We start from the raw sequence: 72,089 nt of genomic DNA, 5'->3' as shown, positions 1-72,089 counted from the left end.
GTCCCTTTCCCTTCTTTTTTCCCTCCAAATCTTTTTTTTTTTTTTTTTTTACTCTCTTTGACTAAATTAAAGAGAATGAATCATTTAAAAAAAAAAAATCATTGAGTAAGATATGAAATAGGAGGAAGGAAAGCAAGATATTTTGAAGGAAAATAAAAATATATTAGTTTTGAAGATAATGTAATTATCAAAATATAAATTGCTATTATTTTTATATTAGTTTTGAAGATATAATGTAATTATCAAACTATAAATTGCTATTATTTTTATATTAGTTTTGAAGATATAATGTAATTATCAAACTATAAATTGCTATTATATTCCCAATTCCTTGAACAAGTTATTATTATTATTATTATTATTANACATGTTGAACTAAAAAAGAATTAGCACAAAGTAAAACAAATATTTTTAAAAAACCACGCATGGAAGAATTTTTTTATTATTATTTGTCAAAGTTAAAAATGAAAACAAGAAAGTGTGAACTTGTCTTTTATAAATATGAATTTATATGTGACTTGAGATATATATTTTGGAAAGAGACTGAAAAAATTGTTTTACTTTCCTAATTAATTTTATCACGCTATAAAATGTGAATTTGATTTATAAAAATTATGATAAAACGAATGCAATAGATATAAACATTTACTTGACGTTGGAAAAACGTCATGTAATCTAATTTTTCTAGTAGTGAACAAAGATTATATATATGTAAAAGCTTATTAGGTTATTAGTTATGAATTTTGTTATAATAATACAAAATGAGTCTATGACTTCTTGATCGTTGATAAATACTTTATATCTTTTTAAAAAAACATACTTTATATCAATTAAATTATATTCGTATTGATTATAGACTATTATTTACGTTACTTTTATTCCTATATATTTCTTAAAGTTTCATTTTCGTTCTAAATTTTGATAGAATGTATTATTATTAAAAATAATACATTATCGGTAAGAAATTAGAAAATCTGGTTAATCAATTTAGTGAATGCCACAAAGTAATATATTTGGAAGAAATTAATGAATCGAAGCTAATCTCAAGCTAAAATTAAAAATGTTTATAAATGACGTAGTGAAAATTTAACCATAAAACTTACATACCACAACATTTTTTTTTTCCTTCTTTTTTCCTTCTTATTATTTTTAACTTTCAACCTATAGATTATATATATATAATTAGAAGGTAAAAATTTATTTCATCATACTGTTTTTTTTTTTTTTTTTTCCTTCGTTCATACAAGTGACAACGTACATGTCAATATTTTCATCAATACTATATTTTCATGAGTTCGATATCGATATAAGGATCAAACTGACATTTTAATTATATTGTAAAAAAAATCTATACACATATAAAATAATAAAATATTACTAAAGTGAATCTAAATACAAATAATAAACATTTTTAATTGTTTAAAAATATACAAATATTTATTTATTAGTTTAAATATTTTTATTTGAATATTTTGTTTTTTATAATTTTTTCGAAGTCGAAAGTTGAAACCTTACCTTTGATAAAGTACAATGATAAAAGAAACAAAAGCTGGTTTGACATAATTGTTTCTAAAAACAATTTTATGTTTTTATTTTTCAAAAGGGTTGAAATTTTAATTGCCATATTGAATAACTTCATTTGTTTTTAGAATAAGTCATCCATGAGAACACACAAAATAGGAAAACAAGGGGAAAAACCTTTTAAATAAAACACATTTTAGTAATTTTTCTCTAATGTTTCAAAAATATATATATATATATATAAATTACTTTTTTCAGAAACAAAATATAAAATGACTTAAAAGAATAGTTTCCCCCGTCTCAATTTAACCGAATACTTTGATACCACCAAACCGAACATAATTCAATTGACATCTGAGTGTTTGCTAGTATCCACGAGATTCATGGTTTGAATCCCCTCCCCTAAAATAAACTTTAATATCCTAAATTAACATATAAAATCAATTCATCTTTTCTGTTAAATCCATAGATCAAATACTGAAATTATAAACATAAAGATGATAAATATTTTTGACAGAAATTCATTTATACTAATATCAATTCCACATAATGAAAATAAATATGCATAAATTATTGAGGTAGAAGAGTCTAGATTTTTCAACTAAGATTAAATAATAGGACATGGTCGGCACAAATCATTAAAAAAATGTAGTTATATTTAATTAAAATTCGGGATATATAGTTGAAAAAAATTAATAGGCCCACTTTTTTTTTTCTTTTTTTTTTTTTTTTGGATTTTGAATGGTCCAATATTATGTGCTCACAACGCATCTTTCTCGACGATAATATTCAAATTTGGTGACTTAGAAAATGAAATATAGAAAATAAAGAGACTTTAATTTAATTAGTGGCAACGGGTCAATTAATTGGATTGATTTTGGACCCCATTTTTAATATGTTTTTTATTTGGGTTTGCTTGGTTGCAAAGATATGAATATCATATAATTTAATAATTAGTAACATAATTATAATTAGTTACCAAAGTATATTGCTTAATTTTTGCACAAAATTCATACGTACAAATGTAATTAAACTACTTTTTCTCTTCCTCTCTAAGCTAACAGATATTGAGGTAAGTTTGTGTTTATTACCAATATGATTTATTTAAATTTAATTTAACAAGATTTTATTTTATATGACGATAGATTTTTAAAAAAATCAAAGGAAAGGCATCGACATTTCGAGAATACTTAGGTAGTTAGGTTTATCAACATATTTAAGCTATCTTTTTTCGAAAACCTTTTAAATTTATGTTATCTCAACAGGCAAACAAAAAAAAATGAAGAAAGAAATAAATAAATTAGAAACAACATGTTTGTCTCACACACACACACACACACACATATATATATATATACTCTTATATCAAACCTTTTAATTGAGAGTCTAAGATTTTAACTAGTTGAATTATATATTCGAATTTGACAATATCAATTTTATTTTATTTATATGAATTATCATAAAAATTGATATGATTGAATATTCTATAGGATATCATATTAATTAACTAATTAACTTCGAGCTAAATAGTTCTAACCAAATGAAAAGAAAAACAATAATTTAAGTTTAAGTTATTAGATTTAATTCATTACTTTTCATATAATTTTTTAGTAGCTTTTTTTTGTAAAGGTTTGTTTTACCATTTGAGATGAAAAACAAAGAAACATATTCTTGTTGGAGTTTAGATGAAATACTAATTATTAATGTTCAAGTAAAAATTATAACTAAAGATTTGGGGGGGAAAGACCTTAATTACATGAAATATTTATCAATACTCACATTAAAAGGAAAAAGAAAAAAGAAAAACTTGGATGCTTTTTATCCCTCCAAAAAATTGACAAATTATCTAAAACAGCTTAGCATTGAATTCCCTCCATTTCCCCTTCTTTTCAAATAACACCCATAAAAATTTAAATAAAATAAAATAGTTGAACCATCTCAATCATATTTCTTTTTCAACACAAACAAATAATTAATATTAAATCAACTATCAAGAAAAAAAAAAAAAAAAAAACATAAAATATATCACGGTTTTCAACTCGACCTTTCCTTCCTTAAAAACTCCATCGTTGCCAAAGTGAAATATAAATTAAATTATAAGTTTAGCTCTCAGTATTCTAATAAATTTTAGACTTTTTAATTTTATGTCTATTTAAATTTCGGATTTTTAAAAAATATTTAACATATCTTTCAACCTTTAATTTTATATTCAACACAACAGTTTCAATTTTTATTCTTAATTATTTACTAATCGAGCTTGTAATTTTTTTTAGAATAGATGATATTATTATACAACAACAAGGCGGATCCCACAGTCCAGGATCAAGACATCAAAGCAACAAAACACAAACAAAGACATGACAACAATACGCAAACAAAGTCAACAAGATAAAACCAGAACATAACAAAACATAAACGTAAAAAACCCCTAAAACACAAGGGAGAAAGCCATAGAAGAGAAACCAAAACTCCATAACTAGGGATAATAACAAAACAAAGAGCAACAACAAGTTCAAAAAGAAGAAAAGCAATTGTAAACATGCTAGATAAGACCAAGAAGATCAACCCGCTAGAAAGCAGCTCGAGCACAAACCGTAGAGACTACACGGTGAAATAAAACAGACACCGATCTTGATCGATCTCTATGAAGCCACCAATTACGCATGTAGTAGATGGAAGCACACCAGAATATACAGAATAATATTTGTACCAAATCAGGCCTGTAATTTTATATGTAAATAATATTTGTTCATGAATAATTTTTTTCATTTAAAACCCCATCTTAAAGTAAAATTACAATCAAACCCATCAGCTCCTCACCAACGGATAGTAGCAAACTTCTTGCTTTTCCTTTCCCCTCACATCATTAAAGAATTTGAAATAAAAACAAAACAAAAAAGAATTGAAAAAGAATTATTATTCATTTATTTATATATATATAATGATGATGGAAACATGCCAATTTGAACCGTGGATTATGTCATGATGATGATGATGCACACACCCATTGGAATATGGCCCACATGACTTGCAAACAATATTTCAACATTATTGAAACTCTTGATTCATGCATGTGTTAGTGCCAACAAATTTTTAGGATTTTTGCTAAGAAAATTATTTTGTGTTTGATTAGCTTAACGGTAATTAATATAGAAATCTACTATCACATAATTATTAAATTAAAAAAAAATTTGTATTCATTTTAAATTATAAATTAATTATAAATTTAGTCTTTCAACTTTTAATTTTATATTTATTTAGTTTATTAACTTTTAAAAATGTTTATTATGTCTTTGTTCATTTCAAATTTTTAAAAATCAATTAATTTATTAGATATAAATTTAAATTAAAATTTACTGCAATCCTAATTTTTAAAATTTGTGTTTAGTATATTCATGAATTTTATTTTTTTAAAAAGATATTTAAAGACTAAATTTATAATTTTAAGATCTTTTAAATAAAATAAACACAAACATCAAAATTTAGAGACTAAATTTGTAATTCAACTTAACTAATATACAATTTCATTTAAAAGTGTGAAAATTTGAATGTATAAGTTATAGTAAATAACTGTGATTGCTAATATCTTCCTCAATTATTGATTGAGCTTGGCTTAAAATGGCTCTTAAGAAGATTATTTTTTTTTTGTTTTTAAATTTCTTTTAAAGGGAGCTCTTAGAAGACTATTAATAGTTTATTAAAAATAGGAGGCAATGTGATTAAAAAAAAGGAGAACTTTATGGGAAAAAAAATGAAAAAAGAAGAAGAGATTAGTACATGTACTTGTGTTTGTATATTTTTTTAGCTATCTATTAAAAGTTCAGTTTTCCCCTTTAATAGTTTTTTTTCTTTGTTTTTTTTTTTTAAAAAAACTTATGAAACTTTATCCATTAATAATTTTGAGAACTAGCTCACATCTCGAGTTTGAAGGAACCATATTAATGGATTAATCTAATTTTTTTTAAATGTGGAATGGGATAGTACAAGAACTATGCCAGTAAATCTAGGCTCATGTTGACATCTATTAATGGACTTTAAAATTATATCTGTAATATTAATTATTGTCATAATAATAAGTTACATTCAATATCATATGTTAGCCTAGTCTCGCTTTCCTACAAATTCTAATGATATTTAATATCATTTATTAAAATTGTCATCAAACTTAATACATTATTTTGGTACAAAGATACAACTACCTTTTCTGAATTATGAAATTTAGTTTTATATATCAATTCGAATTATTAAAAAAGAAAAAAAACATTACACGAATTTGAAGAATATATTGTGGTAGAGATGATACATGTCACATGTTCCTTTCATGTGCTACAATTTTAATTAATATATAATGTTGCAATAAACCCACATCTACTAGAATTTTCACGTGATTATTCCTACACACAAATCAATTCAAAAAATAGTACCAAAATTTAAGATGTTAATTTGGGTATGTTTAGATACTTATTACTATTTTTAAGGTTCGTTTTCTTATCATCCACTCATAAACTATTGAACTTGAAAGAAAATTACATATACAGTTGTTTAATATCATTTACAATTCTCATTTCTTGTATATAACAATAGTAAAGGGGCTGAATAGGGTTGCTTCATAAAATATGAAACTTTTTTAATGAATTTAAAACCAAAATAAAGCAATTGAAACCAATGAAAATAATAATTAACAAAATCAATAAGTAAATCGCATAAATTAAAATGTAGAGAAAAATAGAGATGACATAGACGATTTTATAGTGGTTCAGAATTCCTATTCCACTCCTTGAACTCCTTGTTTATAGTAGGATTCTCTTACGCGCAAGAACCACATCGATTTACCACTATTTTTACAGATTCAAGAAGTAAACCACAGTCGATTCTTTTTGTAGGTTTAGGATCCAACCTGTTACGGTTTCATGATTAATCCACTGTGATCCTTTTAATGAGTTCAGGATCAAATCACTACAAAACATTTTTCAGTTTCATGGTTAACATCATTATACTCAAATCATTTTTCAAGTTTAAGATAAACCACTATGTTGATCAATCTCTAGATGCTCTCACACCTTGTTACAATTTTTCAATGAATTGATAAAATTTAATTCTCATCAAATTAAGAAAACTCTTACAAAAGTAGATTACACAAACTTGACCATTAGATAACACCACAAATTTTCTCACAAAATAAGATAGTCAAGGTAAACAGAGACCACAAGAGATTATTTGATATTTTTGGGCACCTTTTGTGAGCAAAATATATGACAAAGCTTGTTGGAATATTGCTTGGCAGAGGTGAAAAAAGAAGATGAAATTTGGCTAAATTATAAAATTGAAGGATTTAAAAGTAGCCATTAGATCGAAATGATGAAAGGTGGAGATTAACTGACGGAATTTTGGAAAAATTCTAATTTGAAATTGAGAAAAGAGAAAAATAAATTTCTTCAGAATTTCCATCAATGCATTCTCCAATTATTTAGAAAAAAAAAAATTTAATTGCCGTTTGTCAAAATAATCATTTTAAGAAATACTTCAAAAGCGCCCTTTTGACATAATTTGAGCAGTCCAATTCATTTCATTATTTCTCTATGTACGATTTTTTCAGTCCATGATTGGTCCACGTGTGCCACGTCATCGTCACATAGGATTATTCTTTCAAATATGGCTATAATTTTTTTGCTTGACATCCGATTAGAGAAATTCAAAGTGTATAAGAATTGTCTCTCAAAGTCTATGCTATGTGCAGTTTAAAACACTAAAATCATCCGTAAAGAAAACTAATTGTTATCTCAAAGTATACAAAATGATTGATGCTAGTAAAGTTAACATCATATATTTCACATGTTTTCATTGAACTGTTAATAAATAAGAGATCCAAGTGATCCCTATATGTATTGTAAATTTGCAATCACAAATAATGTAGCCAAAGTAATAGGAATTATACCTAATACCCATGGCAGATTTAGTATGGGTGAGCCCCCTCAACTTTATGCTCTTTATATAATATATATGAAGAAAACTAAGAAATAACAACATTAGCTAGCCCAACGGTAAATGTGTCCCCCAACCCCTCCTTTAAACTCGAGTTTGAATCTATGGATTTGCTACTACCTAATACGATTCCAAATAAAAAAATTTCAATAATTTCAATTTAGTTGAAAGAGAAAAATGAGAGGTAATATCTATCCTTAAAATATTAATTGGTATTGTCATGAACTAAAAATTGGAGATGGGATCGACAAGGTAAGAACTCTATAATATATAATCACTTTTCCATTTCTAATTTCTTGTGAAACTTAACTGATTAAGACACGTATCTCTGAAATATCTACTTCTATATATTGTTGAACTAAAAAAAGAGTAACAAATAGATAATAAAAAATGAGAATGGACAAAAAAGATCCTAAATCTACACTTAATTTTTTTTTAATGGGCTATCTCATTAAACTTGAACTGATCTATGATATATTAGCAATATTCCGTCTTTAAATTGTGAAGAAAATAATGGGGGTTTACTGTTGAATATTATTATGAATAATTTGATGGGTAGGTGGGAGAACATTGCTTTTAATTTGTTATTCAAGTTTCATTTTCAACTTAAAATTAAAGTCGGTTAACCATATTTTTCATGTTCTTCCAACCGAACCTCTTTTGGTATTATTATTATTTTTTTTAAATAAAAATTGTAATTAAAAAAACTAATCATATTATAATTTCAGTCTTTTTTTTTGTTTGTTTAATTCAACGTGTTGCTGGGGTCTAATTAAAAGAAAGTTATTATACAACAGCAGTTGCAGTACAGACACTGCTTTTGGACATTTCACATGGTATATAAAATGATATATTATTTTATTTTATGAATTTTAATTTGTACCATTCTAAAATACTATTTATATTGTAAATAATTACGAGAATGAAAAAAAAATCAACGTAGAAATATTCTCATAATAATGATGTGATACGTTTCTTCTAATTCGTATATAATTGTACTATTTTATTCGAGGGAAAAAACTATTTGTATACTCAAAATTTTGTGGTATTGTATCACTTACAACTCCAAACTAAAAANTAATTAAAATATTATAACTATCATTAGTGAATCAATTTAAATCTTCCCTTAAGATGCCATGTTAACACCATAGATAATATAACTTTTACAAGTGTATAAAATTTTATTTAAATACAAGGATAGTAGCAACCTTTTCCATTAATATAAGTGATCTTTTTCCATCTATTCATCTTTCTTTATTTTTTCTTTTCTTATTTATAAAAAAGATTTGGTACCATTTTGGAAAGAATAATTTTATTTAAATGATTTTAAATTTTTATTAAATGAAAATCAAGTGAAAATAGTAATCAATAATAAAATATCTAAATAATTAATTCATTAATATGAAAATTTAGGGTTTAGATTAACAGAAATATTAGTTCAAGATTTTAATTGAAGCAACCTTTCAAAGTTTAAGAGGGTATAAATTGATTATTCTTTTTTATTTTTTAAAAAATAAAAATTTTAGTAATTTTTTTTTTTGTATATAAAAAAGAAAAAGTGGATTGTCTCTAGTGTTCTTGAGCCGTTTTGAGTAACCTGATTTTTTTAAAAAAAAAAAATTTATGAAAAAACTTGTTTTTATTTGGAAATATGGTTAAGATATCACAAATACATTTAATAATTAAAAAAGAGGTGGTAAAATATTTATTAATTAGACATATTTATTTATTTAAATTAGAAAAAAAAATTGAAATTAGGTTTTCAACTAATTTTGTTGAATGTTAACAGTTTTTACTCTTAAAATGGGGGCAAGTTGTTAGCCTCTCACTTTTCAACTTTGATCAGACTATAATTTGACAGGACTTCAATTTCAAAATCTACCTTAAGTTTGGTGGGAAATGGATGAACTAAGAGAAAATGATATTTTGATATAATGACAAATATTAATAACTTGTTTAGAAGTTGTTCTCATAGTTTGAGGGGTACTTCTTATTTTCAAAGCAATTTTTAAGATAACATCCCTAATCTCATCCTATGATTTATTTTTTATTTTAGGAAGAGGAAAATAATTTAATTTATTACCATAAGAAAGCATGGTTATGAAATTCAAAATAGTCATTCAATCATAGTGTTGTAGTACTACCTATATTTCAAGTAAATATGCTAAATTTAAGGACATGTGATAATGGCTAGCTTTCTTGAACTAAAGTCATAGATGAACTTTGGAATATGATGACAATCCTAGAGATAAGTGATTTTTTAAGTGAATGAAATTGGGTCACAATAAGAGTATAATTGATAGTTATTGTCTATATCAACAAAATTCCCTTTCTTCTTTGTTGGTTTCATTGTAGCTTGGAAACTCTAAACATAGTGTATTTTTGGTTGGAATAATCTTATATTGGATGATCTCATGCAATTTTTTTTAAGAAATAAGTAGATGCGTGAGGACAAAACATATACTAAAATAATCCATGAGAATAGTCTTCATTTTTTTTTTTGGAAGTTCAGTTGATGTATGCATAAGTTAGTTAATACCTTTATGAATAAAACACAATTATTTTCTCTGTATCATTTCTTAAACATAGAACATGATTTTTTTTTTTTTGAGAAAGTATCAACTTATACTCTAAACTCCGACGGTATCAATTTAAATACCCTGAACTTTTGTAAATGGATCCATTTACACTTCGCACTTATACTTGTTTCAATTAACTACTAAATTGTTATAAGTGAATCAATTTAAATCATTTGCTAGTGCACCTTTGGGAGTGATTCTAAAATTATTAAAATTACTTTTGTCATATTCTTCAACACTCTTAAATATGCTTTTAATCACTAAAAATTAATTTATTATTTAATTTTATATTTTTTTATGCAATTTCTATATCATTTCAAAATTAGATTTAAATTATTAAAAGCATGTTTCAGAGTAATTTTTAAAATGAGAAAAATGATTTTAACCATTTTATAATTGATTTAAACCATTTTATAATCACTTTCAAATATATTTTAAGATCGTCTTTAAAAATTACTATTGCATCAATTCTTACCCATTGTAAGCTTCTTCAAATGTCAAATTGACAAATAATAGACGTTTAGAATTGATTCATGATTTTGAGAGTAGTTGAAAGAATTGGTAGAGAAGTGTTGTTTTAGAAATTTGAGGTATTTAAGAGGTTGGAAAGGCATACAACATAAATGAGATGGGGAAAGATGATGAGCCTATGATGGAGCTCTTTTGTGGGTTTAAAGGCATGAGTAGTAAACAATAAACATCACGAGAAAAACTCATTTTTACCATAATTAATTCAGTAACTCAAACAATTCTTTAGAGGTATCTACAAGAATTTAATTTATACATGTGTATATATGAATAATAGTTTTAAATGAAAAATTGTTGAAAATATTTTTAAATATGGTACAATGTCACATCTATCTATATATAAATTAATTAATTAATTATAAAACATTGAAATGGTCATACCCTGTCTTGCCCTTTACCTAATTTTTATATGAAACTTTGGGATTATAGGTTGTCATGCCTTCACAATTCTCTTTTCTTCTCTTTTCCTCTTCTTTGTTACTTTTCTTAATCAATAAATTTTTTGTTATCAAGTTATTTAAACAAGAATTATACCAATTAATTTCATGCAAATAAAATACATTAACAAATTAATTGTAAAATAAAACAAGAGAGAGATTGAAAAATTGACACCAGTAATTTTATAGTGGTTCGGCATAATCGGCCTACATCTAGTTTCCAAGCTTTTATGTCACTACGAACTTGACTTCCACGGCTTAGAGTCGAACCGCTTCAATGTTCCTTTTATGGACGCAAAAACAAATCCGATTATTTCCACGATTGAGGATCAAACCGTTACAAAACTCTTTTTTTGGGATCAAGAGCAATTGTTACAAAAGTTTAGAAAAAAAAATTAAGGTTAAAAATCAGTATTGGTCCTTGAATTTTTATAAAAGTAATGATTTAGTCCTTGAACTTTGTAAATGATTTAGTTCCTCCCTTACGGAATGATGAGAATTCATGGATTCAAGAAACTTGCCGAACCCAAAATCCCCATTTCTTCAATTCGAGCTCCATAGTGAACCTCAAACAAGAAAGAAGAAAAAAACAGGGCATCTTCCCAATCAAAGACTCACTACCCAAATCGCTCAATTCTCATAGAGTTCTTCCTCGTTGACGCGCTTGCTTGAAAAGCTCCTGAGGAGAGACAATGTCGTTCTTCCAATTATTTAGATACCAATTTCTTATTCTTGTATTGGTAACTTCTGGGTACATCGATTTTGCTTCTATTAAGCTTATTATGAACGGGAATTTGTTCGTTTGCATGCCAAGTCAATGAGGAAAATGCTAATAATCTATTTGTTTGTTTCTGTTTGAATACCAACCGTTGTTACCCGCCCTATGAGACCTACAAAACGTTACAGGTGAGTCGTGGATCTCACTTCCTTTACCACATTTCGTGGCTCTGTCCAAATATGCCTTCAGAAGTGCCACGTCGTTCTCACAATAAAATAGTCTAAAAAACTATCTCGATCAGAAATGCACAATACCCAGCTATAGAACATGCATGCACGTAAGGCGCGGATGGAAAGACTAGAGCAAGCGACGCAGGCAGAAGATTGACCGGCTCGCAATACGTGTGGGAGGAGTTGAATGAAGACATTAAAATAATAATAATATAAAAAGAAAAAAAAAGAAAAAAATGTTTAATAAAAAAATAATCCCACGCACGTGCGCACACGTGTGTGGGATGTCCACCATACTCACATCATTTTATATTCTCAGTTCTAAAGCATAGGTACCTCTTAAAAAATAATCAACGTGACATTCTCTAAAAAAAAAATAATAATAAATAAATTATCCTTTAAGAATTTTGTGGGTGATTTCTGTCTCCGGTGAAGCTTTTTTCAGATGGGGTTTCCATGGATTGAGAATTGAAGTGACATACTTCTAAGAAACATGATTGAAGAGGAAAATTTGTGAGGAAGAAGAAGAAATTATTTTAAGAATATACAGAAACCCTTTTTTCAAACAAAATTTATATTTTACCACGCGGTGTCTATTATAATCCTGTTACTAGTTTAACAGAATTTTTAATCGAAGGATTAAATTGTTATCGATTACAAAGTCTAGAGATTAAATCGTTACTTTTGAAAGTTTAAGAACCAAATCGTTATTTTTATAAAAGTTTAATTTAGAGCACACTCACAACCCTCTCTCAAAGAGTAGATTTACAAATTTCACCGTCTACAAATAAGTCCCCCACAATGCAATAAATCTCTTAAAAACAAGATGAAAAGAAATGATTAAGAGATTGGAAAGAATAACAATGGTGGCTTTGAGGATTGTAAAAATGTATTTGTTCTTAAAAATTTGAAGAAGCTTAACAAGAGAAGGAAGGTGTTGAAAATGACACTTAATTTCGGTCATTAGATCTTTGAAATGAAAAATAAATGGTGGATGTTTTTCTTTTTCTCTAATCAACTAACCGTTCCACACAAACAAAAGAGTAATATAACAATATATATCTTTTTAAAATCATTTCTTTTTAAAGATAACAAAAAAACAAAAGTCCATCAATGTGTCCAAAAATAGTAGTTAGACACCAACATAAAATAATTTAATTTAATTTCTTTTTAAATTCATTTTCTATATAAAATCAATCTAAAAATTAAAAGCCCACTATATGTCATTCTACCATGTGTCTGCTCCTCCATTCTTCAAATGTCACATTTCAATTGGTACACTTTGGTGAAAATATATTTGTTACATAGGATTTTTCGTTAGGCTTGTTTTGATCGTATCTTCTTGAATTGAACTCCGATTTGAGTGATTAAAATTGGTTAGAATCCTTATTCCGAACTCTACACAATAGGCACTTCAAAAAACTAAAATTATTAGTGAATAGGAGCAAAATTGTTATCATCAAAATATTAATTAATTAATTAATTAAAATTAATTAATTTGAGATTAAGAAGAAAAAAAAACTCTATAATTTATACTTTTAAATCTAGCCCAGTTCATAACATTTAATTCTAGCCTAGTCCATTGCAAGGGCGAGCTACTTTGGGACTCTATGGGAGTGCTCATTGTGGTAGAGTCAGACTGTGTAACATGATGTGCTGTATGCTGAGATTAGTGCAATTGTTGAAGGACTTCGAATGGTAACCTCGAGGGTGTATTTGCCTTTAGTGGTAGAGTCAGACTGTGTAACAACTATATGCTTGTTGATTGGCGAGGAAGAGGTGCTTACTTCGGTTAAATCAATAATTCAGGAGATCAAGTCATTGGGGGCTCATCGTCATATTTGATGTTTTTAGAATTTGATTGCAGATGGCTGGCTTGACGGCGGATGGGTCTCAATATCAATGCTCGCATGATCATTTTCTTGGTTACGTTGTCTAGTTGAGATTGATATGGTCAATTTGTCATCATGATCGTTGAATTAGTGTTTATCTAAAAAAAAATGCTAATATATTATTTTGCCAAAAAGAACATAACTCAATTGACATAAGGTATATATTATCAACTTTGAAGTAAGGAGGTTCGATCCTCCCACCCCAAATATTGTTAAAAAAGCTAATATATTGTTTTTTTTTTCTTTTCTCTCTCTTTTTCTCATCATGTAATATACTTTTATAAAAGTTTTTTTTTTTCTTTTAAGAAAAGAATTGGGCTGTAATATTTAGAAGTAAAAGTTCAATAAAGAAAACATAGATGTTAATTTTAATTTTTTTTTTTTTAAAAAAAACAACTAATAAACAATAATGGAGCTTTTTTTTTTTTAAAAAAAAAAAAAAACTAATAAACAATAATGGATCTTTTTTTTTTTTTTCTTTTTTTGATATGATAGCTTTCTTCAGAAATTAAGTTAAAGAAAGAGAGAACTAAAAACTTGGGATTCCTTTCAAGTCTCTAGTCTCTCAGGTATACATTATTTCTGTGGAATGCTTTGAAGGTTACGTTTTAGTCATTTTATTTTGTGTTTTATTATATTGTAATTTCTACAAAATTTATTAAAAGAATGTTAAACTTTTTTAGAAAATCAACACTAACCTAACAACAAGACAAGACTATTTTTAAAATTCATAGTAAACATAAGTATTAAAATTAGACATTTAAAACTGCAAAAATTAAATTGAAATGAAATTTAAAGTATTAAAATAATAATAAGAAAAGAAAAAAAGAAAAGAAGATGAAGACGTATATAAATATCTAAAAGGGCTTTAAATAGTTGTATAAATCATATATGACATCTAATTTAAGCCCCCTGGCATCTCTTATTCTCCCAAGGCAAGCAATCCTATAAAAATTAAATCCCATTTTCTTTTTTAAGAATGAGAAAGAAACTTTGCAAAGTTTTACTCTAATTTTCACAAAGAGCGGGAGACATCTCCCAAACATTCTTGATCTTTGAACTTGTTTGAAAGTTACATTGCGGTTTCTAAACTTGAATTTGTAACAATCTAATCATATAGTGTCAAATCTAAAACGATAGACCTCTTAAATTTTTAGTATGAAATAGACTATGTAATTTCTAACCACATTTTGTCTCTAATCAATTTATTGATCTATATAAATAGGAAATTCTATATTAAATGAATAAAGAAAAACATTTACTTGCATATTTTAGATCTCGGTTGAGAACCATTTTTTAAAAATAAAACTTCAATAACCTCACTTATGGGGATGATAGAATGAAAGTCGTCAGAAATTACATCCAAGATCCAGCTTAGAAAGACACAAAAAATAAACAAACACTTCCAAACTAGAAGATTCAACAAAAAAAAAAAAAAAAGAAAGAAAATCCAACAATGTAACGTGCAAAATAATGAGCAACACGATTCCTATCACGTGGGCAAAAAGAAAAAGAGACAATTTCTAATGCCTTGTTAGCAAACCAATTTCATCAACTGTGTTCTTTATCTTAGTAAAGTTCGAAGAGCAATTGTTAATCAATTGACCACCACTGATCGATCAAATGTGTATGAGTAAAAAAAATAAGAATAAATATGGTCTAAGTGAAAGTATACATTATCGATGAAGTAATCAATCTTGGATTATTCTAAGAGTCGAATCTCACTAGACTATTTATGCAATTCAATTTTTCTAAGAAAGAGTTTTTTTTTTTATACAAACCAAGGGGGAGCCGGTAAATAAGTGATTTTGAGGTTGAATGTTGACAAAAGCAGTAGTGCCTTGGACAATGCGATCACATCATATTGGGACAGTGACTTAACATGGACAAAAAACTTCTACCATTCGATCTTGTGTCAAGTTCCTTTAGGAGCTCAAGGCAGCTAATGCCTATATTTCTATGGTTAGTTAGATTTTAGATTAATTCACTTGCAATTTCTTTATCCTGTGATATCTCTTATTTCTAAGGCGATGTGACAGTTCTATTTCTAGGCTTTTAGTCCTATATTACTTTTTGAAATCAATTTAAAACTCCACTAGATTGCTAAATTAAGTGATCAATTTAACTTAACAACATTTTCCCATAAACTAAAAAAAAAAAAAAAATTTAAAAACATAAGTCAAAGAGGTATGAAGCATAAGCATTGTTCAACCATTAAACCCTAAGATATTCACATTACTGAACCTCTTAGAGAATTTAGCTCATGATTGAGAACAAATGAATGGATTTCATTAGATTATAAATCATGATTACAAGACAAATGTTCAACAAAATAAAATGGAGAGAAGAAACTAAGCAAAAAGTGCAAGAATAAATAAAACAAAAACTAGAAATGTAAATAAATGACGCCTTCCGACTATTCCCCCATCTCCCAATCTTTCCCTAGGATGATTCTCCTCTTTCAAAGACGAATCTGACCTTTCCACATGCTTGGTAAGGGGCAGCTAAATTTCGTGAGTAGAGTGACGATGGAAAGATGATATTTGAAATAGAAGGTTTTTCCCCCTTTTATAGGCTCCAAATTGGTTGAGAATGGTCGAAAATCATGTTCTAAACGACTACCCATCATTTTAGGCATTGAATAAACAACTTTGATCAAGAAAATAGCAACCAGAATGATCGACGCAAATCTGGTAAATTAGAGCTTCTTGATGCGACCCCAATGAAATCTGGCAATGCGATTGCATTGAATACAAATCTGCAAAATAGTTAAAATCAATAGCAAAAGCTCATAAAATCAGCTCAAATTAATAAAAACACACTTTAAAGCATTAAAGGACCTATTTTTGATCATTTTTACCAATTTAAACTATTTAAGGGGACAATACCATGCATATAGCAACTTTTACTAAAAAAAATTACAAAATAGATGGTAAAAACATGCACCTTTTGACATCTATCAATCACCTCTCATAAATTAAATTCAACAACAATAGAATGAGGAAAGGGGACCAAAAATAAGAGATATGTGAAAGACCTTCGATCACAGTTTGGACTTCCAGTAGCATGATCAGTCATTTCTGGGCAATCCTACAAAGGCCAATACCAATAGGAGATCCAAGAGAATTTTCTTTTGAAAAATTAAAAACAAAAAACCAAAACCAAATAATTATCAAATGAGATTTTTTTTAATAGTTTGACAAATTACTACTATCATCAAACACAACCACAATTGAATCATAATCACTATAGTAGATGAACATTTTATTTTGTTGGAGTGTTTTGTGAGTTTCCTATGAATTAAATTGTTATTAACAAAAGATTGAAATATTTATGTTGGTTTTTTTTTTTTAAAAAAAAAAAAGAGTAGATAAATGCATATTGAAGCTAGAAATTAAGGGAAAATAATAGTAATTGTAGGCATATTTTAAGGAATTGTAATCATCACATGCAATTTGAGGGCATTTCAAAGAGGGGGGACAATGTCCTCTCTTTGGTCCCCTTTTCCTTTATTTCTGTTTACTTTTCCATTCTCTTTGCTTTCACTTTTGCTTTTCCCCTCTCCTTTAGAATGAAGTTGCATGGACTTTCAATTCCCCCATTTTTTTTTTGTTTAAATATGAAACAAATCATCATTTTAATTTTTAAGAAGTGTTATTCTTAAATATAAAAAAATAAGTTAATTTATTTATAAATATAGTAAAAAGTTACTGTCTATTGGTGATAGAAACTAATAGACATCTATCTCATACTGTCTATCATTGTTTATCTTTGATAAATAGTTACACTTCGCTATATTTAAAAATATTTTCAGTAATTTTGTTATTTAAAATAATTACTCTTTTAAGAAGGTATATATATATATATATATATATATATAATAAATACTAAATGAACCATTGAAAAGTATTAATATAAAATCTTTTTAAGTTAGATTAACCAAGCTTTTTTCCCCTCCTTAATTCTATAGTTAATCTTTATCGAAATTAGCCTTACACAATAGTATCCTTATTTATAAAGCCTATGTCTTCTTCTAAATTTTAATCAATTTTTATATTTTGTTTGCACCCATAACCATCTTTTTCTCTTAAAAAAGACTTTTGATCAAACCTTCGTCAAATAGCCACACATCATTCATTTATTATCTATTGCATTGGAAATGTTATTATAGATCCCTTCAAATCAACTCCTTTTCTTGGTAGCACACACAATAATTTCATATATAAGTTTAATTACAAGTTTAGCGTTTAGAATTTTCAAGATTTGTCGCTTCTATAGGTTTATAAAACTTTTAATTTTATCATAATATAGATATCTTGAGTCTCTATTCTTAAACTTTCGATTTATTGTCTAATAATAGATGCTTGAATTTTTCAATTTTTTATCTAATAAGTTTTTTATTTATTTGAATAAAAAAAAAATAAACTCATAAATCTATTGTGTAAAGACTAAAGGTTTAAAGCCTTATTAGATACAAAATCACTTTTAGCTATAATTTAGCTATTGATTTTTAAGAAATGTCAAATACCTCTTGAACTTAATAGATGTAAAATTGAATGACCAAGAATATCTATTAGGCACTTTTAAATTTTAGAAACTTATAGACATAAATTTAAAAGTTTAAGGACTAAACTTCTAATTTAACCTCACATATAATAATAATTTTCTAAGGCTCACTACTTTTTTTTAAAAAAAGTTCCCTCCACATAATTATGATGAATGACTCGCCTTTCACTTGTTAAGTTAATAGTCTCTTTCTTCTTCATATAATAACATGATATTGTTCAATTTCAATATAAGCGGTCACATAATTTTATTTTGGACTATCTTAAATGTCTCATACTAATAAGAGTATCATCTTTACTTCAATTTCTATTTGTCAATCTGAGTAAAGTTTAATAGAGCATCAATTATCATTCAAAAGGTCGACACCATTATTCAATTCCTTGTTACATTAAACAAAATAAATATATTTGGCTAGGGAAAAAGTAGTTTTTTAGGATAAAATGTGAAAAGTCACTCCTAAAATATAGGAGTAGTTGTAATTATACCCTCAAACTTTCTATTGCAAAAATTGAGCTCTCAAACTTAAACTTATACCATTACAAGAAAATACCCCTTTCCCGATGCTCCGAATGGCTGAGAAATGGTAAAAAAAAGCATCGAGAGATCAATTTCCGATGACTAAATAGGCGTCGGGAATTTCGTTGGGATAAACCCATCGGGAGATCATCTCCCGATGCTTGTATACACATCGTCAGGAGTTAGGACAACTCCTAACGCCTCATGTATACTGTCAGGAGTTTATTTACTTTTGACAGTTGTATTTATCCATCGGGAGTTCTCTAATCTCCCTCGACAATGTTTAAGAAATTGATTCACAGTTTCTGAAATTAAACTCCCGAGATTGACTAGTCTTGGGAGATAATAGAACTCCTGATGCCGTCGTCGGGAATTAATACAATATCTAAGCCTTTTTTATTTTTTTGGTTTTTTTTATTTAGATCTAAATAACCTAAACTTTAGAACATTATTAAGCAAATCAAACACATAAGGAACAAAACGTATTCACATACAAATAAACAAAAACAAAAACAAAGTTGATAGTATTCTTTATTACACAAAAAAGAGAGGGTTTACAAAGATGGTCTACAAAACATATATGTCTGGACGAATACATAGAAGAAAGTGTGATGACATCTCCAAACAGCATCTCCAAAACAGTAGTTTACCTACAATTACATTAATTAGAGAACATTATTATATATATGAAGATTAAATGTAAGAAGAACTCTCAATCCCTCATTTGAAAACTAATTTCAACCCACCCCATACAACATTCAAAATTCATAAACTTTCACACAAAAATAAAAGTCATAAGATGAATCCTACAATCCTACAAAACAAAGAAAATCAACACACTTTCAAGCCTATATGTTCTCAACCTTAAACCTCCACAAACACACAAAACCCACATGTTCAACTCCAAAAAAAAGATAACTAATCTCAACCCATCTCACACAATACTCAAATTTCATTAACTTCCACAAACAAACAAAAGCCATAAGTTAAATCCTAAACTCCTACAAAACAAAGTAAATAAACACATTTCCAGGACTACATATTCTCAATCTTAAATCTCCACAAACACACAAAGACCACAAGTTCAACTCCAAAAGAATAACTAATCTCAACCCATCACATACAACATTTAAATTTTATTAACTTCCACAAATAAAACAAAAGCCATAAGATGAATCCTACAATCCTACAAAACAAAGAAAATCAACACACTTCCAAGACTACATGTTCTCAACCTTAAACCTCCACAAATACACAAAAATCACAAGTTGAACTCTAAAAGAATAACTAATCTCAACTCATCCCATACAACATTCAAAATTCATAAATTTTCACAGGAAAACAAAAGTCATAAGATGAATCCTACAATCCTACAAAATAAAGAAAATCAACACACTTCCAAGACTACATGTTCTCAACTTTAAACCTCCATAAGTACACAAAAACCACAAGTTAAACTCCAAAAGAAAGATAACTAATCTCAACTCATCCCACACAAAATTCAAATTTCATAAACTTCCACAAACAAACAAAAAAAAAATCCAAGTTAAACTCCAAAACAAGTATAACTAATCTCAACCCACCTCACACGACATTCAAATTTCATAAACATCCACAAACACAAAAAAAATCCAAAAAACACATTAAAATATAGTTATTTGGCTACCATAACTACAGAATAGCAAAAAAATTTATTATCATAAAGCTACTAGTAAGACATAACTACTTTGCTACCGTACTGCAGAATAGCAACATATTAGCCAATTAGATAATTAAGTAATCATACCTAATTTGATGGCCCTTCTCTCTGAGATTGTATCACATCTTTATTCATTTTTCATCTCTTCCATTTGTCTTGCATGATCCTCTCTCATTTGTTTTTAACGTCTTCAAGTTCCTTAATCTTCAATTGAGACTGTTCGACATTGGCTTTCAATTTGCTCACCTATCTACTTTTCATTCCTTGAGTGAATGGCGAATGCGATGAGTTGCTACCCTTTCTTGACTTAGGTTTAGGGCTCCAACCTAGGTCTTTTATAAGACTGGATCGTCTATCCAAAATCGTCTCACAAATTTTGTCCCCTATTAGTGGTTGGGAACCTTCTGGAGTTGGTTGGATTGTAATTCTAACATTTGTTTCTTTACATATCAATTAAATGTGTAAGTACGAGTGACAGAACCTACAAATAAAAAAAACGAAAATAAACAAAATTGATTATATATGCATCCCCAGCTGCCCGATTCACGAATTTGCCACCCTTAGAATGGGTTTCTTTAAATAGGTCAACACATCCTACTTTTCAATCTTGTTTTTCCTACAACTTCGATTGAATTTGCAGGAACGACTTTGATCCACCTACATGGTTGAAGGGTAATTTCTCTCTATTTTTCTTATTCATCTCCCAAATTTCCTACATTAAAAAAAAAAAATTAAAAAGATATTCTATATTAGTGAATGAAGTAAATGATACACGTCCTCAACCTCTCCAACTTAAAAAGTATGACTATAATGTCTGCTTGTAGTTGGTTCTAATCATTTACACGAATTGTTTTTGCACATGAGTCGCGAAAAAATCCACACAATTCAATAATAGCAGTGTGCAGTTCTTCAGTAGATATGCTCGAATACCAATATGGAGTAGTCTATGAAGCAAAACATGGAAATCGTGTGTTTTCAGCCCCGATATTCTTCCATCTTTATCATTCACCCATCGTGATATATTAGACACGAACCCATTAGAAAATTTCACCGATTTTAAATACTTACAAAACAAAATCTGTTCACTATTAGTTAATGTGTACGTTGCATGTGGCTTTACAAATTTTTTATCGACTTATATTAAGTGTAAGTCATTTCTTATCTTTAAATCTTGTAGGTCTAACCAATCGTTTATTGTATCCGTTTTTTCTTCAACATTTAATAATGTGCCTACCAAGTTGTAATATGCATTACATCTAATATATTTCGTAACAATAGTCTGGACCAATATGGAAGTTGGAAAAAAAAAATACTTTTCTTAGTCCAATTTAGAATTCGTTTTCTTTTCTTATCTTGCTTTGATGAATTTTTCCTAAGCACAAGAAAGTTCAACATATTTATTTGTTGTAAGATCTCTTCTCTATTTATTACAATTGGAGGAGGTCTATGTTTAACTTTTTCATCATGTTACTTATTTCAACGCCAACTATGATTCTCTGGAAGATAACGTCGATGTCCCATGAATGATATTTTCCCTCTTATCTCGGAAGACGATTTATCTTCTTTGCACTCCACCCAGATAAGTCACCGTACACAGGAAAGTCATTAATAGTCCACAATAAGGTCGCATATAATTGATAAAACTCATCAGTAACACAATCATAAGTTCGCACACCAATAGTCCATAATTCTATCAAATCTTCAATCAACGGCTGTAGGTAAATGATGCTTGTATTTATGAAGTGGAAATATGGATGCTATGCATTGATGGAATTGCGTTGTGCACTCAAGTTTCCCCAGCAGAATCCAAGTGTAAATTCCTCTGAGTTTCCTAGTAAGTCCAGGGTCGAACACAGGAACTTGTAAAAACAGATTGCGTTAGTAATTTTTATAAAAACTTTGCGGAAAACCGGATAAATAAATAAAGTGTTAGGTTTTTTATTTGCGTTGTTGAAAAGTAAATAAATAAATGCAGCGGAGTTGAGAAAAGACAGTTGCATTGATAGATGCAATGAGTATGCGATGAACGGGTTGAGAAGATCTTTAGCTAGCGTTACTTGGGAATGCATCAGACTATGCGATCATGTTACAACCATGCACAGCAAGTCATTTTCCAATGTAAATGCGATGCTCCTAAATTTAGGACGCATGTGTTGAATGCAAAATGTCCATAGAGCGCATCCCTAAGTCTCTACTCTTGTCCTATACGATGATACAAAATGCATAAAAGTAAGGTGACTGCATACAATCATATCCTATCTCTAGGATGCATGCGATGCGTTTATAACAAATAATGCTCAAAATATAATCTCACTCTCACAAGTGTCAACCCGCTCTCTGCTCTTACGCTCCAAGGTTCTTTCTCGAATTGCCCTGAGCAATCTCCGGTGCCACCACTCTTCTCTTGTTCCGCCTTAAAATGGAAAGGAAAACTATGGACAGAAGCGTGAACTTGTGGAACAAAAGATTGTAAAACGGTGAACCTCTTCTCTAAAGAATACTCTTGGTATTTATAGAGCATCCATGGTGAAAGGCGGCTTATCTCTCCTGGTTGTATAGATGGGACAACTTTAATTCCTAACTGATGCACCGAATAATTATCACCGATAAAGCTGAATGTACTTTGTGACCGTTATCGGCTGTCAACTTAATTTGGATTTGACTGTCATTAGCTTTTTGTCGCATCGCTCTTAATTGGCCTTTCACCTAGATGCGCCCACCATGTTGCACTGACCAAGTTGCGACGATCCTTCTTGGGCGAATGTTTGCGAGCATGATCAATGCAAAGCCTTGAGGTGAAGTTGCGTTCAACCAATGAATTCCTATGATCGCAATCTTTGCATTGCATTAACGCATATTCTGCATAAAAATACAAAAATCAACTGTTCTAATGCGCTGAACGCATGCGACCGCAATATCATGAAAACGATGCTTAATGGACGCAAGTTTATCATATTTCATCAACGCAATCCAACATTGTTTAAAAACTTAGCACTATGATAACGTGCATTTCTGCCGGTTATCAGTAAATATTAATTTCCTTTCTAGGAGATTTTGGACCATGTATGATGTAACGACCTGACTCCCTAATACTCAACTAAGTTGTTACTATAGACATGGATGTATACAATTCAAATTGACATCTTTTCATGACTTAGTAAAATCAAATAAATAACATAAAATAATTAACTTTATTAAAACTAAATAACTGAAATTCATTAACCAGAGTACCCTTAAAACCATAAAACAATCTAGAAAATTTTCAAAAAGTTAAAAAAAAAAAAAAAAAAAAAAAAAAAAAAAAAAACTCAAAACTTCAAGTTTAAACATCAAGACTAAAAGTTTAAAACATTAAAATCTTGAAAATATGAGCGGAAGCATATGACTAGTCCTAATGACTCGATCACGGATTTCGTTTGTCATTCACCAGTGTGTTCTTACCCTTACCTAAAAAGTAAACATGAAAAAAAATGAGTATGAATTACTCAGTAAGTAACCCCATTATTAGGGTCAAACTAAGCATCTATGTCTTCTAGATGCCACTTTTTAGTGGGACGTGCATAAACCTCTACTTTCCATGGGGTGGCTAATTAGTGGATAGTTGAACCTACTCTACCATAGATTAGGTGTACCCAGAAACCTCTGGTGAATCTCGAAGGAAACACAAACCTCTAGTGAAGTCCTAAAGGATATTACCACCTCTGGGAATCCCGAAGGAAATACGAACCTCGGGTGAATCTCGAAGGAAACACGAAACCTATAGTTAATCCCGAAAGAAACACGAAACCTCTGGTCAATCCCAAAGGAAATACGAAACTCTGGTGAATCTCGAAAGATACAAAAATCTCTGGTGAATCCCAAAGGAAACATAAACCTCTGGTGAATCTCGAAGGAAACACAAACCTCTGGTGAAATCCCGAAGGAGATCACCACCTCTAGTGGGTATCTAGTTACGGATAGGGGAAACTATCACTATCATAAACATAATGTTCATCATAAAACATTGTCACATAAATATACAAATACATATCATCATACTCAATGTTCATCTAACAAATAATATAAACAAAATAATTTAATTCATGCTTACACTCATAACATGCTTCAAATATAATCAAATTCAACTTATTTATCCTCATGCATCTAGATGAGTCTCAGAATCCTCATAATTATTCTTAAATTTATCACCTAGCACAAAGGCGGTTCCAGTAGCAAGATTACTTACCTCAAATTTGGTCACGAATATTAGTCCACGAAATTATTCTCTAAAACCTTTGAAAAATTTGAATCAATCCTATAATATAAATCACCATTTAATTTAGCAACCATGACCTAGAATAATGAACCCAAAATTTTAACTTATCCTTTAGGGTTCAAATGTCTCTAATTCAACTTACCAGAATTGTGGCTTGGTTCAAAGTCAGTTCCAAAGTTCAATTTATTTGTCCAAATATGAACATAAATCAAATCCAAAATTGATTAACTAAAATTTTCACGATAACTCTTAATCCAAAAGGCCCAAAGTGCTAAAATTCATCAAAAACTTACCAAAATCTTGTTGAAAATACCCTTAATGAAGTTGGATAGCTTGCTTTTGGTTCCAAAACTCTTTCAAAAATCAAATCTAACAATCCAACATAATGGGTTTATATCAAATTAAACCAAAATTAAATAGGTAACCAAGAATCTCAAGGAAGTCGATAAAACGCACCCGAATTTTCAATTCTTACCCAAATCTCAAGATTTCTACAAATGATAACGACAGAACACGGAGATGGCAAACTGAAAGTCGATGACGGCACCAGGCGACAGGCTGACCAGATCTGAATGTGAATTGATGACAGACGTCAGCATGAACGAACCCCCTGTGCAGACGACGAACGACCGAAAGTGAACGCGAATGATCCGCTGGAAGATAGAGTGACCGACAATGTGTGACAGTCAAACTCAAGGATTGGTGGTGGAGCGTGTGGTGGACGAGCGGCTGGGCAGCAGACGTGAAGAAGAAAAACGGTGCAGCAACTTGGGCTTCTTCTACGGCTGAGGGTTACGCTTGCGGATGGAAACGACAAAAGGAGAGTCACGCGTGTTGGGGTTGATGTCCTAAATCTCGTAGGGTTTTATAGTTTGTAATTGTATTGTACAAATATTTGATTTATGTAATAAAATATATAAATTTTTTTTTTAAAATTAGTTTCATTAACCACAAACCAATAAACTAACATCCGAGGTTATTTGTAGCTTAAACATATATGTAGAGATATATGGGTGGATCATATTTAAGTGATAACGTAGAGATATATGGGTGGATCATATTTAAGTGATAACCTAAATGGTCTGTAATTGATGGATAAGGCTGGATACCTTATCCTTGTGACACTACGAGTATGACCCGATTTGTAGATATTACCATTATTGTAAAGTGCTACAAATGATTTGCTCCTAATAATTCATGTGGAGACTTATGAGCAAAGTGCTACAAATGATTTGCTCCTAATAATTCATGTGGAGACTTATGAGCGGGGATATTCTATACAAAGAAGTTTGTATAAGACCGAACCACAAAATGTTTAGCCTCATTATATAATGCCTTTCATAATAGAGACTTACATTTCAACAAGATGACCATAGTAACATGACTTGAATCCTTAGTGAGTTGTGAACTCCTGTTTATGAAGGCGGTCCTTTGATTTGTATGGGTGAGAGTGACCAGATTGCCAACTCAACATGCCTATCATTTGTGGATTCGTCTGATAGGGGAGCTGGGAATACAGCTACACAATAAGAAATTTACTCATTCCCTAATGTTGAGACAAATAGATAAATTGCTCCTTTAAATGCTTATTGTAGGGCTTGAACAATGTGGCGTCGCACCCTTTCCTGACCAGGGAGGGGTTTGATCATATTTAGACTGTGATTTATTGTTCATTAGAGGGATCAGTGGATCAGTGGTACTTAAAGAGTTAGATGTAACTACAAGAGCAAAACGGTAATTTTGGCCCAGCTGTACTTATAAGCAATTTGTGAAGGGTCATCATACTTTGATTGGTTATATCCAATGCACACATAAATATATCTATAGTGCGAAGAGTGCAGTTGTCGGTCTTTAGTGGAGTGTCCGACAGTTAACGAATGATGAATAATTTAATTAAAGAGTATAATTAATTATTCACGTATTGTTGGAGCTTCAAGTTACAGGTCCATAGTCCCCTCAGTAGCTCAACGAAATTTAATGAGAATAAATTTTTGGATTAATTTGAATTGTTCAAATTGAGGGAATTAATTATATATGATATAATTAATTAAATTTTAATTATATATATGTTATGGTTACTATAATGTATTTGATATATTATAATATTAAGTATTTATTTGAGAGAAATTTAATATTTGAATATCATTCAAATATTAATTTTGTGAATTTGATTTATATAATTAAATTGAATATAAATAAGATTTATATTAAATATTGTTATTGAGAGAATTAAATCATAGGTTATATTGTATTGGAGAATTATATATAATATATGATAAAGTAGTTATCATATAATATATATATATATATATATTATATATATATATATTATATATATATATAAAAAGGTCTATTATTATTTTTTAATTTTATTTTTAATACTACTAATAATAAACCAATTTTAGGGAGGGACTCGTAATTCCCTCCCCATTATTCTCTGCACAATGTGCAGGAGTGGAGTGGAGGTTTTTCATTCTTTCTTCTTCCTGAAGAAAATATACACAGTGGGTTTTCTATGAGAAAAATCTTTCCTTCCTCCTCATCCTTCTTTTCAATTCCATCTTAAATTTAAACTTAAAATAGTCAAAGCACCGCGAACTACTGGATTCTCATCCAAAGAATACCAAGGTCACCTCTATGGTAGTGCCCAATTGAAGTTGGAGGAAATTCAATTGAAGGTTTGGTCTTCAAAGGTAAGGGTTCCAAACCCAAATTATTTCTTGATAATTTATCAAAAGCATGTTGTAATTTTGTGAATTGCATAATTTTATTCTTGTGTAAAATTTTATGTTCTGTAAAATTTCGAGAATTAGGACGATCCATCTCTTCTGCTCAAGGTCCCTTCATATGGTTCTTTTAATTGGTATTAGAGCTAGGTTTTAATGGCCCAATTTTTCCAAAATTTTCAGAATTATTCTTTATAGTTTTGGTGGGTTATTGCATTCAAAATGATTATGTGATGTGCTGTATTGAATGTGGTTTGCAATTAATGGATGTTTACGTGATTAGGAAGTATTGATTTATTGCTTTATTTTACTATTTGTGATATAAAGGCTGTTGGGGTTAATGCCCTAAATCTCGTAGGGTCCTATAGTTTGTAAACACTTGTATGAGCAAACATTTTGTGATTTATAATATCTGATATTTTATTCACTTCAGTCTATGAAATATGAGATATTTTAGTTGCATTAACCATAAACCAATAAACTAAGATCCATGGTTATCGTTGTAACTTAAACATGTATGTGGAGACAAGCAAGTGGATCATGTTTTAATTGATAACCTAAATGGTCTGTAGTATATGGATAAGGAGGGATACCTTATCCTAGTGACACTACGAATATGGCCCACTAGTGTATGGGCATTTTCAATATAATTTGTATTGTATTGAAAATTCTTTCCAATACAATACAAAATCGTAGTATAGATTCATAACCTAGGCCTAAGTCATGCACTTTTTGCTTAGCTTCATAAAAGGAAGTAGGTATAACGGTGCCAGCTGGAAACGTTGTTTTTAACAGTTCTAACAACATGTTAAATAATTTGTTACTCTAGCTATTTAAAACTTTGATATGCATCAACTTCACTAAAAAGTTCAATGACGAAAATTACGAACCAAGGTATAGTTCATTACGTGCTTCAGCTATTAAATCCTCAAATACATTTGTGGTATTTCTTTATCGACCATTAGAGGACATTTCATTCTCAATCTCTTCTTCATTTGCATCTTCCTTTTTAATTGGAACTTGTAGATCGTTTATAAGATTTAACATTCCATTTCCTTCAACATCATTACACTCTATGTTAGTTTCTTCATCATTATATAATGAATAAGTTGTATGACTTTCAAAACCTCTAGATAAGTTGACTAGCTCTCCATGATATACCCATTGATAGTATGAGGGGGATATTTCATATGCTAATAGATGTCGCTCCATACACTTTAATGACTCCAACATTGAGTTCATAAAATTCTTGCATGGACATCTTGTTCATCCAGAATCATTAACATGAAACTTCGCCACATTTAAAAATTTGGATACTTCTTCTCTATACTCGATCGACAACTTATTTCTAAGTTTTATTCATTATTTATTCATCCTTAAAAATAAACCTTTTCTGACCAAACTTGTAATCCAAAACAAATTATAACTTGTGTTTGATCCAAAAGTTAAGAATTTGATCAACAAAAAACTAAATACGAAAATATTATCGAATGAGGTCTATATAGTTATTAAACACAATCTAAGTTAATTATTAACTATATGACTACTACACTATTTTCATCAACAAAACTCATCTTATTGATTAAAGAGAAAATGATATCACAAAAATTTAATGATTCAATATTGTTTGTGGAACACAAAATTTAAGTTTAGGCAACACGTTTTGAAATTAAGACTTAAGCATTTTTTATTAGTTTTAATAATGGTGAACGACACTCGAAGATTCAAGAACATATTCAAAATAGAGAAAAGAATAGAGAAAAAACACAAATGAAACAGATTAAGTAAGTAAAAGACGCATGTCTATATCATGTTTGTCTTTCAAATATATATATATATATATATATATATATATATATATATATTAATGCAAAGTTAATATATTTTAAAGTTTGAAAAAAAGGAAAACATGATTCTTGGAAAAAAGAAAACATGATTCCAAACATAAATGTTTACAAAATAAGAAAAAAAACTCTTTTAAAATTAAAAATTTTCACAAAAGGAACAAATCTACGAGACAAGAAAAGCAATGGGGGAGTGCCCTAAAAAGGTGGGTTAGTTGATTAATTGTGAGGGCAATCATGTGTGCGAAATGCTCTCATTTTCACAACCCAAAATGGCAATCTCACCCTCTTCAAAAGCCTTCCAAAGTTTGGTCATTTTGGTGGTGCAATTACGTGTACAAAGTCGAACTCAAGAAAGAGAAGATAATTCTTCAATTTTTTTAATCTTTTTTTCTTTTCTTTAAAGTACTACAATTCATGCCGAGAGTGCATAGAGATTTGAAGGCGCCCTAGAAATTTGAAAAATATTTCTAGTAGATTTGAAAGCGTCCTAAAGATTTAGAAAAGATTTCTAATATCTTAATTAATTTTTGTAATAATATTTAGCTTTAAGAAAGTAACACTTTTTTGTGTATTTTCCACGGGCGAATCCACTACAAGATGGGTTAGAAACCAAAGATGCCATAAACCTATGAGTGAAGATCATTATGGACATAATTTTTCATTTGCAAAAGCTCAAGAAATTATCCTAAACATAATCCATCAAACACAACCATGAAAAGAGAACAAACAAACACTGATTTCACCATCAAAGTCCCTAAACAAACCTTGATTTCACCATCAAAATATCTTAAACACAGTCATAAAAGAGAGAGAGATTACTTGATGTTGATCAATGGCATTCAACGATGAGGAAAGGGGACTTCGGGAGGCAGACGGAGTTCGAAGGTCCAATGTTGATCGACGATTTGAGGGGAGCGGCGTTCAGACGAAGGGAAGAGACACAAGACGAAAGGGGATTTCAGGGAGGTGATTTCAGATCTGATTGATTTTAAATATGATATTAGGATTACTAACTTCCGACGAATATTATGTAACCATCAGAAGTTAGTGCCAAATCCCGACGCTTAAAATTACTCGTCGGGAGATATGCATGTATCTTCCGACGATGAGGAAGAGCCGTCGGGAGTTATGCATAACTCCCAACGGTTAATTAACCCATTGGGAGTTAGGTCATATTGCACCATAACTCTCGATGATTATTGTATGGCGTTTGGAGATATTATATCTCCCGACTGTTGTTTTTAGCATCAGGAGATAGTTTTTTTCTTGTAGTATACGAGAATTAAAATTGGACTTTCAAACTTACCGTAGTTGTAGAAATTGAACCCAAAATGATTAAAAAAAAAAAAAAACTATTTGAAGGTTCAATTTTTATCCTTTAATAGTCTAATTTCTATAATTATTATAAGTTTGAGGGCCCAATTTTAACACTTGTATAAGTTCGAAGGCTCAAATTTTACAATAAAAAGTTTGTGAATGATTGTAACTGCCACTATAGTTTTTGCATTAGCTCATCTCTTGTCATTACTTTTAAGATTTTTACTAAAATGGGAACTTATAGTAAAAATCTTATAGAAACGTCATTTCTCAAAAAGATTTTCAATTATGAAATGAAATAGAAAAAGAGCACCAACTCAAAAAGGAGGGAAATAAAATGGGGAAAAATTGAATTTATGTCAAGCTGAGTTATGGAACACTCAAATTTATTTTTAAAATATAGTTAAAAATTGATGGATAATCTTGGGGGAAAATCCCCAAAAATGGTTTGAATCAATAATTTGTATGCCATAAATTATTATTTATAGTATTTATATTTCTATATGGTGACATTTTACCAATATTTTAATTATATATTTGTAATATATAGTTTATTGTTCTACAAGGACTTTGAGAAAGAGATATTGTCCCTTAGATCTATAGTTGAAAGTCTTTACACTATATAATAATTAGTAATAGAAATATCATATATACTTTTTTGTTTATTTCTACATGATTTTAAAGAGAGAGAAAAAAAGTTGTCCCATCTTATCTTCTTACTCATTTATTAAAAAGAGAGAGAGAAACATTATTGGTTGAAATATTGACCATTTTTCCTTCAATGTAGTTTTTTTCCCTATAATTTTTAAGAATATTTCAATAATAATATTATCAAATATTGAATGTTTTAAATTTTAAAATGCATTAGATTTATTAAAATCAAAGACCAACCAACTACAATTTTAACTCAATTCACGTGAAATTTATATTTCAATTTTAATGCTAAAAGTTCGATTCCACCATACCTTATATTGAAAAAAAGTATTAAAATCAAAGCAAAGAATGAAAATTAACAACTCTTTCCTTTGATATTTGATTTTTTAAAAATGGTACACATAGAAATGTTTAATATAAAGGGGCAAATTATGAAAATGTGTTCAACGATCAAAGTTTGGTCCAACCCTATAAATATTTGGCCTTTTCCTAAGAGCCCTATATATATACTTGATCCTTAGTACAATATTGTGAAAAGATGAGCTTGATTTTGGTTTTGTTCTTGTTTTTATTGAACTAATTTCAAGTGTAAGTGAGAATTTCGATTGATCACTGACCTTTTCATCGAAGACATATATATATTAACTAATTAAGAGATGATTAAATTTGTATTATTAAGTCTAGATTAATTTGACCATATAATCAATCACATCGCATGATAGTTAATAAATAATCATATTGGAATATTCTCTTTCATTTATTTGTTTTTTTCGAAAGAGAGTAAAAGAATATGATCAAAAGAAAAACAAAACTAAGGTATTTGAGAAGCATTGAAAAAAGAGAAATAAAATATTTATTTATTCAACCTTTTAAATTCACACTCACTTTTCTAAAGTATGTATTACATATTTTGAGATTTGAGGTTCAATCTCTCACAATACATTACTTAAAAAAAATATCAAATTGTAACTTTTATGAAAATTTAGAAATTGATAGCTCGTAGAAATGCAAGCTTTTGTAGTTTTTTACTTAGAATTATGAAGGTCAATAAGCAAGAATATGCGTTGATAATACTAAGAATTCATGTAAAAAGTGAACTTGCATCAAAGAGCATCAAAAATCCTCACTAACTCTATACCATGCTTTATTGCGGGTCAAAGTGTTCATTTTTGCAGATATTACAAGAGTTGATCATATGCGTCGATCCCAGACCGCCGCAAGGTTGAACGCATGAGTTGATTAAGTTTGCCGCATGGGATGTTGCATCCACAGATCAATAGAAGTCTGATCGTAAGGTAGATGGAATGCATTGACATCTCAAGAGAAGCAAGCACGAACGCATACCTTGGGAATATCAATAAGATAAGGTGATGTTGACATTGCCCATACCACGACAAAGGTGGCAGTGAGGCAGAATGCCATCATGAAGATTGTCGGCGTTTAAGCTCTATAAATAGCACCTTGGACCTTGACTTCAAAGCATCCAAGCTTCTGCTTTAAAGCAGATGCTTACGATCACAAATGAGAGCATGAATGAGATTTTCTTTGAGGATTCCTCACCTCCACAAACCATTCCGCGTGACATTCGGAGCTTTCGCTGGAGATAGAGCTCAAGAGAGACATCTCCACCATCCATCCATGGCACCACCAGCAGCCTTGATGCATTTCGAATGAAAAGCAAGAGATTGTTTTCATTGCATCTTCCATTTCTCCTCTTGCCCCTGTATTGTATTACATTTTAACTTAAGATATTAAGACAATTTGTAATCAATGCTTATCTTAATTCCTTCAGCGTCATCTTCTTTATCTATGTCATCATTTACCTTCATCGTTTAGTTATTAAAGGTGATCGTATACTCAATCGAGTAACCTAGAGATAGGACGCATGTAGCAACCCACTGAGTGATGTGCGTTGTGTGAGTATAGTGAGTTAATCCTCTTCGCTTGGTGTGAGGCTGTCGCAACGCTTGTCTATGGGCTGTTGCAATGCTTTTCTATGAGCTGATTAGCCACAACTCACAGTCTGGGAGGGTGAGTAATGACACACTAAAGCGAAATATGTATTGTTCCTAGAGATAGGCACGATTTTATGCTCGACGCAACTATGCATTATAGAGATATAAGCATGCGGCCAGCCACCGAGAGGTGTGCGATGCGTTAATGTGGCGAACTGGGATTACTCGGGCAACCTAACATAATGAATATTATTATGTGTTGACGAGTGTTGCATCTCTACCAATTCTCTTAGTTAAGCTTCTATCGCTCGATCTGTTTAGTTAGGAGTAGGAGTAGTGTGTATCCATTAACTTCTTCTTTTTATTTTTATTCATCGCCTCAAACGCATTGCTTTACAAACATTATTGAGTTACAAGTCTTTGAGTTCGACCTCAGATCACCCGAGAAACTTGCATTCTTGTTATACTTTGTGAGAATACAAGAAAACTTGTGATAGGAACGCATGGTCATTGCATACGAGAATAACGCATACTTGTCATTCCAACGCATGACCACCGACGCATGAGTACAAATGCATAGCATAAGACATGCATCACATTTGTTTTCTGAAATTAATCAACAAAAAATTATCTTTTTAATCATTCCCATTTAAGTTAAAATTATACAAAATACCCTTAATTTTTGTACTTTGTAAAGTTTATTCATATACTAATAGTAAGGATATTTTTTTTATAAAAAATTGTATTTTTGAAACTTTTGGAACTTTAGGGTTATTATTATTATTTTGAAATAGAAACAGAAACATTAGGATTATTTTTTAAACAAAATATAATGGTTTCCATCTAAAATTAACGATAAAGGTATTTTTGAAACTTTTGAAAATTGAGAATTATTTTTTACCCAAAGTACAAAGTTGAAGAATACTTTTTATAATTTGATTTTTATCTTGCGACATAACATTTTAGAGAATAAACCTGTTTTAAATGGTAAATGCTGGTGAAAATATTTTCAAGTATAGTAAAATGTTATCTATCAGTAATAGATTGCAATAGACCATGATAGACATCTATCAATGGACGATAAACTGCGACACACATCTATCTGATACTAATAGATGTCTATCGTGATCTATCACTAATAGATAGTGACATTATGCTATATTTATAGATAAGTTGGTTCATTTTTTGAACGATGCTTTTTAAAAACTAATTATCAAAACAATTTTATATTGAATTCATAAACAACAGAAAATGATAAACAAGAAATAAGAAAGAATAACACTATCAAACAACCCCATCTTTCTGCAAGACATGATGGGTCCACAGTAATACTCAACATAGAAGGTGGAATCTGAGTTTCAATTTCTCAAAAAAAAAAAATAAATAAATAAGACTAAAAATCTACCATTTTCATCTCTCAAGATAAAAGTAAGACCTACAAAATCTTAGTTTTGAGGCAGATTCCACTCTTTTAACAACAGAGGAGGGAAAAGAAAAGAAAAGATAAATAGAAATACCTCAAAAGAGAAGATTGGAATTTTTGTTTGTTTTTCTTGATTTCAGAAATTTATGATATGAAATCAAACAGCTAAAGAATGTCCCTAATGATGAACAGGTAGGTAGGTTAAGTTTAACCCAACAAAAAAGGCACATTGAAATTAGCAAAAGAAGAGCAATTAAAAAGGTATATTAAGAACCCTAATGGTTATACTTATATATAAACATAGGTAATTGCAATAATGGGAATTTTGAAAAGGTGGGACACCAACCATTTCCTCTTTATCTAATTTTCCAAATAAATTTGGCTCCTTCTTTAGTTTTAACTTTTGACCCTTCAAAGTTCAATCCAACTGATCTTTTGCCCTTCTCTTCTTCCATTCTCTTCTCTACCTTTTCAATGGGTGTGATGTGTGGGACAACAATCCCCTAATATCTTGCTCCAATTCTTCATAAAGTGAATATGGGTGTCTTTTTTCTTCTTTTTTTTCCCCTATAATAATTTTTGTTATTTGTTTATTTTGGGAGCTTTAGAAAATTAGCTCTTTAACTTTTCAAAACGATAATAAATTTGAGTGAAGAGATGTTTGGATTGTCCATATTTTAGAATAGTTGAGGTTGTTTTTCGATCCAAAGTAGATCCTAAGATTATGAAAAATACTAATTAGGACCATTTGTAAATATAGTAACTAGACCCAAACTATTAGCAGATATAACACAAAATGATTTTTTCCTTTTGTAAATATACCAAAATTCAGATTCAGCTCTTAGAGTTTACCAGTAATAAAGTCTATTGGTGATAGAGTCTATCACTGATTTATTTCGCTATAATAGACTTTTGTCACTGATAGATTCATATCAGTGATAAACTTCTATCATCTATAGCAAAATCTATTAGTGATAGAATTTTATTATCGATGGCAAAATCTATTATTGATAGAAGTATATTATTGATATACTAGTATTAATGATAGAGTCTATCTCTGATACTCTATCATGAGTATAGTGATATGAGGTATCACCAATAAACTCTATCAGTGATAAAAGTTTATGACTTATATGCTTATTTTATTTGAAATAAGTTAAAAGATAACCAATTATAGATTTCATATAACATATAAAAATCTGTCACAAATATAAAAGGCTACATATAGAGTTTTGTTACGTACTTTTAAGATTCAATCATTATGTAGTTTAGCTGCAATTTAGTTGTTTTTATTTCTTATGATTGATTTGAAAAAGAAATTGCATTAAATTACTTTGAATGTTTTGGTTATCAAATGAAATAGATGAAGCAAACAAAATTGGAGGAAGAAAGTGAGAAAATGGAGGAAAAAAAAAAAAGAAAAATGTTTTTTTGAAATCTATATCTAATGTTAGTTGTGCATTGCAATTGAAATCCATCGGTCAAAATAGTCTATCATTGGTAGATTTAAGTTGTGAATTAAAAAGCAAGACGTAAACATTTGATTAAAAAATAAAATATTTAAATCCCACAATTATTGAGTTAAAAAAAAATACAAAGACAAATACCAACAAAATAACATGAAAGAGAGAGGAAAGGAACTTGTAACGACGAGAAAATTCAATGAAAATCGGATATAACTAGAGAAAGAGAATATTACATGAAATTAGGCATATAATGAAAATGAAAGAAAAAATGACAAAATTGAGAAGAAAAATTCTAATGTTAATCAAGAATAAGAAACAAGATTAACAAAAACAACGAAAAAAAGATCATTTGGAGAAAAAAAGTTGAACCAAGGGGTCAAAGTATAAAATCTCCTAATAACATAGGTTGTTAAACTCAAAAAGGAAAAAAATTGTATAATAGGAACAAAAATAAAATAAATAAAAAGATATAAAAAAATTGCTATATTTGGAATTCTTTTAAAATGTTGCTATACACCTAACTATTAGCCCTAAAAGTGTTATCCATTACAATTAAGACATCTAAAATTATCTAAAAATAAAATTAAAAAATTGTTTTTTAAGAATTTTTTAAAACATATTTGGAAGTATAAGGGGCAAAATAGAATACAAACACCAAAATTCTATTTTAATTATATCTTAATTATTTGAGCTGACCATGAGTTGGGACGTAGAATCACTGGACAAAAGGGCATGTATTTATGTATATTAGTGTAAACAATTCATGTAACTAAGTCTCCCTTTTAGGATTATTTACACTTTTAAATTTTTTTTAAACGAGTATATTATATAAGGTTAAAACACAAGTTAGATCTTGTATTTTTTTAAAAAAAAAATCTTATATTTAATCCTTTCAAATTAATTTTTATTGAAATTGGACCAATGATAATAATAATTTTCATACAAGAAAATATATTGTATGAAATTTAATTTGTTTCCAAAATATATAGTAGAAATGTTAATAGATAATAAAAGGTTTTTGAAAAAATCGACAATAAACTAGTTATGATTAGTGAAGATTAAATCTAAAATTTATTGAAAGTACAAAAACTAAAATGAAATAGATAATATTCTAATCGAAAAATAATCAGTAACCTAAAAAAACGTAATAATTATGAAAGGAGCCGTTGATAATAATCTATCTAAACATTTAAAAAATAAAAAGAAACAGCTTTTCCTTCCTTCTCTCAAGGATTTGCAGAAAGTGAAAGAAAAAATGGGTGAAGAGGCTGAGTTTGCATTTGTTTACATAATTGAAGCCCACAAAGTTGTGAACACTTAGAATAAATAATGAAGCAAAAGCTTTAGAGATGCAATTGTGTGAGCATTATCACCAATCTTTCTGCAGAAATGAGTCTTTATAATATAAATTATATGAAGGCTGTTGCTTCCTTTTCATTGAAATGATGATGAAAGGAGAGATTTACATACTTAAAAGCTAGTTTAGTTGGGAGAATGATTAACACCACCTCTTCTTATACCCAAAATATTTGTAAATATATTGAGTGTTTGGGTGCTATATTTTTCTTGTTAACACTTCTGAAAAAATATATATATTTTTAGATGTATATACCAACATAGAGCTATTGATGCATAAACGTTGAAATATTTATCGACATATTGATATACCTATAAATCATGAACTTCGACAATCAAAGTGAGCTTATGGCATGACTTCCCTCACTAGAGGTTGGAGGTTCGATCTTCTATTTCCGTAGTTGTTATATGTTTAGCATGGAGACTAAAGTCATCTATATATATCAAGCATCATAAAGTATTTTTTACTTGATCAAAATGCTAAGATAAGGAATAAACATTCTTAAAGACATCTCTTTGTATTGATAATGAGTCTTTAGGGGGTGTTTCGAGTGAGTGTATGAGTTGTTATGAGTTGCCAAATCAGTGTTTGCGGGTCCAATTTTGTATGTCACCGATATCTTAAACTCATGTCCCCAACTTGGTAACAGTGCACTCAATCCTCGTCACCACTAATGTGTCGTTGTCAAACACATACACATGAGTGTTTATTTTGAACAACATTTATCAAAAGTGTTTAAATGAAAACAACAAAACTTTTTTTTCGTCAAGTTAATCTAAACAAAAGCTTGTATCATGACAAAAAAATAAGTATGAACTGGAGTTTGGGAAGCAGAAAGAAGTTGACAAACATATTATCAGATAGAGGATTTGGACGGACATTGGTGCAATTTTTTATTTTTTTATTTTTTTGGTAAGTGGACTTGACCTTTGTTGGCTCATATCATATATAACGTCTTTTTAATCATATAATTGGACAAGAGAATGTGGCCACCTGTCACGTATTTTTTGTGCCAACCATGTTACACGATCATTATTGTACAATTACATTTTGAGGATATTCCACTAACAATATAAATCCAGTTTTTTTCCAATGAATCCAATATAAATTTATCTAACTTAACTAGAAATGTCACATGCACAAACTTATAAAATGACTACTTAAATTTAAACAAAAAAAATTTGAAATGTATGATCCAAAAGTAAATCCTAAACTCGATTTTTCAAAACTCCCAACATCCACATGTACTTTAAAAAAAATGCAATTCATGGTTTATTAAAGAAAAAATATGTAGATTTATTGAACAAAAAAGTTTTCAAACAAAATAATCACAAAAAAATAGATTATTTATGTCAAGAAAAGTTTTTCCTGATACTCTTCACATATGAATTCAACTCAACACTCCAAATACAAATTTTCTAATTCATACAATACAACTATACTATAAATGCGGTATATAACTCCACAAGATATATAAACTCAACTTAACATCCCAAACAGTCTGTTATATATTTTTCTCAAATATGTCGCAAGTATAACAGTTATGATTTTCTACTATGAAGATGATACACTCAAGTGTGTCAAATCCTTGAAGTACCAATACCTCGAGATGGTGAAAAATATTTGGTGATATTAAAGGATCTACAGAGAACTGATAAGATTAATATTGAGAGTATCTCTTTTTCCTGATTCCAGAATTGTCTGGATAAACATGAACAGTTCAGATAAAAAAAGAGATGTTGTACAAAGCTCACTGCTCTATTAATTTTCACGTTGTTTAGCATGGGGCTAAAGTCACTGATATTGATACAAAAACTACAAAATTTTGAATTTTCCAGTATAATTCTATATAGTTCTTATTGCATACCTTTTGTCATGTAGGCAACGTCCTTAACAAATAAAGAGCTTGTCGCCACTGCACTCGTTGCGATAGAACAATTTTCCTCAGCGCTGGCACGGCTCCAGCAGCTATAATTGCTGGATGATTTTCAGCGTCCATGCTCAGATTATACAGTATAGCTAAAGCTGCTTCTGTTGCTCTCTCACTTCCTTCATCAATCAGCTTTACCAATGGAAAGATACCACCTTTTGAAGCAACAGCTCGGGTAGCATCGACTATTCCCGCTGAGACTATTCTGTTCAGCTCCACAACAGCAGATTCCTGAACTTCCATGGAGAAGGAGCTTTTGATCTGTTGAATAAGCCTGGGTATGGTTTCGTACAGAGTGACCTCCATGTTGATAGGATCTCCAGAGTCCATGTTCAGAGCTGAAACGGAGCTGACTTTGGTTAGGCAAGCAGCAATCCAATCTTTGTGGTTAATGGGAATGTCCGACTTCAGGATTCGACGAAGCAACTTAGTGAAATGGGTGGAGTTTATTTTATTGCAGAACTTTTCAGAATCCAGAAGCTTGGTTAAAAGTCGGGAGGCTGCTGAAATTGCAAGGCCAGCTTCCTCAACTTCAAGGGCATATCTCTCAGGCTGCCAATCTTCAGCATCAGAATCTATATAACCAAAATTCACACAGAGAAACAGGCTTCAATATCACATGCTCAAGAACTATCAAGTTAATTATTAGAAATCAGCATTGAAGTTTCAGAAGCTATACGAAAACGCTAGACATACGATGATTTCTTTTCTTCTTGTTAAAATTAGAGCCTTTTCCAAAAACCTACCCAATTTGGAGATAGAACTTAATATTCAAACCTTAGTTTCAGTCTGAAGCCTAGTTATCAACATTCATCATTTCAATGTGATTTGGTAAAATGCTCTCACACACGTGCACAAGATTGAAAATAGAAAGGGTAATTCTTTTACTTTCAAGAGTCATCTTTCTTTCCTTTTTTTTTCCTTCTTACTAGCTTCCAAGTTCCATAATAAGAGGGCCAAATCTAAAACTTCTAGAAGCAACTGTTTTTCAATATGGCGTACAAATTCCAAAAGAATGAGAGGGTTTCAGCTTCATTCTCATCTGTTATAGACAAACGCAAATGAAGATTTCAGGCAACAGATATCTTCTTCCTCTTCAAGTATTGGCTAGGTTGTGGAAAAAGTTTGAATCCTCCTACATCCTTTAACCATTCACATTCACATTTTTGCCTCCATCTTTTGTCATAGCGACCATGAAAGGAGATGTCCAAAGTAGGCAACTCCATTGCACACATATTAATTTTAGTACGTAATGGCAAAGATTATTTAGATTTTGGTTAGCTCTGTTGAGATTGAGCCCCTTTTGCAGCTTTTTTTTCAAGATCATATCTTGTATCCATTAAATCACCACTACACTTGAAAATTTAAATTGATGAGCAAGGAAATATTTTATCTTTTTGAGATATTGTTAGCATTATCACTTGTAAGGTCCGACACTAGCAATCGGCCAAATATACGGGCTACCAATATTGATTGGAAAGAAAATGATACTAAAGATTTTTGAACTTAGGACATTTACTCCCCTCAACTAAAGAAATTAAATGGATAGATTGTGGTGTGTTTAATCTTTTCAATATTTTCTTATCGGTGTTTGGCACTAAGTTCTAGTTTGTTACAATAGTTTGGAATGAGGAGTTGGCCAGGCTAGAATATTGAGACGAAGAAACGTCATTCATTTAAGTGAATGGAAGGATCGAGATCTAATGCACAAACTTGGGATGTGACTTGAGGTTAAGGAAAATAAAAATTGGACTTGCGATCATCTTTTCTTCAAAATTTTCATTTTCCAAACTTATTAAGGGGTACATGTCTTTCATGATTACTTGTGCAAGCCTAAACGGAAGTACAACCCTAACAAATTACCAGAAACTTCATTGAATATAAAGAGATAGAAGAACTACAATATAACCCCAATATTCTAGGTACTTAAAAACGTCCCCTCTTGAGTAATCTCACTCAAGAATTGTCTCTTTCCTTCCTTTCCCACTCACTCTACTTATAACAAATTTCCAGTAACTTCTTTGACTAATTAATAATATATCCTTAATGCCTAAGTAATATTCCTAATTCACTCCCAACAGCATTTGTATCACAACCATCATTAACTCATACAATTTTCAAAGACAGTTGGATTCAATTGACGTTTATTAAAATGATGTGCATACCTATTGAAACTCCAAGCTGGAAAACAGCCGACAATCCAGACTCCATCTCCATAGAATCAATTATTTCCATGCTTGGGTCCATAATAGAAACAAATTCCAGGATAGAAGCAGCTTTCCGTTTCAAGTTTGGGGATGAGGTGTTAAAAATCTCAACTAGGCGAGAAACAACAGCAACATCCAGCACATCTTTCCTATAAGTTGTTAAAAGAGGTTTCACATCAGTATCTAACTAATCAAAGAGAATGATTGACCAGCAAGATTTCTACTCAACCTGGTAGAAGCTTCAAAATTCCTTTCTGAATGTTGTCCCCCTTGTGACCCGTTTACCGGTCCGCTGTAAAACTGGAATGTATGGACACTTTTAGCAAGTCAATTTCAAAATTCAAGGTCTCACAACTTGATACATGAAACACAAAACAAAACCTTTGATTTCATTTCTTTACTGGGGTCCAAGATCCGAGAAAGTATATCGAGGGTCTACAAGACAAGGATGACTTGAGTCAGCACCAAACCGAACGACTTTGTTCTTCACAAATATAAAGTAGCCGAAATTACCTTCTCCATCACATTTTCATGGATACTTGAGAGCTTTAAAATACTGAGCAACGGACCAAGTGCACCATCATTTTCAATTGTCTGGCAAACAACATTGCTGTGCCAACACCAGCAAAATGCGAGACAGAAAGCATGTAAATCTATATACTATAGAAAACAGTCACTTTATGACCACAATTCAAACGTAATATTCTCCATTTAAGTGCAAAGAAATATATCTTACTTCAACCCTTTGAAAGAGGTAATTAAAAAAATACTGATTTAAATAAAATAAAAAAAAATGGAATGGCATAACTCAAGCTTTACCTAATTGACAGTCTCTCTAGAGCTTGAACTGCAGCCCATTTGACAGAATTATTCATATAATCTAAAAACTTGACTAAATGTTTGATTGCTCCAGCTTCCTTGAATGAAATACGCATGTGTTCATTGATAGATGCATCAGCGATTGACTCTGCAGCTCTCACTATGGCATTATCATCCTCAAGTTCAAGGATCAAAACTAGTCGAGCCACACCATCTATCCAAGGTAAGAGTGTAAGATGGTTACTGGTAGATGATTCAGATTGAGAGTCCTTCAGATCTTCAAATTCTATGGCACCTATTCGAGCCAGAAACTGTTGCTGTGTCCGTCCAACAATTGCATTTATCTTGCCTTCTTCTATCTTTGCATTATTATCGACATTTAACCCAAGGAGTAATTCAGAGGCACCAAATCTTGAAGGTTCTTTGGATGATTGTTCAATTTCTGTGCCATCAGGCAAGCTGGGCCATGAATGCAAGCCTGGTCTGAAGGATTTATAGGCAGCAGCACCAAGAATTGGTACTGGAACTAGTCCTTCCTCTATGACAAGAATTCTATAATATTCATCTTTAGAAAGTTCAAGCAACGCATTTCTTGCTTCCTTTCTCAAAATTTTTGAGCTGTCTGCCTCAGCTTTTAACTGATATGCCTGCAGCCACAGACCAAAAGTCAAATACTTGGTTTACTTCTATTCGGCCACTTTATTTGTTGACTGTCTAGATTCAAACAAGCTCTTCCACCTGATTGAAGCACAGACTAGTGGTAAGAATGCACAGATTATTAAACATAATTGAGCGGTTGATATGGATCAGGAATAGATAAAGTCAGCACACATTATAATTGTTACTATATTAGAAATTTAGGTATTCGTTCCTTAAAATTTTGTTTGATCTGCTTCAGTTTCATTTAATTGGATTTTCAAAACTTATAGCAAGTGTTGGAAATAAGGGACTTAGTTGATTGTTTAAGTCCCGGGGGTATTATAGTTATTTACTTTACCCTATTTTTCCTTCCTTTTTTGTATTTAGGCTTGTTGGAGCCTATAAATAAGAATCCTCTTGTATCTCTCACATTATGTAAAAATTAATAAAATGGAGACTCTATCGTGGTTTTTTTCTCCCTGTTCTAAGGTTTTCCGCGTAAACCTTGTGTTTCCTCTTTCTCTCTCTCTTTTAACATGATATCAGAGCATGGTAATGAAACCCTAGCAGCCATCGATGAAAACCAACCTGTGCAAGATAACCTTAGTGTTGCACCAACACGGCTTCTGCCATAGTTGCCGGTGGAGCCTCCAATCGCCGCCGTCGCCACTGTCGTTCAGACCGCCGTTGACCGGTATCCTTGATCACTGCAAATACTTCCTCAATAGCAGCCGATCGGGAACCCTAGCACCACCAGCTTTACTCCCAGTGCCGTCACCGCCTCTAGTCCTGCTGCCGCTGCTTTTGGTCCCACCACCGCCAGCCACTTCATTCGGCCGTCGGAATCTGAAGCCGGTGCGACTGGATCTTCCATGCATCACCAAGGCAAGTCCGTAATCGGAAGTGATGTGTCGCTCGCTGCCTATAACAGCTTGTTGTCGCCTTCTCTTGGGGCAATTGCTCTGAGGTTCGTCGTGAGGAAGACAGATCCAGTGCTATGAACATCACCTACTGATTCTGCTGCTTTTAGTGCGAAATTATTTGGTAATGATGGTGATAAGTACAATGGGAAACAGACTCCAGTGTGTGAACATTGCAAAAAATCCTAGCATACAAAGGAACAATGCTGGAAATTACACGGTAGACCACAAAATGGTAGAAGATGCCCTCCAAATGACAAGTCCAATCCCGACCGTGCACTTATAAGTGAATCTGTGAGTGCTTCCCAGTCACAACCTCAAATGAATTGTCAAAATGACTTTGTTGTCCCTTCTCTTGGGGCAATTGCTCAATCAGGTACATCACAACCCTTAAGTCTCCTAAGTATAAATGACAATAAACTAGGGATACTTCATTTACGGGCTACAGATCATTTAACTGGGTTATCTGATAACTTCCTATCGTATCTTCCGTGTGCTGGTAATGAAACGATCAGAATTATAGATGGGTCTTTTGCTCCTATTGCAGCAAGGGTCATATTTCTCCCTTCCATGGTTTAACTTTACAGAATGTGCTGCATGTACCTAAATATATCTTACAATTTGCTATCTATTAGTAAGATAACCCGAGATCTAAATTGTCAAGTAGCCTTCTCACGGGATAATGTTTTCTTTCAGGATTTGAGCTCAGGGAAGACGATTGGCACTGCCCAACACAATAGGGGACTCTACTTCCTTGATGATGATGCTTTTTCTAGGAACAACTATAGGACTAGTTTATTATCTTCGTATCCTCATTTATTCCATAAAGTTGATGTCTCTTCTCTTTCTTGTGATGTATGCATTCGTGCAAAACAACATAGGATCACATTTCCCTCTCAACCTTACAAACCTTCTGAGCCCTTTAACCTTATTCATAGTGATGTTTGGGGTCCCTCTAGTGTTACCACCTCTTCAGAAAAACGTTGGTTTGTGACATTTATTGATGATCATACCCGTCTTACGTGGGTCTTTCTTCTCACTGTCAAATCAGAGGTTTCGTCAATATTTCAACAATTTTACACCACTATTGAGACTTAGTTCAATACTAAAATTACTATTCTTCGAAGTGATAACGGTCGTAAATTTCTCAATAATACTCTTCATGAATTTCTGTCTTCCAAAGGCATTGTTCACCAAAGTCTGTGTGCCTATACACCTCAACAGAATGGAGTGGCTGAAAGGAAAAATCGTCACCTCCTCGATGTTGTCCAGACTCTCATACTATTTACCTTTCTTCCATCTTATTTATGGGGAGATGCAGTTCTTACTGCAACTCATCTTATTAACCGAATGCCTTCTCGTGTTCTCCAACTCTGAACTCCTCTTGAATGCTTCAAGGAGTCGTACCCGACCACACGACTCATTCCTAATGCTCCTCTCCGGGTTTTTGGGTGTTCTATCTTTATCCATAGTCATGGCCCTGATCAAACTAAGTTTACCCCTCGTGCTCAGAAATATGTCTTCCTTGGATATCCTCTTCACCAACGAGGTTATAAATGCTTCCATCCTTCTTCTCGGAAATATTTTATCTCCATGGATGTCACATTCCTTGAGGATAAACCCTTCTTCCCTGTTTGTCATCTTCAAAGGAAGAGTACTAGAGAAGAGACTAACTGGTCAAAATCCTCAGTCCCTATTGATCTTCCTGAGCGCATCTTGAGTTCCCGTGACACTGTTCTACCTACTAAATAGGTCTCTTGGCTAACATACTACAGGAAGAATCTCATAAAGGAAATTGCGTCCCCTACTGTTCCGCCGGCTCCGGTCCATGAATCTGAACCAATACAAGCTCGAGATACTACTGAGTGTGTCCCTGATAATAACGATTTGTGTGTTGAGGATGATATTGTGGATGTAACTGAGAATGTCAAGACTGATGTGTTAGTTCCAGGAAATAACAGGGTGGCAGGCAGTGATGTGACTACAACAGAAACACAAGAGAGTGAAATTACCTCAGCCTGAAACGTGTGATCAGAATCCTACTATAGGTGGGAAAGCAGATGAGAAGTCAGACAAACCTAGGGATTATAATGCTTCTCTTGACATGCCAATTGCCTTGAGAAAGGGCACCAGATCTTGCACTAAGTATCCTATGTATAGCTTTCTATCTTATAGTAATCTATCTTCTAAGTTCAAGGCTTTCACTGCCAGTCTTGACACAGCAACAATACCAGAAAACATACATGTGACTATGGAGATGCCAGAGTGGAAGACTGTCATTATGGAAGAAATGAGAGCTCTTGAAAAGAATAATACGTGGGACCTTGTTACTCTCCCAAAAGGACATAAACGGTTGGGTGCAAATGGGCATTCACTCTAAAGTATAAATTTGATGGTACTTTAGACAGATACAAGGCCAGACTTGTAGCGAAAGAGTTTACTCAGACTTATGGGGTAGACTATTCAGAAACTCTCTCTTGTAGCGAAGTTAAACACGATTCGGGTTCTTCTCTCTGTTGCAGTAAATAAAGATTGGTCTCTCCACCAACTTGATGTGAAAAATGTCTTTCTAAATGGTGATTTAGAAGAGGAGGTGTATATGAGCCCTCCTCCAGGTTTTAAAGCTCAGTTTGAACATCAATGGTCTGTAACAGTCCCTGAGAGCTTGGTTTGAAAGGTTTACTACCTTTGTTAAGTCCCAAGGGTTCACTCAGGGACACTCTGACCATACATTGTTCACAAAAAGTCCGTGTCTGGGAAAATTATTGTTTTAATCGTGTATGTGGATGATATTGTCTTGTCAGGAGATGATATTGATGAGATCACCAAACTGAAAAAGAAGATGGCAGACAAGGTTGAAATCAAAGACCTCGAGAATCTAAAGTATTTCCTTGGAATTGAAGTGGCCAAATCAAGGGAAGGAATCTCTGTCTCACAACGAAAGTACACTCTTGACTTGTTAAAGGAAACAAGTATGACTGGATGTAGACCTGCTGACACTCCTATAGAATTCAATGCTAAATTGGGAGATTCTGTTAACAAAGTTCCAGTTGATAAAGAAAGGTATTAGCGTCTAGTAGGAAAGTTAATTTACTTATCACATATCAGACCAAACATTTCCTATGTTTTCAGTGTTGTCAGTCAGGTTATGCAGGCACCTTATGAAAAACATATGGAAGCTGTGAATCGAATTTTGAGATATTTGAAAAGGACTCTTGGTAAAGGTCTAATGTTCAGAAAAACTGACAGGAAATGCATTGAGGTTTATACCGACTCTGACTGGGCAGGATTAATGACTGACAGAAAATCTACCTCAGGGTACTGTACTTTTGTGCAGGGTAACCTAACTACTTGGAGAAGTAAGAAGCAAAGTGTAGTTGCTAGAAATAGTGCAGAGGCTGAATACAGAGCTATGAGTTTGGGAATTTGTGAAGAAAGAAAGTATTGACTGATCTTCATCAAGATGGTGTCTTACCTATGAAACTCTATTGTGATAATAAAGTTGCTATAAGCATCGCCAATAATCCAGTACAGCATGATCAAACGAAACATGTGGAGATTGACACACTTTACAAAAGAGAAACTGGACAATGGCAGTATCTGTATTTCGTATATTCCATCAAATCAACAAGTTGCAAATGTTCTCACTAAAGGATTACTTTGAAAAAAAATTGACTTTTGTGTTAGCAAGTTGGGTCTGATTGATATCTACACCCCCACTTAAAGGGGAGTGTTGGAAATAAGGGACTTAGTTGATTGTTTATAGTCTCGGGGGTTTTATAGTTATTTACTTTACCCTATTTTCTTTCCTTATTTGTATTTAGGTTTGTTGGAGCCTAAAAATAAGAATCCTCTTATATCTCTCACATTATATAAAAATTAATAAAACGGAGACTCTCTATCGTGGTTTTTTCTCTATGTTCTAGGGTTTTGCACGTAAACCTTGTGTCTCCTCTTTCTCTCTTTTAACAACCGGAGATTGATTAAGTTATCAAATTATATAAAATTACTCTCCAGTTCCTTCTCTCCCCTTTTTGTTTTTTTATTTTGGATTAGAATTTCTAGTCGTCCATCTTCAGTTTCCTCTCCTCTCCAATTCATCTATTTCACTAATTCTGTATTCCTAGTTCCTTCTACGCCAACGGCAATCCTATGAACAAAAGTTTTTTTTCGTTATATTCTGTAACATGATTTTCTAAACACAATATTCCAATATTCATCATCTGCTTGAAATGCAATTTTAACTTTTCCACAAACCAAGAAATGGGTTGGGTTGGGTTGGAAGTCCTACCAGTTTGGGAATTAAGCCTGCTTCGACAATAACCCCACGGTTACATGGGCTCAAAGCCAGATTTGCTAAAACCCCTCCAGCTGCTTCCTTCACCTTCATATCTTCATCATCAAGATTTTTACTAAGCAATGGCAGAATATCAGGGTTTGCAATCTTAGTTCTGAGTTTTTCATCTACTGACAAATTCCACAAAACGCAGATGCTTTGCTCCTTCACCTGCACAGTTACAGCTACATTCAGATATAACTCAATTACATCCTACAACAGAAAAGAAAAACACACCTCGGGAGTCAAGGACGGTTGACTAAGCAAGCCAGTTATCTCTTCAATTGCTCCACTTTCTGCAACTGAATCTCGATATAAGTTCACCAGAGAAATTGACCGTAGAAGGCCAGCAGCTGCTTCACACGTAGAGAGAGACTCTGACCTAAGAAGATTTACCGTTAGATTTATGCATCCAGGAAACTGCATGATGGCATCTATGTGCTTCTTCCCTCCAAGGGAATATTTCCATAAAGCTATGATTGCTTGTTCTCTATCGAGAGGATCATGATCTAAGCCGAGCATCCGGACAAATAATGCCACATAACTGTGTCCAACGCTAGAAGAATCATTCTGTACATCATTGATGCCCTGAGTACAATTACAGCATATCAACATTAACACAAATAGCAAACTACCAAGAATCCCGAAAAATAACTAAAGGCCAAGAGAACGTGGGGGGAAAATGGGGGAAAATCAGTGCAGATTTTTCCAATTTAACACTGTATTTTGGCCAAAGATCTATGGCTTTCATGCTAATAATCAACATTCAACCCAAATTCCATACACACCTTGCGTACTCATTACTGATACCATTCAAACAGTACAATGACCATGTCAAAGAACAAGAAAAGTTAAAATATAAACAATCAGAATTGCAAGTATTTTTAGTGTGGATTACAAATTTTAAAAACAAACAAAGAAAGTAGCCATAAAACTATACCTTGAAAAAACAACAACAACAATAATAATAAAGTTTAGTTACAAAATGCTCATTGATTACAGCTATTTAATCCCTGAAATTTAGAAAGTTCCAATGATGTTCTTGAGCTTTCAATTTTGGTTTATTAACTTCCTGCTGTTAACATTGATACTTATGTTAGCATAGCACATTGATTAGACTAAGAAGTGACGATCTACTACATGTCAGTGATGGTATAAAAAAGTCGGTCTACTAGATAAAGTGAATTAGGATGGCAAATTTCTTTTTGGCTTAAAACTATACTCTGTCAGCAACACCCATGTGCCAAATTATACCTTATTAGTCTAATCAACACAATACGTTCAAATCTAAGTACATCTTTGGAGTGATTTTGAAATGTTCAAAATCACTTTTGCTATATTTCGAATTCAATATTTAATTTTATACCTTTTTATAGCATTTTTCATTCTATTAAAAAGTGATAAAAGTTATTTTAACCATTTTAGAATTCTAGAACCAAAGTTCACGGTGAAACTTCTTAATTTTTGGGATTAAGTAGGCATAATGAAATGAAGTTGAGTACTAAATTTGCAATTTAACCCAAAACGAATCCATCCAATTCAAAGGGGAAAAGAAAGATAACCCAAATTCTAAAACAAACAAAAGATAATCGGAGATGAACAAAACCCAGATAGAATATGAAGAAACAGAAAACCTACAGGAGCTGCAGACTGCTGCTGTGTAGAATCAACAGCACCACCCCCATCACTGCTAACCCTCCTAAAAACAACGCGTTTCGAGAGAGAATCTGAGGAGAAACGTAGATGATAGAGAAAGAAGGATAGGTCTGTGGGTTTAAGAATTCCCATAGCGCCAACAACTGGAAAAAGCTTCATGGGAGTGATTGAGAGTGTGCGCTTAGGATAGGAAAGGGGGAAGTTGAAATTGGTGGGCGTTGAAATTGCAGAGGCCAACATTTTGGGCAAGAAATCATGGGAAGAAGAAGAAAGATCGAAGGCAACCAATGGAATTAACTAGAAATGTAGTGCAGTGTGAAGTATAAACTGTTATCTTCTCAATGGAATTATCCCCCTGTGAACTAAATAACAATAATAATAATGATAATAATAATAAATAAATAAAATAAAATAAGACAAGAGAAATTTTCACCAAAAAAAAAAATATATTGAACTACTTATAGAAATGGCAACCCAAAAAAAAATAATAATAATAAATACGAATAAACTTCTATCAAACCTCTACCAATATTAGACTTGTATCGATTTTCATCACAGATAATATCAATGATAGGCTTCTATCAACCTCTATTAATAATAGATTTCTAGTAGTTTTTATCATTGATAGACTTTGATAGACTTTTATCAGTATCTATCTATGGTAGATATTGATAACAATGTCTATCACAATTATAATTGAATTTTGCTATTTCTGTAAATATTTTATTTTATTTTTCTATTTTTTGACAATTTCCTATGAAATAAAATGAAAACTATTTGCCCATATAATAATTTGACTACAAATAAAAAGTATTTACTAGTGTTTCAGATTAGGTTGTGTGCCATGCTATTAAATTTAAATCGATGCTTTCATATTTCTTTATACTCATGGATTCGACATCGATATAAAGGATGAATCGACAATTATACAAATCCAATAAAACATTAAATAAATAGCAACAAAATGTTGGCTAACGTGACTTTAATACTATAACAAGTATTTTAATTGCTTTTCGTAAAATGTTTATTTATTAGTTTAGATGTTTTCAATTTTTTGTTTTTAAAAATTTTCTACAAATAACTACGGAGATCGACATTTTACTGATATTTCCATCAACATTTTTATAAAATCAAGGCCTCGACATGTTCACCGACAACAATATTTTAAACATTATGAGTAATATTTTAAACATTATGAGTAAGCAATTTGAGTATGGTTCATTGACCAATAGTAAAATGAACTTTCACTCTATATATACTGAAGATTTTCTAAACTATGTTGAATATAATTTGGATATTTTCAAGAGGAAACATACAATCAATAGTCCGATAATAATATGTGTTAATGATTATGAGATCTAAAATAAATTAATAGGTAATTAATTAAAAAAAAAGAAAGGAAAAAAACCTCTAACCTTGCAACCAAATTTAATTCTTCTGAAAAGTATATTTAATTATTTGAATTTGCAACATTTGATAATTATTTGAATTTGCAACATTTGATATTTCAAAATTGGTAGAATGTTCTAACATTTTCTAATTGGCCATTATTTTTTTAAAAATCTATTGTTGATCTCTTCTATTAAACGGATTTTTTTTAATACTACGAAAATTTTTCATACTACCTCCATTTATTATTTGTCACAAAATAAATAAATAACAAATTAATAAATCATTTAATGATTTATCAAATATTAAATTAAAGGAATTGATAGTACTAGATTTTTTTCCTAATGAACTTGGCGGAACAAAATTATACATAATCTAAATTTGTATGAAAGCCGATCCAACTTACACATTTTTAAACTTAGTGAAGAAAAATAACATCCACCCATTTTGTAAATGCATTCACCAACAATCGTGGTATTAAAATTTTATTTTCACATTCCCATAGATTTGACATCAATACAAGAATCAACATTTTCATCATATCATAGAAACAACGATTGAAACATAAATATCACTAATGTAAATATAATATAAATAATAAACTTGTCAACTTATTTACAAATCATAAAATGTTCCTTAATAAATTATTTTTTTAATTTTTAGGTTTTATAATTTTTCAAAAATATTCATCATCGTCATATCAATATTTTTATTAATATTTTCGTAAAATTAAGACATCAACATTTTAAACCCCATCGACAAGGCAACAATTAAATAATATATGTGCCTAGTCTCTAACACCAACTTTGATAATATCAAGTACGAAAAAAATTCTAATCCTACAATAATACCATACTTTGTTCACAAGAATTTTATCTTATATTATTATTTTTTAAGGCCTGTTGCAAATATAGACATTAGACCCAAAGTATTAACAAATATAACATAATGTAAAAAAATTACAAATATAACCAAATTTAAATAATTTATTAGTGATAGACCATATTATTTGTAGGAATCTATAATATATATCACTGATAAGAGTCTATCAACGATAGGTCTATCCTTAGCTATATTTGTAATTTTTTTAATGATGTTATACACTTTGTTATTATTCCTAAAAATGCTAGCAATTGCAATTACCCAATTTTTTAATGATGACCGGCCTACATTCTAAAAGGAAGCTAATGTAGCAAGCAATAAAATAAGGGTATGTTAGTATACACAAGATCTATAGTTCGAATCTCTTACCCATACCCCACCCAGTTGTACCTTACCTAATATTTTAGGTACCAATAAGTGAAATGTCAAGAAATGTTTCCCAAACTAGAATACGTGGCCTTGGTAGACTTCGAACAATATAAATATCTATGATACGAGCAATTTTTTCCACATTTACACAGGATCTTTGGCCAAGAAATATTTTAATTCAAAGACATTTTTCATCCTTCATGCAATAAATAGAAGTCCTCGAATAAACAACTCAACTAATTAGCATCCGGCTCACATTGACAACAAAATTGGATACTTCCTCATACTAACAAGTTCTACAACAAAAATTGCTATTAGGATTCACTTATTAAAGATTTCAACTCATCTCGAAATGTGGGAACTTTGCTTGCTTCAACAGCCATTACTATTCCCATTAACTGGTAATCTTGTAGCTGCAAAGAAAACCAACAGATTCAAAAACAGAAATACGAATAAATTACAATGCCTAAACACAATAAATTATGTAATCCTTGCTAATGCTAGGTCAAATAAGATGGCAATAGGATACATAACAGTATTACTATCACTTAGGGGTGTTTGGGCTCCCAACTTCAAGTGGGTGGAGTGGGCTAATTACAGCCCACTTCATGTTGGGGTTCCAATTATAATAGTTGGCATTTCCAACTATTATAACCTACGATTAACTATCAAGGAGTGTTTACTATTTCCTAATCATCTATTTTCATCTTTGTTGCTGTGTTTACTATTTTTTTCTCAGACTAAAAGAGTCTACACCTAAACACAGAGTATTATAACCTACAAACTATTATAACCCACAAATTATAATATAACTAACTCAGCACCCCAAATAAACACCCTCTTAGCAATATTGTCTTTAAAACCAACTTTTTGTTGAGACTAACAAAGAAAGATGGAACAGAGAGCAAGTTACAAAAAGGAGCCCAGACTTTTAGATTTAACCAAAGCACCATTTAGTTCTTTATTTGTTTCACTGAGTCTTGTATTTTCTAATGTAGTTAAAAGTGAGCGGTAGTGGAAGAGAATCAATACATTATCTTAGTAACAGTGTAACACTAAAAAGATATCCTCGAAGTGCATTGCAAAAGCTAAGAATTGTAACAAATTATAGATCTGTTAAATGTTCACAACAGAATAAAAGTAAATGAAAAGAAGAAAACACGTCAGCTAGCCATCTCTATAATGAGCACAATGCAACCATGCAACAATGATGTCTTACAAGTAAGAAAACTATTTGGAATAAGTATTGTAAGTTTAATACTTGCCTCTTCAGTTGTCTGTGGTTGGACGTGCAAGGGAAAGCAAAAAGACCATGAACACAACTGAAATAAGTTTTTGGGTAAGAAAAAAAAAATGTTAGACAGTTTGAAGAGTCTAAGAAGCAACTATGGTACAAGAATGCTGTATCAAAATACCTTGTGAAATATTTCATCTTCTGCCTTAACATAGATAATTGACTCTTCTGTTTTAGGAGTTGGTTTTTTTTTATGATTTGTAGTCTTGAGCTGTAGTTAGTGACCAATAACCACAGCAGCACATAAGAAAAAAATATATAGTACAACACACAACGATCATATAGAATGAAAGAAAATAATTGTTAGGAAAGGTACAAAACGTACTAGACAGACATACCTTGTAAATTTTACTGACTAAAATATACAATTTGAAGCGGAAGGAATCCTGGAGCTCTTTAGTTGGCTTAAAAAGAAACAAAAAACACATTTTAAGTACACCAACACGTCCAAGTGGATATTTGAGAAGAAGAATGCCCAAATGTTACTATATCTAACCTCATCTTCAATAGCCCAAGAGATTTCATCAAAAAGGGCATCATAAAGTGGTGGCAGAAGTTGGGGAGGAAGATTCACAATTCTCTGAGAGACTATGAGACCTACACTGGATGCTTGCTCCTTCAGAAGTAGCTTCAAGTCCTTCTTTATATTCTTGTCCTTGCAAACTTTGGAGAGATACTCCTTGAGCTCCAGTATAGATCTATGGTCCTAGTAAGACAAAAGTTCCACAACAGTTTACTGATGACTAAAATTAAAAGGTTTATGTAACTTCTGTCTCCAGCCAAAAGAACTGGCACAAAGTCGTAAGATTTGACATTGGAATCTGATAGGATCAGGTATTAGGGGTTATTAGGGGATTAGGGTATATCAGTAATTAGATAAGTAGTTTATTAGGGAAGTTTGGTCATAAATACAGCGGATAGGGAAGGGGGAAAGCAAGCAATATTATGGTGAATGACTTAGGACTTGAGAGTATGTCAAGTGGGTAGGGCCGAAGTACCTCGAACACTTGGTTTACTTTGTATTTTCGTTATCATTTATCTTTCAATATGTTCGGGATCTATAATAATCCTACCCAACCATCATGAATAATGCAAGTGAAATGGTTGTTTATGTTAAATAATTCCATTTGTTCATGTTACAGTAGACGTGAGAATTATTAAGATGACAGCTCTGTCGTTAAGCAGCAAATTGCTCAAGTTTCTTTCCCCAAACTTAATTTCATCCCACACTACGGCTATACACATAATTACTTTGACAGAGTGGTTCAGAGTGCCGTGCTGCACAAACCAACTACTAGAAGACTATAGGCAGAGAGAGAGAGAGAATTTAGAATTGGATCAAACTTCTATATTGCTTACCTTATATCTTTCCAAGTTAAGGGCTGTGATAAAAGAGAATACTCCATTATCTTCATCCCCCTCTACCTTGACAACACTACCAACGGTGGTTTGTCCTAATATTAAATCAGAAAATCCAATAATATCCCACTGTGTGTCATCTAGGTAGTTCTGCAGCAATGTCTTCACCCCATGAAAATCATCAGGTTTCGGATCAAAAAAGGCAAAGTCTGCTTGAACTTCCTACAAGAAAAGATCAAAACGGTTCATATACAATAATACATATGGATGAATAAGAAAAAATTAACCAATAAAAAATTATTGTAAAAACATTTCAAGAATTAAGATAGAGACAGCCTTACTTCAAACTCTTCGCCACTGGAAGAAGAGTCGGATGATTCACTCCGAGGCTCAGGACTATTCCTAATAAAACCATTACCTACAATTAGAACAAAATGGAATAATAATATTCACTAAAAATTCTGCCGTATCAATACCAGCGCACAAAGAAATGAACTCATTAGTTCAATGAAAAAAATACTACTCAAAGTACGCGCTTACCTTCGTGCTTAGGGTGAGATTTCATTCCTTTCGATTTCAAAATTTGATTCCTCACCATACAAGAAGTTCGAGCAAATGAGGAAAAAGTTAAAGGTCGAGTTCCCAGCAGCTGGCGCTGCTTTGTTGGCCTTCGAGGCATCTTTAGAAAATTGAACAAGCTGATCATCATATCGTTTATGTGAGGCCAATTAATATTCCATTATAACGCTATTGAATTGGGAAATACTATCTAAGATTCACAGTTTAGAAACAGCAAAGTTATCAGCATAAAATGATAGCAACCATATTAAACTAAGTCCTTGGTGATGAGAAGCTATAAATTCTTCATTCAAGCATGAAGATACTAAATGCAAAATATAAATTACCTAAACCTGTATAGATTTCTAATTCATAAATCCTTCAATATCAACAAGCTGGAGAGAGGAGAAAACGATTACTAGAGAGAGACTCTAAAGGAGTGAGAAAGCATCCCTACCTCTTTAAAAGGGTGAAGGTTCAGAACTACACCCCACATTCATGATATAATGTTCTAACCTATATGATACATAAAGTAATAGATGGAGATTGGGGGACTACCAGTAGAAAATCAGTGCAAACTGCTCGGAGTGAGTGTGGCGGTAGCGGCGGCGGCGGCGGCACTGAACTGCTGAACGGGAGAGGGGAGAAGCCGGCGAGAAGAAGAATGAGCACGTGAAAATGGGAGGAAGATGAAAGAGAAGGCACTAGGGCTTCCTCTTTCTATTTTTTTTTTCTTTGTGGTTTTTTTTTCCCTCGTGTTATTTTGATCAGATGGGCTGGACTGAGTTAATGGGCTATTATGAATATATTGGGCTGAATTTTTTTTTCCTTTATTTTCTAATTAATAATATTTAAATGTAAATTATTTTAGGAAAAAATAGATTTTTTACTTGAAAATGTATCCATGTTCATTCTAAATCGGATACTTTCAATTTCATCAAATTATCCATAAATTTAGATAAATGTCGTCATTTCTTTTTCATGATACAATTTATTCTAATCTACCCACTAATTAATTCCAACACAAAAAAAAAAAAAAAAAATCTCAATTAAGAGACTCTTCCGTCTTTTTAGAGTTCTATTCTGTGGCCGGTCTTTTCAAAAATCTATACTATATTAAAAGAGATAAAATGGGAAGAATCTTTATCTTTCTATTTTACCATTCATTTTTAATTATATCTCTAACATGTCCTTGACTTAAATGGTTAGTTATTCTTATTTAAACTCACATATCAAAACCTCACGTAGAGAGTAGAGATACATTTTCAACAAACATCCTTTTATTACATATCAAAACCCTACTTAGGGACATGTTCCTCATAAACATCCTTTCAATAAACACCTTTGTGCATGCATTTAATCAATGTGGAAGGGGATTAAAGATTTTATGAGCAATCCATCTTTTCTCCAGACATAAAGGTAACCATCATCTAATGAGTGTAAGTGCTTCTTCAAACCCTTCTTGTGATATTGAATTCAACCATTGAAGAGAGAATGAAGAGACAACAGGGAAGAGGAAAATAATTCTAATCAAGTAAAATATTGTAGGTGCTTATTTTTGTTATATACATTTTTTTTGCCAATTGAGAAATCGATTATGTATTGAATTCAAACGTTGACGAGAGAATGGAGAGACAATGGAGAAGGGGAAAACAATTCTAATTACTCGCGACAAAATCTTTAGAAAAAGAAACATTTTCAATACAATACTTATTTTTTAAGGAACCTTTCATGTTTTCAATATTGAGTTCAACCGTTGAAGAGAGAATGGAGACACAACATGGAAGAGGGAGATATAGAGGGAGAATTTGAGAAAAAGTGGGAAGAAAAGATATTGACGGAGGAGTTAGAAAAATAGGGAGATTTTATTCGTTTAAAATTTTCTTAATTTGAATAGAACAACCATTCATCTTCTCCAGTTTTCAAATCTTATTGTTCATTTAATTGTTATAATCATTATCCTATCATCTTTCTGTTAAGGATATTAAGGATGCCAACACATAAAATACAGTCTTGCCTCTCTACCAAAAGAATAGAGCTTACCAAAGGAATAGGTTGGTTACAACAAAATATCTAACCATTTGTTTTGTTGAGTTATTTTTGCATTCCCAAACTAGGGATTCCATATTGTATAAATACATCACCTATGTACATTTCAATACACAAAAAATTATAAAGGAAAAGTTGGCTTGCCACTATCGTGTACTGTCTGAGTTATCATCTGCCTAATTGAAACTATCGTTTACCTTTTCTGATACTATCGTCTACCTCCTGACGCAATCATCTACACGATATCATCTATTGTCTACCTCCTGGTGCTATTGTCTACACGATATCATCTATCATCTACCTCCTGACTCTATCATCTACACGATATCATCTATCGTCTACCTCCTGACGCTGTCGTCTACACGATATCGCCTATCTCTTGAAGCTGTCGTCTACCTCCCTCAGACGTCATCGTCTACCTCCACCAAACGCTATCATCTATTTTGACGCTATCGTTTAAGTGCTATCATCCACCACGTGAGTCAAGCCATATCCTTCAACCTCACATTTTAACTTGGTATCAGAGCTAATAATGACCACTTTCAATCAAGGAAACCTGGGAGCCATCATCGGCATAGCCAACTTCAGCGGCCCACCCTTGAACCAGTTCCTCAATCAAATAACCTCCATTAAACTTGATCACAACAATTTCCTCCTATGGAAAAACTTGGCGCCAATCCTTCGGAGTTATCGACTTGAATGACACCTGACCGGACAAAAGATTTGTCCCTCAATGTTTCTGCAACCTATAGTTGGTGAGAGCATACCGACTAAATCGACTGGAGCAGAAGTTGCTCCGCACAGCACAGAAGGAAGCTCTAGCAGTGGTGCTTCCAGCTCGTCGACAGCACTTGAGGTAAATCCTCAATACGAAGCATGGATGGCTGTAGATCAACTTATCCTTAGCTGGCTGTATAACTCCATGACACTAGAGGTTGCCATTCAAGTGATGGGATGTGAATGTGTAAAGGATCTGTGGACCAGCATTCAACAACTCTTTGGTGTTCAATCCAGGGTTGAAGAAGATTATCTGAGACATGTGTTTCAAACAACTAGAAAAGGTAATTTGGAAATGGAAGAGTACCTTCGAACTATGAAAATGAATGCTGACAAATTCGAGCAAGCTGGTAGTCCTGTGCCACTAAGAGCTCTTGTTTCCTGGCCACGATCCAAGGGAGAACGGACATGTCGTGGCTTGATATGTAGTCAGAACTTCTCCTGTATGAAAGGAGATTGGAACATCAATCAAACTAAAAGACGATAGTAGGCTTCAACCAAGTTAGTAATGCATTAGTGAATATGACAAACACTAGACATGTCAACCAAAACAACAAGACCAATAGCAGCAATCAGTCTATTGGGGGAGGACAATGAGGTGATGGTGGCCATGGCAGAGGTCGAGGCAGGGGAAGAAACAACAACAAACCTGTGTGTCAAGTCTGTGGGAAGGTGGGACACATAGCGTTCTACTGCTTCAATAGGTATAACAGAGATATTGTTCCCAATTCTCCTTAAAACAAGGGACAACCCTTCCCCAACAACCAGACCAAAAACACATAACCTCACCCAATAGCCTTAGCCACTGCTTATGGAATTAACCCCTTTCCGACAAGACAAGAAAACATGACTGATGCAAATTGGTATGCTGACAGTGGTGCCTCCAATCATGTTACCTCAGACTTCAACTATCTTGGCAATCCAACTAAATACTCAGGTACTGAAGCAGTCACTGTAACTAATAGTAATACTCCAGAAATTTCTCATGTTGGAACTGCATGTCTGTCTAGTGATGCCTGCAATTTGAAACTGAATGATATGTTATGTGTGTCTGCCATAGCAAAAAATTTAATCAGTATTTCTAAGCTAACAAAAGACAATAACGTGTTTATTGAATTTCACACGGATTACTGTCTTGTTAAAGACAAGGGTATGGGACAAAAAGTAATGAAGGGAATGCTTAAAGATGGACTATATCAGTTAGAGGGTGCAGAAGTCAGCTCGATGTCAGTAGGAAATGGAATACCATCGCAGCAAGTGCACAAGAATAAAGATCTGTCTGCTCTTAGCATATCTTCGAAGCATAGGATGTCTAAGGTTACATGGCATAGAAGGCTTGGTCATCCTTCGTAAAAAACACTAGATTTTATTATCAAAGGTTGTAATCTCCCTATATTATCTAATGAAGAGCTCAAATTTTGTGATTCTTGTAGCTATGGCAAATCGCATTCTTTAATCTTCCCTAACTTTAACTCTAGAGCATCTGCAACCTTTAAACTTATACATACTGATTTGTGGGGTCCAGCGCCTCTTTTGTCTACAAATGGGTACAAATATTATGTTATCTTTGTTGATGATCATAGTAGGTACACATGGATCTATCCTTCAAGGTTAAAAAGTGACACACTAGCAGCTTTTCAACACTTTCTCACCATGATACAAACTCAGTTCAATACACTGATCAAGTCCTTACAGTCGGATAATCGTGCAGAATTTGTCAAGATACACAAATTCTGTCATCAGCTTGGCATTGCATCCAGGTACAGTTGTCCATATACGTCAGCACAAAATGGAAAGGATAAGAGGAAGCATAGACACATAGTGGAGACAGGGCTAACCCTACTAGCCCAAGCACATCTTCCCTTACATCATTGGTGGGATGCTTTCTTATACTCAATTCTGCTGATTAATGGCCTTCCTGCCCCTGTCCTAAATGGACAGTCTCTAATGGAAGTGATGTTAAAAAAGAAGCTCAGGTTTGAGGAGCTTCGAATATTTGGGTGTGCATGTTTCCTCTGCTCGAGACCGTACAATTCACATAAGTTGAGCTCTCACACAGAGAAGTGCATCTATCTCGGTCCGGCTGTTAATCACAAAGGCTATAAATGCCTCAACCCCAGTGGTAGGTTATTCATCTCTTGGCATGTTGTGTTTGATGAAATTGACTTTCCTTGTCAGGTGTCTTATTCAGCTTGCAGACCAGCCAAGCAAGCAATTGCCATCCACCCAGTTTCCTGGCTGCCCCTCAGTCAGGACACACTACACAGTGACTCTATGCCCTTTGCGTCCACAACTTTACCCTTACCAATTGTCAGAACAACCTACACCCAATCACCAGCTAACACCTCTACAGATAGCCCAGCTTTCCCACCTCCTTCCTTTGATCGTCTACCCACTAATTGTGTACCCAACGATCTTTTACCCTCATCGTCTAGTGTCCAGCCCACTGATCGTCTACCCACCAGTTGCTTACCCAGCGATCGCTCACCCAACGATCATTCACCTACCGATAATTTACCCAGCGATCGTTTACCCTCATCGTGTAATGTCCCTGTCTCTTATACACATCTAGATGTGTATAAGAGACAGGTCTTCACCCGATACTGTCCCACAACCTGTACCCGTGTCTATTCATCCCATGATTACCCAGGGAAAGACAGGCATCTTCAAACCCAATATATTGTCCTCCCAAACCCAAAAAGACTAGTCCTTAACTGAACCTACCCGAGTCAGTGATGCGCTCAAAACCACGCAGTGGAACAAAACAATGAGTGATGAATTTTAAGCACTGATGAAAAATCAAATCTGGATTTTGGTTCCTCCGTCACCGTCAATGAACATTGTTGGCAATAAATAGGTATTTAGAATCAAACGAAGTCCCAATGGCTCCATTCTACGCTACAAGACACCCCTTGTAGCAAAAGGCTTCCATCAAAACCCGGGCATTAATTTCTTTGAGGCGTTTAGTTCAGTGGTAAAGGCATTTCCCATCTAGATCGTCAATATCCTTGCGGTATCCAAAGGGTGGCAGCTGAGGCAGTTAGATTTCAATAATGCCTTCCTTAATGGGGTCCTCGATGAAGATATTTACATGTGCCAACCGTAAGGATTTGTTGATCCTTAACTACCAAATCATGTATGTCGCTTACACAAGGCCATATACGACCTCAAACAAGTGCCAAAGGCCTAGAACAATACACTGAAAACATTCAGAATGCTAAGTCTGATACATCTCTCTTCATATATCGGAGCACTTCTGTCTTGATACTCTTATTGGTATATGTTGATGATGTAATTATCATGGGCACCGATCCGCGGGTAATCAACAAGCTTGTAACAGCCTTGGACTCCAAGTTTGCTCTAAAGGATCTTGGCCAACTCCATTACTTCTTTGGAGTCCAATTGCACACTGTCCCCAATGGAGTTTTACTGAATCAGGAAAAGTATGTCGAGGACCTACTTCACCGCCTTGACCTTAGAGATCCAAAACCGACACCCTCTCTGAGTGTTCTAAACAAGCAACTCTTCATCTCCGATGGCACTCCTCTTGACAATCCCTATATCTATCGGAGAACGATTGACACCCTATAGTACTTAACCACCATGAGACCTGACATTACATATGCGGTTAATCATCTAAGTCAGTACTTAAAGCAACTTATGGACGTTCACTGGTAAGCAGTAAAGAGAGTACTAAGATATGTAAGTAGCACTCCACACTTTGGCCTCTATATTCAACATGGGTCCGACCTTTCTGTTTCGGCCTTCTCCGATGCCGATTGGGCAGCCAACATAGACAATCGAAAATCAGTTGCTGCTTATTGCATCTTCTTTGGAGGTAATCTTGTCTCCTGGTCCTCCAAGAAACAATTTGTTGTCTCCCAGTCCAGCACAGAGTCTAAATATAGAGTACTCGCTTATGCCTCTGCAGAAATTATCTGGGTGCAACAACTACTATCTAAGATTGGTGTTAAACATAAGTCAGCTCCAGTCCTGTGGTGTGACAACCTCGGCGCCGGTGCTCTAGTCGTCAATCCGGTGTTTCATGTGTGGACCAAGCACATTGAGATCGACATTCACTTCGTTTGTGATCAAGTTCTCAGTGGTTAGCTTGATGTTCGTTATGTACCATCCTCCGACCAAATTGTTGACTGCCTCACCAAGACCTTAACACACTCACAGTTCTTCCACCTTCGATCCAAACTCGATGTAGTAGAACTACCCTCTCGTTTGAGGGGAGATATGAAGGATGTTAAGGATGCCAACATATAAAATACAGTCTTTCCTCTCTACCAAAAGAATAAGGCTTACCAAAGGAATAGGTTGGTTACAATAAAATATCTAACCATTTGTTTTGTTGAGTTATTTTTGCATTCCCAAATTAGGGATTCCATATTGTATAATTACATCACCTATGTACATTTCAATACACAAGAAATTATAAAAGAAAAGTTGGTTTGCCACTGTCGTGTACTATCTAAGTTATCGTTGAAACTATCGTTTACTTTTTATGATACTATCGTCTACCTCCTGACGCTATCGTCTACACGATATCATCTATCGTCTACCTCCTGACATTGTCGTCTACACAATATCGCCTATCTCTTGAAGCTGTCGTCTACCTCCCTTAGACGTCATCGTCTACCTCCACCAAACGCTCGTCTATCTTTGACGCTATCGTTTAAGTGCTATCGTCCGCTGCGTGAGTCAAGCCATATCCTTCAACCTCACATTCTAACTCTTTCATGTGTGAGTTTTTTTTCCCTAAATGAGTGAAGGCATAATCGATCGAAAGTTGGTCGAGGTGATTGAGAAGAATCACTACAAGAATTTGGACATTTTTCGATGACGAAAATCATCGTCTAAAATTTAAAATACCGTCGACAATCTATCTCGATGGTAAACAAATCGTTGGAAGAAGATCAGAGAAATATAGAGAGAAGATTGAAAAAAAAATAGGGAAGATGGAGAGAGAGAAAATCACAATGTAACTAATTATAATATATTGTTTCTCATTTTATTTGTATTTTCTAATATAAATTTTTTTGTATTAAAATTTATTGCTATAATTACAAGTACGTTAAAATTATTTTTAACTTTCCTTAAATTAATAAAACCAACTAACTTTATAATTCTATTTATGTTGTGTACTTGATACATTAACAATGCAATAATATTTTGATGGAATGTTCCATAAAAAAAATTAAATAGCAAACAAAATATTTTTGTTCTTAATGAGAGATTCATTCAAAAATAATAACAGTAATATGTTTTTTTTTTTAATAGATAGTAGATATTATCATAAATATTAAAAATATTAAACTTTTGAGATTGCATAATTTTTAACCTAGAAAACTAAAAAAAATCTTTGAAACGAAAAAAATTAACTACAACTATACATAAATATCCACAAAATTAGAAGATTCATCACATCCATAATAAATAAATAAATATATATATATATATACCAATACATAATATGTTAAAGTCATGATTCAGTTTATTGAAAGTTTTAGAAAGTTGGTATTCACATAATTTATTAGTTTGCTTTAGCTATATGTTTATATCAAAGTTAATAGGAAAAAGGCACACTACATAAATGCAATCTTTCCTCAATTTTATGGTTAAAATATAATGGTAAAAAAATAAACTATTCAACTTTTTTTAAGGAAAACTATTGACAATGGTTAGAATGTATTGTTATTATCAAATATATTAATTCAATTGATAACACTCCATTTTGACAAAAAGTGTTCAAATGAAATACTGAGTCTATCATATTTTTGAAAAGTTTTAAAGTACAATTAAAACTGGTTATTAGAAAATAAAAAATAATATTCATTAAAAAAAATAATTAGAATGAGGATAAATTTTTTTCCCAAGGTTAAAAATATAAATTATAAGGTGATGATTATTTTATATAATTTCTAGAATTTTTTTTTTGAAATAATGTTTTTTAATAAATAATGACAAAAATAGGGTTGGAGGAAAACAATTTCTAAAAATAGGTGTTTTTGGAAAAGTACGAACAAAATTAGGGTAGTGGAATCATGTACTAATAACGGGCAGAAATGTACGTTATTACAGTACCAAGTTATTAAACAATGAAGGTTAGCGTTAATAAAATATGTTAGATTGCGTCCAAAAAGCATTAAGTTTATAATATTGTGGTCGCATGCGTTCATCGTATTAGAGCAATTAACTCTGGTATTTTTATGCAGAATATGCGTTAACAAAGGGCGAAAAGCGCGATCACAAGAAATCAATGGTCGAGCGCAGTATTACCGCAAGGCTTTGCGGTGATTTGTGTTCGCAAACATCTGCTCAAGAAGGATTGCCGCATAAAGCCGACGCAACTTAGTGGGCGCATCTGGGTGAAAAGCATAATTAGTCACGAAGAGACAGAAAGCTGATGACGGTCGAATCCGAATTAAGTTGACAAGCCGCTAATGATAACATATACATTCAACTTTTCGGTGACAAATATTCGGCACATCAGTCGAAGAATTAAAATCATCTCATATGTGCAATCATAAGAGAGAAGTCGCCTTTCACCCCGAAGCTCTATAAATACCGAAGGCATCCTTCAGAAAAGGGGTTCGATTCAGCCAGTTCAGCAGTTCATAGCTTTAGCCATGTTCAGAGTTTTCTTTTATTTTGAAGGCAGAGCGAGAGAAGAGTAGAGACGCCGGAAGATCGCTCAGGGTAACTTGAGAGAGAACCCGGAGGCGTAGAAAGAAGAGAGCGAGCTGACTCTCGCGAGAGCGAGATTATCTTTTGAACAAGAGTAGAAAAGACAGTGTAAAAGCCTGGGAAGCAAGAGATTATTACCAGACTCTTTATTCTCTTCTTGCATTGTTACTTCAACTTTATATTTATACAATGGAAGTTCTTATTCTACATTTTTTCACTCTCTTAGCATGCATGAGTAGCTAAACTTGTCGAATGGGTTGAGAAGAACTAAGCTAACATGACCTAGGATTTTCATTGCTTGCGATTGTCTTGTTTTATGTTGTGCCTAACTCCCCTTTAGAGCTACTCGAGAGAGAGTCTAAAGAAAGAACCTAAGACTTGAGAGATCTAGGTTAGAATCTAGACTCGAAAGAGCAAGATTAGATCTGCATAAACAAGAGATAGGGACTTAGAGATAAGCTCTGTTTGCCAACACGCATCTCATGCACCCTAGAGATAGGTTATGATATTATGTGGTCGCTTTATTTTTGTGTGTCATTTTGTCATCGCATAAATAAGAATAGAGGCTTATGTGTAGGTCCTATAGACTCATCGCATGTATCGTTGCGTTCTAGCCTTAGAAGCCGTAGCATTCGCATTGAGAAATGGTTTACCATTGTATGTGTGTTGCATGGTAGCATAGCATGAACGCATCTTAGAAAGTGTTAGCCGAACCCTTCTCAACCCGTTCACCGCATACTCATCGCATCTTCCGTTTTATCAACTCTCTTCAAAACTCCGCCGCATTTGTTTATTTTTATTACCGCAAACAACGTTCCCAACAACTACCTGATTTATTTGGTTACCGCAAAGTCTTCTGAGAAATTACCACCGCAAACTGTTTTCCCAAGTCCATGAGTTCGACCCTAGATTTACTAGGGAACTCAGTGGGATTTACACTTAGATTCCACTGAGAAAACTTGATTATTCAACGCATTTTCATCATCGCATTTCATCCATAATTCCACCTCATAAAATAACGCATCATGTATCGAGTACACAATTTCCATGTGGCATACTTGTGTACCCAATACACGAGTACCATTTAATTCAATCAGCTGACCACGTTGGCTGACTGGTTGACCGGTCAAGCGAACTCGTGTACCCGGTACACGATTTGCTTATAATTTTTTTTCTTTTTTTTTTAAAAAAAAAAGTTTGTTGACTATTGTTTTTTTTAATTGTTAAACTTAATTATTAAACTTAATTCCTTCATTATTAAACTTAATTATATATTTAATTTACAATGAAAACATCTTGCACTTATATTAAAAAAAATACCATGATATTAAAGAATATTTACAATTAGTTCTTTAATCTACAATTTGAAAATGATACAATGTGGGATTTAAAAACGACCCCTGGACCTTACTCCTCATGGGGGTTGTCTTCGTGTCCCTCTAAATTAGGCTCACCCCGTTGTCGTTGTCGTCTATGACGAATACATCTTCGATCGGTGTCAACAACATTGAGTCGTCTTGTTTGTTGAATAATACCTTCTATATTGACCAATATTTGCTGACACATTGAACCCAATTCTAGTAAATTGTTATGCACTGAATATTATTGAACATCGCTGATAAAATTATTCTGTACAATAAAAATAAATAAATAGCAGACAATATTCATATCATATATATAGAAAATGTTTGATTTTAAATCTCTTACCATGCAGTAATAGTAAGCGTCGTTAGGTGAGATAAATTACCTCGTGATCAAATTGTACCAGGAAAAGTAGTCGTTTGATACAGCTGGCCCATTTGTTAATTCTCCCTGTGCACAACGATCATGTCGTCCATGCCAATAGGATAAATATTCCGCATGGATTCGATGCCAGTCTTGGTCGTGCTTGCCTCTTAAATTGATCTGGTGTAGTGCTGGGAGTGTATAGGACAACAAAGATATCGTTTGTCGCAAATCGAACTATCTCAGCACACGATTTGGATGATGTCACTCTACTATATGGAAGCATATAAGAGGACTAACAGTCAACCGGATGTCTTCACCATCATGACAACAATCAGGTAAGGATGACCAAATCTGTGTGTATAGCGTCCAAATAACCTGACAAAAAAAAAAGTATACATATAAAATGTTTAAAATATTCATTTATATACATATTTACTACCTAATTGTGCATCAACATGTCGAATATTTTTTTGTACACGAGCAACATATTTGCTGACTGTTCAGAGGCAGCTAATACACCACTCCATCTAAAATTATAAAAAATACAATTACTTTATATTCTTACATAAAATGGTAACGAAATAAATATAGAAATAAAATAATACCTGGCACTAAGTGGACGATGATCTGGAGCCTGTAGTTGGACTTGTGGTGCTATAATTGGAAATTGATAATAAACTCATACTTGTAATAGTATTAGTGGCCCCGCTATTTCCAATACTTGTGCATTGGAAGCCCGACAAAGTTCTCTGTACAACCATGTAAGACATGCACCACCCCACGAGTATGTACTAGCGTGCTCAAAATCAGACAATAATGGGAGGAACATGAGATGCACCAGAGTATTTGACTTGTCAGTAAATAAAAATCCCCCAATAAGCTGCAGGATATATGCTCGTGCGTACCTACGTACACTGATGTCGTCGACATCGGAAGGTAATTCTAGAAACTGTGACGCCAACCAAGGGATACTCAATCTTGATCCCTTCAGATCCTCTGGTAGAATGCCTAAGAGCTCTTCACGAATGTTCTTCCAGTCATACTGTAGTGAACTTGTCAATGGTTGCCCATCCACTCGTAACCCAAATTGTATGGCAACATCCTGCAGCGTAATCGTACATTCCCCACAAGACCGGTGAAATATGTGGGTCTCTGGTCTCCAGTGCTCAACTAGAGCAGTAATAAGGTGTCAATTAAGCTGGATGAAACCAATTTGTGCAACCCTAAGAAAACCTATCCCCTAAACATATGGAATTATGCGGTGATCAAATGGGATAGTATGTTGTGCAGTCACCTCCCTTCTCCGACAACTCAACACTATAGTGGAAGAACTATCCCATACTGTCTGTGAATGATGTGTGTTTTGTTGGTACAATTGTACAGGATTAGAAGGACCAGGCTTCATTACCTAAAAAGTTCAAATTATATTACATAATAAAATCCATGACATAAAAGATACATAAAAAAAAATACAATTACATAAAATAAATTTATTACATAAATTCATTATAAATACATAAAGAATACAAGTACATAAAATATACAATTACATGAAAAATATAAATACATAAAGAATACAATTACATGAAAAATATAAATACATAAAGAATACAAATACATGAAATATACAATTACATGAAAAATATAAATACATAAAGAATACAAATACATGAAATATACAATTACATGAAAAATATAAATACATAAAGAATACAAATACAGAAATATACAAGTAAGAAAAAAAATACACCTAATGACCCGAAGACGAAAAAACACCTAGTGTACGGTGTGGATAAGCGCGTCTGTTATGTCCTTCTCTTTTACAAATTGTACATCGCACTTTTTGGCTTGCTTCTCTCCAATCTATTTCATTATGAATGCGCATACTTTTTGGCCGACCTTATTCTCTTAGTAAGTCTGCATTTGGACGAACTTCTGTAAATGATAATTCTGGCCAATAATCTGGGTGTTGAATTGGATGGAAGCGGCCTTCATAACAACGCTTGAAATTGGACAATTTGTAACATTCATCAATAAGTGGTAGGTATGTCATATGCATGTAATTACAAACTACAATAACATGAGAGCATGGAATCTTGAATGATTGCCACTTATTGCAAGAACATGTCCCTTCTTTCAAGCTTAAAACTTGGGTGTGATGTCCTTTGTAGGGAGAAATCATACTTATGTCAGTTTGTACTTCGAAAGTTTGACTTTCCCTGTCAATGGATGTCACCGTATGTGCCGATGCTCGTTTTTTCCACCTCTTCAGTTTTTTTAGGGCATATTTTGTATATATGTCCCCACGATCGAATGCTTCACTGATTTCTTGTCTCTGACATTCAAAATACAATATTGTGCGATAGAATATTAGCCTAACCAAAGAAGTAATTGGTAACATTCTAGCACTTTTGAAAACACCGTTCATGCATTCAGTTGCATTGCTGGTCATCCACCCATAGCGGTACCCACCGTCATGTGTCTGCGTCCATTTTTTCAAGTCAATGTCTGAAAAAAATTCAAGACGTTCAGGGTGCAATTGTTTCAATTCTTTCATGCATCGAATGAACTTATGCCTTTGGTGGTTATTTCCGACCTTAAACATCAAATTTTTTAATTGCTTCGATTTGTATTTTGTATTGAAATTACTGGCAACATGGCGAAGACAATATCGGTGGTACGCTTTGGGTTCACTCCAACCAATTTCTTCATTATTAATTACAGCAAGAATGCCCTATATCTGTCAGAAATCAAGTAAATATCCTCTCTTTGGGTAACATATTCATGCAATGCCCACAAAAACCATGACCAACTGAACAAATTCTCACCATCTACGATAGCAAAAGCAAGGAGAAATATATGTCTGTTTGCATCAATAGATAAGGCTATCAATAATTTCCCTTATACTTTCCATAGAGATGAGTTCCATCAATTTGGATTAATGGCCTACAATGGTTGAACCTTTCTCTTGCAGGACCAAAAGACCAAAAAAGTCGTCCAAAAATAGTCATACCTGGCACATTAGAAAGAAGAAAAAACCAATCTGTTCGTGTTCCTAGATTGTAATGAACAACAACACTCAACCAATATGGAAGCTCCGAATATGATTTCTCCCAATCGCCAAACACAGCAATTAACGCTTTTCTCTTGGCTTGCCATACCCGTCTATAATTGACATTATAGCCATATTGTTTTTTAATGGCTTCTTGGAGTAGGGTCATAAGTACTCCAGGATCAGCTCTAACCAAATTTTGAATTTCGATACTCATGAAATTTGAATCCAGCTGTAAATGATCCTGTGTCAATTCTGAAAACAAACATGAGTGTTCTCCTTGAAGTTTTGTGATTTTGAACATCCCATGAGTTTTGTGACGATACGCTCATAGCCTCCAAACACAACCGTCACTCCATGATTTACATTTAACATACCAAAGATCCTAGTTTGATTCCACTACGACAATTTCATAGTGTTTTATCACATAATATTTTTTTACAGCAAGTTGTAAATCTTCCTTGGTATTAAACAACATCCCTTTTTGTATTAAACTACATTTATCTTTCCTTTCTTTCAAAGTAGACCCTGGTTCACACGTTGAATTTGTCATTTCTCAATCTATTTGGGTGAACATTTCCAACGGTACCAACTCAAGATCATGTTCACTACTACTGTCATTTCCAAATCATTCATCAACTTCAACATTAATGTCACTATCTCCATCATTTTCAGGTTCAAGAATTACTAAATCTTCAGGACGTATCGACATATTTATTATGTTTTTTTCAACTGTTATAGTTGACAAAAAAAAATGTTAATATGTCAACCCAACAAACTTCAATTTCTAAGTTTAACCTATAAGATCTAAATATTATACATTTATATCAGACCAAATCTAATATTTATAAATTATATATTTAAATCAGCGCAAACAAATAAAAAAATATAAGATCTAAGATTTAAGATCAGCCTAACAAATACAAACAAATAAAAAAATATAAGATCAGCCCAAAAACATACATAAAACTAGATCAACCCAAAAACATACATATACATACAGATAAAAAAACATACATAAACTAGACCAGCCCAAAAACATACCTAACTAGATCAACCCAAAAACATACAAATAAAAAAAATATAAGAATTTTATTGATCAGCCTAAAAATATACGTAGATAAAAAAAACATACATAAACTCAAGCCCAAAAACATACAAAAACATACATATACATACATATCAGCCCAAAAACATACATAAACCAGAGAAAGAATTCAAAAAACATACATATATTTCTAAGTTTAAAATATATTGAAAAACAACTAGAGAAAGAAATATACCACAAAAGCAAGCAAAAATCGATAGCCAAAGAGGTAGATTTCGGTGAGGATCAAATGGAGGACTGAAAATCAAACAAAATCGAAATTTTGGAAGATTTCCGTGAGGAAAATTGAGGATTCGGTGAAATGGAGGCCTCGATGAGAAAAATCAACAAGATTTTGGAAAGTAGAAAGAAAAATAGAGGAAAAAAATCGAAAGCAAAACGTTTCGGTGAGAGGAAGAAATCGGTGAGAGCAAAACGATCGAAGGAAGCCAAACGGTTTCGGTGAGGAAGAAGAAGGGGCGGGCGGACATTTTAATGCGAGGAAGTCGTGTACCGGGTACACGACTTAGGGTAATCATGTATCGGCTACACGATTTCCTAAGTCAAACTTTCATGACTGCCACGCCAGACTAGGTGTGCCAGGTGGCAGGTACTCGTGTATCCGATACATGATTTAGGGATTATCGTGTACTCGTGCCAGGTGGCCAGGTACTCGT

At 32.4% G+C, this 72,089-nt stretch overlaps 2 protein-coding genes across 3 annotated transcripts; both read right to left on the bottom strand.

Moving 5' to 3' along the window:
• Positions 1-39,295: 39,295 nt before the first annotated feature.
• Positions 39,296-50,522, bottom strand: LOC120067080. Its single transcript, XM_039018474.1, has 9 exons — positions 50,158-50,522; positions 48,757-49,107; positions 48,475-48,690; positions 42,625-43,271; positions 42,319-42,415; positions 42,187-42,240; positions 42,035-42,105; positions 41,764-41,954; positions 39,296-40,173 (listed from the first exon to the last, which is right to left on the bottom strand). The coding sequence occupies exons 1-9, from the start codon at positions 50,413-50,415 to the stop codon at positions 39,542-39,544; spliced, it is 2,517 nt and encodes an 838-aa protein (XP_038874402.1). The 5' UTR covers positions 50,416-50,522; the 3' UTR covers positions 39,296-39,541.
• Positions 50,523-52,911: 2,389 nt separating this feature from the next.
• LOC120092602 (protein BCCIP homolog) lies at positions 52,912-56,768 on the bottom strand. Of its 2 annotated transcripts, none has more exons than XM_039050741.1 (9): positions 56,585-56,768; positions 56,009-56,166; positions 55,810-55,886; positions 55,469-55,690; positions 54,606-54,815; positions 54,448-54,513; positions 54,231-54,320; positions 54,081-54,137; positions 52,912-53,228 (listed from the first exon to the last, which is right to left on the bottom strand). In XM_039050741.1, exons 2-9 carry the CDS (start codon positions 56,145-56,147, stop codon positions 53,130-53,132), a joined length of 960 nt encoding a protein of 319 aa, XP_038906669.1. In that variant the 5' UTR covers positions 56,148-56,166; positions 56,585-56,768; the 3' UTR covers positions 52,912-53,129. The 2 variants fall into 2 exon arrangements, with proteins under 2 accessions (XP_038906669.1, XP_038906670.1); XM_039050742.1 differs by having other exon boundaries at positions 56,009-56,147.
• Between the last annotated feature and the right edge of the window lie 15,321 nt (positions 56,769-72,089).

This window comes from Benincasa hispida, chromosome 12 (genome assembly GCF_009727055.1).
Source record: "Benincasa hispida cultivar B227 chromosome 12, ASM972705v1, whole genome shotgun sequence".
Classification (NCBI taxonomy): Eukaryota; Viridiplantae; Streptophyta; class Magnoliopsida; order Cucurbitales; family Cucurbitaceae; genus Benincasa; species Benincasa hispida.
Note: the sequence above shows the minus strand (reverse complement) of the source record. Positions and strands in the feature narration are given on the sequence as shown.

What these genes read in the sequence shown, in the direction of transcription:
- LOC120067080 (XM_039018474.1), bottom strand. Translation starts at nt 50,415, where the DNA reads ATGTTGGCCTCTGCAATTTCAACGCCCACCAATTTCAACTTCCCCCTT. An exon ending in GTAAAGAAATGAAATCAAAG is followed by an intron (nt 42,106 to 42,186) that starts GTTTTGTTTTGT and finishes CATACATTCCAG; the next exon opens with TTTTACAGCGGACCGGTAAA. An exon ending in CCAGCTTGGAGTTTCAATAG is followed by an intron (nt 40,174 to 41,763) that starts GTATGCACATCA and finishes TTGGTTATATAG; the next exon opens with ATTCTGATGCTGAAGATTGG.
- LOC120092602 (XM_039050741.1), bottom strand. Translation starts at nt 56,147, where the DNA reads ATGCCTCGAAGGCCAACAAAGCAGCGCCAGCTGCTGGGAACTCGACCT. An exon ending in CCAGTGGCGAAGAGTTTGAA is followed by an intron (nt 55,691 to 55,809) that starts GTAAGGCTGTCT and finishes CTTTTCTTGTAG; the next exon opens with GAAGTTCAAGCAGACTTTGC. An exon ending in TTAACTTGGAAAGATATAAG is followed by an intron (nt 54,816 to 55,468) that starts GTAAGCAATATA and finishes TTGTCTTACTAG; the next exon opens with GACCATAGATCTATACTGGA.